General features: G+C 38.4%; 3 protein-coding genes and 1 pseudogene across 3 annotated transcripts; 2 read left to right on the top strand and 2 right to left on the bottom strand.

The window, feature by feature from the left end:
• The first annotated feature begins 17,160 nt into the window (after positions 1-17,160).
• On the top strand, positions 17,161-29,612 carry LOC140240614 (uncharacterized; annotated as a pseudogene).
• Positions 29,613-34,811: 5,199 nt separating this feature from the next.
• LOC140240613 (general transcription factor 3C polypeptide 5-like) lies at positions 34,812-55,926 on the bottom strand. Its single transcript, XM_072320370.1, has 7 exons — positions 55,873-55,926; positions 53,916-54,153; positions 52,693-53,078; positions 39,171-39,378; positions 36,761-36,906; positions 35,462-35,702; positions 34,812-35,032 (listed from the first exon to the last, which is right to left on the bottom strand). Exons 1-7 carry the CDS (start codon positions 55,909-55,911, stop codon positions 34,812-34,814), a joined length of 1,479 nt encoding a protein of 492 aa, XP_072176471.1. The 5' UTR covers positions 55,912-55,926.
• On the top strand, positions 44,072-45,890 carry LOC140240860 (aquaporin-12-like). The gene is made up of 2 exons (XM_072320634.1): positions 44,072-44,858; positions 45,700-45,890. The coding sequence occupies exons 1-2, from the start codon at positions 44,249-44,251 to the stop codon at positions 45,888-45,890; spliced, it is 801 nt and encodes a 266-aa protein (XP_072176735.1). The 5' UTR covers positions 44,072-44,248.
• Positions 55,927-63,095: 7,169 nt separating the features above from the next.
• On the bottom strand, positions 63,096-67,914 carry LOC140240612 (uncharacterized). Its single transcript, XM_072320369.1, has 6 exons — positions 67,833-67,914; positions 66,577-66,665; positions 65,301-65,614; positions 64,814-64,915; positions 64,151-64,291; positions 63,096-63,699 (listed from the first exon to the last, which is right to left on the bottom strand). The coding sequence occupies exons 1-6, from the start codon at positions 67,912-67,914 to the stop codon at positions 63,096-63,098; spliced, it is 1,332 nt and encodes a 443-aa protein (XP_072176470.1).
• Between the last annotated feature and the right edge of the window lie 4,175 nt (positions 67,915-72,089).

Here is a 72,089-nt window from a genome sequence, read left to right as displayed (position 1 = left end):
AAAAAATTTGTAATACCATCATGTCCAGCACTCTTTTTTGCTTTCAACTTCAGAACTACATCCCTCACCTCGTATTCTTGGATGGGAGTAAAAAACACAGATTGAGGATTTGGATCAGTTAGAAAATAATGAAATTCTTTATCTGTTACTGGGATATTACTAGCAAGACTGGGGCCTAAATCAACAAAAAAATCATTAAACGCATTAGCAACATGTACCGGATTTTGGATCGAGATACCATGCTGAGATATTTCCTTCACTTGTTCCGATTTATCTTTAACTCTGAGAACTTCATTAATCACCTTCCACGTACTCTTGGTATCATTTTTGTAAAGGTCAAACTGCCTCGTGAAATACCTCCTCTTAGCAAATCTCAAAGTTGTTGTAAGAATATTACGATAACATGCATATTTACCTTTCGTATTTTCATTCGGATTCCTCTTATATTTACAAAATAAATTATTCTTATGATTGATAGACTTAAGGAGGGATTTGGTGATCCAAGGCATTCTTGGTGTTTTTTTATAGGTAGAACGGGTGGATTGTCGTAAAGGAATAATTTCATCATAAAGCCTAGAAAATTTATCCAGAAAAGTATGAAATGCAGTTTCTGCATCATTATCAATACCAAAAACTTCTTCCCAGTTAGCAGTCAACAATCTCTCCCTGAGTCTATCAATGTTGCTCTCAGAAAAATCACGAAAAGTAAATCTTTGAGTCTTAAGACAACAGCTTTTCACAAGAGGAACCTTGGCGTATATCGGGAAATGATCAGATATATCAGATACTATAACACCAGATGATACAAACGAAATATCGTTAGAAAAAATATTGTCTATCAAGGTGGATGATGTATCAGTCACACGGGTAGGTTTTCTAATTAACGGTATAAGATATTTGGATAACATCAGGTCTAAAAATTCTTGGCAGTGGACATTTTCATTGTAATGAAGCAAATTCAAATTAAAGTCCCCCATGATAAAAATATTCTTTTGGTGTAGGGAAGGCGTTAGCAACAAATCAGAAAACGTTTCAAAAAAGTCCCGGAAATTGGAAGAAGGCGGCTTATAAACTTCACCAACTACAATATTCTTTTGTTTTGATATTTCAATTTCAATAAAAATACATTCCAAACTATCACACATTATATTTAAATCCTTCAATGTTTTAACTTCCAAATTGTTTGTAACAAAAAAACCTACACCACCCCCTCTCCTGTCAAGCCTATTATTCGAATGAAAAGTATACCCTGGAATAGAATAAAATGAAGACGGCAAGTTGCTTATCCAAGTCTCTGATACACCAATAACAGAACAATCAGATTTCACTTGATTTAAAAATGTTTCCAGCTGATCAATCTTTTTATTAAGACTTCTGATATTATAATGCAAAAGAAAAAGTTCACTCACAGGAGTCTTTTGCATTTGTTCAATCATTTCATTCACGGAATAATAATTAGTGGTAATGTTGTAAGCTAACCGATCATTGGGATCAAAATTAAATCGCAGCTCAGGTGTGGCCGTGTAAAGGGACGGTAAAAATACAGGGTTGTCAGTACAATCAGGGAGGTGAGTCACCTCCCTGGTACAATCTGAAGTCTTGGTCACAAATAGGGAGTTTGTATTCACCTCATTAGCCATTGTGAATTAGATTACAACTAGTGGGGGAGAAAAGGTTGACAATAAAGAAACTATCACTTTCAAGCCGGACGGGGACACAAACTAGACGTGGTTCCCAAACGTGTGACATACAAAAATAACACCTGTTGGGAGGTTTCAATATACATCGCGTAACATATTGACTTTGGAAATACGAGAAAAGCATGACATTACTGTTAAACAAAGAGACAACTTGACATACTTTGCCAGAAACGGAAACACCGTGTAAATAACAATTGGGAGATTTCGTTACCAAGTAGCATATAAACATTTCAAAAGGAAGCAGAAAATACCTAACATTGTCATTATGGAAAGAGACATTTAAGACAAGCTGGTGTGAAACGCAAACAGCGAGGAATACCAGTTGGTAAATTTTGATGCCAAGCAACATACTGACGCCAAGGATGCAAATTGCCGTTACGAAAACGGGTGAGTCATGTGTGAAGTCACACAAATGCATGTATAAGAGGAATCTTTTCGAGAAGAAATACAAGGAATGCTTCTGGAGCGTGGTACACAATAATGTTTTTCCAGTAAACCAGGTGAGAGACAAAAGGTTTCTTAATTCTATCAATAATACAAGTGGGCTATTAGAGTATTCACGTACAGCAATTATATTGTGTGAACGGAAACTGCTGAAGAGTTTTCCACAAGAAAGACATACGGTACAAACGAAATTCTGCGGGAAAAATCCCGGAAACAAAAAGACAAGACAAAAACAAATGAAAAAATATACATATATATCAAAAACGAAACAAGGACCGAAATTAAAATCACGAGGAGTGAAGTAAAAAAGGGAACTAGACAAAAATCTCGTCATAGAGAAGACACGGTTGTCTGCTCGCAGCCACCACTTCGGGCTAACTATAAATCAATGAACAAAATGTGGACTACAGTGAAAAGTTCAGCACTATTGGCCTACATAATCATACACAGAACTAACATTATGATTAGTAATGGCAATGCCCATAAAGCGACTTCAATGAAGTGTTTTTTTTTTTTTTCTTTTAAACAAGCAACTAAAGCATCATCTTTTGGCTTATACACTGATGGAAAGCAACGTCAATTAGGCACATCATTACGAAAATGGTATATAGTGGTTTCAGAGAAACTGTATAAATAAACATGCTGAGCAAGCATACAAACAAGAGCAATGCAAAAAACACTTAACGTTAATCACTGTTAACGTTTATCTCAGTAAAGCGTTAAATATGTAGAAAAAAAAAACCTGTCTTTGTTGGCAATGAAAACGACTATCACCGTTGAGCAGTAAAACACATTACCGCTTAGCATTGACAAACATTGATTGTATACATAAGAAGCTATCTGTATTGAAATCTATTATACATGACAAGACGAGATTTTATGACGAAAGTGCTTCATTGTAGAAACCAAAATGCATGAAACAAAGCTGACTCATTCTAGTCACTGTAGTCATTCCATTTGCTAGTATTTTTTTCTTTCCATTTCAAAATTACCTTCGTTCCCAGAACAGCAATCTTGGTCGACACTCCTTTCTCTTTCCTCAGTCTGTAGGCAGTTTTAGCTAGCTGTCCTCTGGTGATTTTCATGGCCGGTGGCAAATCAGTGCGGACCGTGATTCTTTTCCGTTGAAGGGGAGGTGGGGAGGGAGTCGCGTCAGGAGCTTGAGAAGCGAGGTCGGGCCGGCGTTGACGATCCTCAAAGGCCGCTAGGATCCTGTTTCTGTCCCGCATGTGAACAAACTTAGCGATAACACTACCAACACTATTCGCGATGCTTTGACAGTGAAAACGCCGTCCTTTACTTGTGGTTTCGTTGTGATTTAGTCGTGCAAAAGTCGTGCTTTTGCACTTACATATTGTCCCCGTGGTTTTGCCGTGATTGCGTTGTGATTAGGTGGTGAACGAGTTGTGAAAATGTGCTGGAATCGATGTGAAATTACCGTGGATTAGTAGTTGTTACGTCGTGAAAAAGTCGTGCTTTTCGGGCAGAACAGTCACCGACATCCTGCCTCGCCCCCTCGCCGGCTAGAGTGACTCTTTTGTTATGCAGCGTGAAAATCGAACAAAAGACACATGCTATTCATGGTGATAATCCGCCGATTGTTACATCGGCTTTTGTCCGCAGCTCTTGGGCTCCAAAACCACGACTTTTTCACTACTAGTTCACGGCCGAAGAACGATCAAATCATGCTGTTTCAGTGCTTCTGGAGCGTTGCAAAGTTTGATAATCCGCTGATGATCTTGGTTCCAGCACCTTGTTTATCCATTTCGATACAACAAACGAAGCTCTACTTGCATTGTTCATGTCGTTTGTAACAGTATAGTATGGTTTCGTCGATCGACGCGAGCACCTAGAATAGCATGAAAAGACATGCAACGAAGCATGTGTATTCGTCTTCGTAAATCCCTGTGTTCGTCTTCGTAAATCCCTGCGTTCGCTACCACATTAATTACGACAAATCGCATGCGTGTTTATGTACGTTACCATGCAGGTTCCTCAATGCGTTATATCACGGCAGGCGCGTACCACGTGTCGTGTTTACCAAGACCATAATATTAAAGAAGTGCAAGATGCCTGAGCGTGACGTGAGACATGTCGTTTAATATTCATTCAGCTTCTAATTTTATCGTATCGTCCTTATTTCTACATCGGTATTGAAAGCCTAAAACAAACAAAATTGTATTAAAAGCAATCATCCAATTTTACTATTATTTTAGCACCTTACGGAGCCGAATGTTGCCGTTAATCATTTTCAAATGTAAAAGCAAAGAACCGACATTCATTTTAGCATCTTACGGAGCTGAATATTATCCTTAGGCCCTATTCATTTCCGAACGTGAAAGTAAACATCCGCTATTTATGTTAGCACCTAACTGAACCGATAGATACCGTTAATCATTTCCAAATGTAAAAGCAACAATGTGTTATTTATTTTAGCATCGTACGGAGCAGAATATTACCGTTATTCATTTCCAGATTTAAGAGCAAACATCCAACATTTATTTCATTATCGCATGGAGCCGAATGCTATTGCTGTCCACTTCCGAAAGTGAAATGAATAATCTGACAATTGTTTAGCATCGTATATACGGAGCCGAATGTTACTGTTTTCATTTTTGAACGTCAAAGCAAACATCAGACATTATTTTCCCATGCAACGCAACTAAATGTTACTGTTATTCATTTCGAAATGCTATAGCAAAATATCTGACATTTATTTCAGCATCGTATATTGCAGAATGTTACTGCTATTCACTTCCAAACGAATGTAGGCCTAAAAGCAATCATCTGATATTTATTTTGGCATCTTCCGGAGCGAATGTTATTGCTCTTTACTTTCGAAAGTAAAATCAAACACCCGACATTTATTTAATCATTGTACGGAGTTGAATATTATTGGTATGCATTTCCGAACGTTAAAGGGATCTTTCGATATTTATTCTAGCATCTTCCGGAGCTGAATGTTATTGCTATTTACTTTCGAACGTAGAAGTAAGCATCCGGCATTTATTTTATCATCATACGGAGTTTAATATTATTGTTATTCATTTCCGAACGTCAAAGGGATCATTCGACATTTACTTTAGCATCTTCCGGAGCTGAATGTTATTGCTATTTACTTTCGAACGTATAAAAGCAAACATCCGGCATCTATTTCATCATCGTATCCGGAGTTGAATATCATTCTTATTTATTTCCGAACGGCAACGCAAACATTCGACATTTATTTCAGCATCTTCCGAAGCCGAATGTTAAGAATCCTTTTCATTTCCGAACGCAAAATCAAATATCTGACATTAATTTTAGCACCGTACGGGGCCGAATCTTACCGTTATTCATTTCAAAAAGTATAAGCAAACATCCAACACTTGTTTTAGTATCATACGGAGTCGAATATTCCCGTTATTCATTTCCAAAGTTAAAAGCAAACATCTGACATTTTTTTTTTTTTAGCATCTTACGGAGCTGATTGTTACCGCTGTTCATTTTCAAAAGTATAGGCAAACATCCGACTTTTTTTAGTGGCCCGATCGGGCCACCAAAATCTTAATTTCTGAAATTTTAGGGGCCCGACGTGTGTTTTTGGTGGCCCGGGCCACCGTTAGTCTCGAGCCCTATGACGTTGAACATTTTTTTAATGCTTTTGATGATGATAATGATAGATCGAGGGCGCTTGTGATAATGATGAAGACGAGGTGTTACGATAATGACAGTGATATATTCGGCCCCTATACAGCGTGCAAATGCGGACGAAACTTCCACGCAGAGCAGTGGCAAACTGAAAGTCTCTTGCGATTTCTCTTTCAGATATAGAACCTTGTTGATAAAACAGCCTACAGACAGAACAATTTCCGTAGTTTAAATCATGAAGCTTAAAACGCTGATATGGATATTCTCTTAAAGAAAATTATATATCTGCTCAAGAATCAGAAGTGCTAAGAAGTTGCCGCTCATTTCATCCAATCATTAAACTTTTATCGAGCGGGATATCGTGAACTATGTCATAATTATGTACAGTATAATACGCAGGGCGAGTGATTGTGTCTTGGCCCGTTCAAAATATGACGGAGTATTGTTACAAACAACATATTATACGACATAATATACTGCACGCGGAAATAACTAAGCGGCACTCGTTAGTGATTATAGCAACATTCCGTATCATTAACAGCAATATCACGATTCAGTGCAAGGTAAATTATCGTAATTACGGCATCATGAATTCCGTTATCAACAATAATGCAATTCTGTCCTTAACAAAATTTGATAGAATTAATACGGGATAATCTTCATGTATATTATTCTTTGTGGATAGATCAGATTTTAAGTGCCCATGCATGTCCAGTCAAGTAATTTTCATTCAAGTTGTATTCACGAATTCACAGTTTACGTCGATATAAAACAAATTTTCAATCAGTTGTAATGAAAACAATACGAGGCAAGAATTTCATTTATTGATATTTTCGAGTAATATAAACAACATGATCATGACAATGCAAAACCCATACGATCTCACGTTTTACCGAATTGCATGTAATAAACTGCTTACGAGATTAAAGGGAGTTAAATTTTGAACTGTGAAATTACTCTGAATACTACTTCGAGGATTTGGTGATCAACAGTAAATAACTGTTAGTCGTTTTCTGACGACGAAGTGTACTATAATGTCCATGTTACCTTACATCGAACCAGGGAGGTGGAAAAGATCCATCTCCAAACCGACCCATTATATCGGCACAGCTCGGTCATCGTTGGTCATGCATGCGCAGCTCAGCGACTCAATGCCGTTCCACCTATTGATATCATCATCAAGCACAAAAGCTTCCAGCCGCAAGGAGTTAATGAATATCCGGGTCATTGTTAAACAACCTACGATAGGGCAGGGAGCACCTTGGCTTTTATGTCAAGAAACAGTTTGTATACGTTTGTAATTAAATGCAAACAAAATAGAAAAAAAGAACATCAGGCTTTACAAATCGGGGTTGGCCCCTATAATTATCTATGAACAGTTCTTTTTATTAGTGACCCGACTGATGTGACCTCTATGGTAAGAGCTTAATTTAAGAGAGTACCTATGGTAATTGTTACTTATCTACGCGGTTTTTTATTCATATAGCGTAAGCAACATCTGGCGGAAACTCCATGTAACGATTGCATTATTTTTGGGGGGTGGGGGGTGGGGGTTAATCATACCCTCGTATGAAACAGTGTCCAAAGATACATGTAACAGGTATAGGCACTATATCCATATTTACGTGTGCGGGAGGGGAAGAGCACGTAATCGAGGGAGAGCTGGAGCATAATAGAGAGCACAGAGCTTGTGACAGACCATCACGGGTGCATTTGTATTTTAGATATGATATTCAACACCATTTTTATGGAATTCATCATGTACACATTTTTTTTTTTATAGAAAATGTAAGAAATTTAATACTCTGGGGCAGTGGGCATGGCTATAAAATCGTGATTTTTCTGTCACCTCGTGAGTCCCGTGCGCGTCTGTCACTGTGTAAGAACTTTGATGATCAAAGGTGCGAGGAAAGTTTGTATCGAGATCTGAATTTCAACGATCTAATTCACACTTTGTTACAATATTTTTATTCTTTTTCAAAAAAAAAAAAAAAAAACAAGAAAAAGAAAATGTGTACTGATCGATCGGGGAACAATGAGAATGGCTACAACCACCTTCTGATGAACGTGTGCGTCTTTCACTGTAACCAACTTTATGTGAGTGAAGAGAAGTCTATAATGTGTGGAGAAGGGGGTGTCCCCCTCTCACACGGGGGAGCTTTTGCATTTTTAGAAATGAAATACAACAATCTGGTATAGACACTTGGTGGAATATTTGAAATATTTTCTAACGATGTTTAATATTCTGAAGAGGTTGGCAGGAAGCCTACAATGTCTTCTTATACACGCATACAAATTAGCAGGTTACAAAACTCGGGAGATTGTAATCCGCTAGCAAACTTTTTCGCACGTAAGAAAGACACACGACACAAATATTGGCGCGAACAGCATGCTAAACCCAAGAAATCTTGCTGCCCCGCGGTGACTTGTGAACGGTCGACCAAACTGCGTTCTTGTTTTTTATTCCATCATTAAAAAGAACGTTTCAACGGCATACGCTCCACACCACTGTGAGGCACAAGAACGATAGTTTAAACTGTATCGATTTATCGATAAGCAATTAGCAGGTTACATTTGTTCTTATAAATGGTTTTTAAAAAGAAATATTACTCAGTTGCCTTGGAAATTCCCGAAATTATTGTCTGAGTATAGAGCAAGTTTGAAGGTTCACGACGAACGAACGCTCTCAGGCATGCATGCATCATGATTAACATGTGAAGCTCATGAAATAAACCTTCTCGACGGTTATTACATTTCAGACTTCGAAGAAAGAAATGGCAGAAGAATACACGCCCTGTCTAGTAGTATGCGCGCATTCCTTACGTGCCAAACATGATAAACAAGACACACCGCCAGTTCATGAACTTTAGTTTCTGAGGGCCGTGGGAAAGGTAATGAATTAATATTCGAGAAATTATAGCTTCAAGTTAAGAATGTATTAAACTACAATGTATTAAACGAACGCTAACAGTATTCTGATTGTTTGTTTCCCACCCCCTCTCTCTCCCTCTTTCTCTTTGTGCGTGACAAGAGAAACGAAATTTAAGTTTGTACTAGTATTCCATCGACTCATGAGAGTAGTATACTTCGGAAATATAGGCCTACAGACCCCATATTGGAAGTGAATAAAAAGGCTGTGGTGAAATTCTTATCCATGCAGGCATAATCAGTGTGAATACTAGTCATCTTTTAAATGATTTGTGATCGACACTAAGTTACCCGTCGCGTCGATCTCGTCCGGTCTTCTCATCCATGTGGAAGGAGTTTAAGGTTCACGCCAGTGCCGTATATATATAAAGAGAGTCTGGCCAACTGCTAATTTGGACGCCATGTCGATACCGCGCGTATTACACGTAACAGGGTTAGCGTGTAACGAAATAACCAAACCAAAGGGGTCGTAAACACAGAGTTCTGTGGTCGTAAACAAGTGGGCACTGCATTATGAGCGCACTTTAGTAACGACATGGCGCCTGTAGATCATGGGACCAGCTTTTGACCAATCACAGGCTTCAAAACACATAAGCCAAAAAGCGAGATGGCCACTCTCTTTATACGGCCCTGCATGGTTCACGCCAGAGTATCAGGTGCACGCATCACTTTGTACAAGTGCTCTGCGCACCTGCACTGACTGCTCACTGGTAGTGCGGACGCACGTGGATGCATGGCAACGCATTACTCTCATGGACTCGTGTTAGCTACAATGTATGTAGTGTGGCGTGGTAGGGTACATTGATAGAGGTTTACTCGAAAGTAGTTTGTGACAGTCATTCGGATTCCGCCACACGGCATGGGAGAAATGAGATGTTTATCTGAATTTTAAATACCCTCATGACAAAATACGAACGATCACGCTTCCTACATAATTTAAATGTTGATAACTCTCGCTGTACATCAACATTTATCAAGTGGCATAACTATACACAGCCCAGTCGTAGTAAAAATCACATTCGTGCGCTTCTATACTCTTTCGTAAAAACACGGCGTCCGATCGGGGCTAACATGCCAATGACCTTGATCAGGGCTCCACACTAACTTTCTGGTGGCCCGAAAGAAAAATCAAGAAAAACTTAAGAAAAACTACATCGGTCCTACTACAAAGAAAAACAAATATCAAATATTACTGAAGTGCGTCATGTCGAAAATCAATGAATAGAACATTCAATCATCTTACTGTTATTCTGAGTTCTAAGATTTAGCAAATAGGCTTATAGATTATTATGAATGTTATTGCAATTTACTTTCGAACATAAAAGCAAACATCAGACATTTAGTTTATGGGTGCTGCTTTTCCGAAGAATAGTTAATCAGAAAATGAAATTCGGAACAACGCCGGGAACCTTGGGAATAACGAATCTTCGGACCGAAGAGCCTTCAACGAACCTTCGGAATAACGAGCTGTAATCTATTTAACAAATCATCGTATGGAGTTGAATATTATTGTTATTCATTTCCAAACGTCAAAGGGATCATTCGACATTTCTTTTAGCATCTTCCGGAGCTGAATGTTATTGCTATTTAATTTCGAACGGAAAAGCAAACATCCGGCATATATTTTATCATCGTACGGAGTTGAATACTATATTGTTATTCATTCCGTACGTCAAAGCAATTAAACATGAAACGTTAATTTTACCATCGAATGCATCTAAATGTTACTGTTATTCATTTCGAAATTTAAAAGCAAACATCCGAAAGTTATCTTAGCTTCGTACGGAGCAGAATATTACCGCTATTCACTTTCCAACGTAAAAGCAATCATCATGACATTATTTTATTTAAACATCTTCCGGAGCCGCTATCTACTTTCGAAAGTAAAAGCAAGCATCCGACATTTTAATCATCGTACGGAGTTGAATATTGGTTTTTCATCTCCGAACGTGAAAGTAATCATTCGACATTTACTTTAGCATCATCCGGAGCTGAATGTTATTGTTATTTATTTTCGAACGTAAAGGCAAATATTATATCCGGCATTTATTTTATCATCGTACGGAGTTGAAAGTTATTATCCCTTACCGAAAGTCAAAGCAACCATTCGACATTATTTTATTTCAGCATCTTCCGGAGCCGAATGTTATCCTTATTCATTTCCGAACGCAAAATCAAATACTAGTATCTGACATTAATTTCAGCACCGTACGGAGCTGAATCTTACCGTTATTCATTTTCAAAAGTATGAGCAAAGATCCGACATTCATTTTTGTATCATACGGAGTCGAATATTACCGTTATTCATTGCCAAAATTGAAAGCAAACATCTGACATTTATTTCAGCATCTTCCGGAGCTGAATGTTATTGTTATTGACTTTCGAACGTAAAGGCAAATATCATATCCGGCATTTATTTTATCATCGTACGGAGTTGAAAGTTATCATTATCCCTTACCGAAAGTCAAAGCAACATTTCGACATTATTTTATTTCAGCATCTTCCGGAGCCAAATGTTATCCTTATTCATTTCCGAACGCAAAATCAAATAGTATAGTATCTGACATTAATTTCAGCACCGTACGGAGCTGAATCTTACCGTTATTCATTTTCAAAAGTATGAGCAAAGATCCGACATTCATTTTTGTATCATACGGAGTCGAATATTACCGTTATTCATTGCCAAAATTGAAAGCAAACATCTGACATTTATTTCAGCATCTTCCGGAGCTGAATGTTATTGTTATTGACTTTCGAACGTAAAAGCAAATATCTGGCATTTATTTTGTCATCGTACGGAGTTGAAAATTGTCGTTATTTATTTCCGAAAGTCAAAGCAAACATTCGACATTATTTTATTTCAGCATCTTCGGGAGCCGAATGTTATCCTTATTCATTTCCGAACGCAAAATCAAATACTAGTATCTGACGTTAATTTCAGCACCGTACGGAGCTGACAGTTATTCATTTCCAAAAGTACAATGTATGAGCAAAGATCCGACATTCATTATTGTATCATACGGAGTCGAATATTACCGTTATTCATTGCCAAAAATAAAGCAAACATCTGACATTTATTTTAGCATCTTACGGAGCCGATTGTTACCGCTCTTCATTTCCAAAAGTAAAGGCAAACATCCGACCTTTTTTGGTGGCCCGATCGGGCCATCAAAATCTTCATTTCTGAAATTTTGGACCACCGGGCCACCGTTAGTGTCAAGCCCTGCCTTGATACATCGGAATATTCGGTAAGTCATTTTCAGTACCATTGATGTTCTAGACATTTTCGTTACGGCGACAGGAACGGATTACAAACTCCATCGAAGTGAAATTTGGAGTGGAAATCGATGCAGAAAGGGAGAGTTTACAGATGTTTTGAGTGAGGCAGGGTGTTTACTGTTTCTCCGATTTTACTGAGTTCACGCTTTGCGTTGACATTGCGTTCACGGAGGTCTTATAAAACGTCTTTACGTAAAATACAAATGATTTTGTTGCACATTTTACCATGTAATTTGCGACGGAAAATAAGCGATCGATTAGATGCATGTTTTCAGAATATACCTAGAGTCTGATCATGCACTTTCGCTAAAGTTTATATCTGTTTTTTTCCGTCCTCACTAAATGTGCACTTCGCAGTCGAAGCGATTATCGTGTGCCCGGGCGGCAAAGCGCGATGAACTGAGGGAATTCAAACAATGTAGTAATCTAACGGTAAGCTATGGTAGTAATCTAATCCACGCGACTATAGAAATTTGCGGACGGCTTGCTGCGCTATAACAAAAGCTTTCGAGAGTCCGATCAAGACACCCTCGCCAGAACTGTGCTTTTGTTCCGATTGTTACATTTTCTAAAGAGGGCGAACAAAGATCTATTAACATGACAAAGGGGCTACCTCATTATCTACCTCATCGATTTCACAGCGATATCACAATAAAACCACGACTTTTTCACGACGAAAGCACAACCATAGGACGACTAAATCACGGTGTAAGGACGGCGTTTTCACTGTCAAAGCATCGCGAATAGTGTTGGTAGTGTAATGGGGTTTGGTTGGGGTGGGCGATTCTGCTCAGCCTGGTCATCGGCAACCTGGCGGCGCGGCAATCGGTGAGCGTTCACCAAGGCGATGTTACTGGCGTCGTCGATTTCGAGGCCGAGATAGGCGAAGGTATCCGATAGAACTTGGTAGATGTTTTCACCCCGTTTCTCCTCTACGCCGTAGAACAAAAGGTTAGAGCGCCGGTTGTACAATTCCATGGTCATGAGCTTTTCCTTCAGATCCGCAACTTCGGCCGCCATTTTGCTTTCAATCTCAGGCAGTTGTTTGCGCTCTATTTCAATAATTTTGTCGGAATTCATTGTCACAGAAGCTTCTATTTCCGACATTTTCCCTCTGAGTAAGGTAACCTCACTGGTGAGGGTGTCGAGCTTAGAGCTGAGATTAGCAGATGATTCTGTAATGCTGCGTTGAATATCGGCAAGCGTGGGCTGGTGGGCAACCGGAGAGGAAGGGGTGGCCTGGCTCTCCGCTGTTTCGTCAGCCAGGCTCTCCGCTGTTTCGTCTTAAATGAATCCCTCAAGAATTGGAACAATCATCCTCCAGCATTCCCACTGATTCCCACTGATCAGTTACTAGCCATCCCCTTTAAACAATATTTCAAGTTTTTATACATTGCCAGTTTCAATTATTTATTGTTCGTCTTTGGCTTGTTTTCTGTATATATGTCAGGTTGAGGATAAAAAATGTATTGCCAGATAGTTGGCATACAGCTATGATTTGAATTGAAAGAAGAAAGTTTAAGTCCCCGTGAATACTTTTGCCATGAAACAAAGATTACCTATTTTTGATCACTCCCACAGTGTTGTTGAGCCATTGTCCATTGCATTTATTGAGCGGTGATTTGTTCCTAGTTTTCACAATGACGTCGTGGCTATACACTTTATGAAACTCTCTCTAAAGAAAAAAAAAATGTTGGTTTTAAAGCCAAAGTATGTGCTTGAACCCATGAGGAAGGATAGATTCAGCAGAGATGGGCACCTTAAGCATTCATGTGAAATCAATATAAACTTTAAGACATTCTCAAATACAAAAATTCAGATGGTATCACTTCGACATAGTGCTTTGTTACGAAAATGTGACATCAAAGTAATTAGGAAGTCTAGTGGTCCATCTCACTTGAATAGTCTCTTGAGATGGTCCCCTGTCAACAGTTGAGATGGATCCTTAAAATTCAATAAATTAAGCAGGAATATATTCTTTTGTCAAACATTTTGTCCACAAAAATGCAGTATAAAAATGTACTTATGTAAATCCATCTGAGACAATCGATATTGAAGGAATTAGGTAAGTAAGTTTAGAATGTTAATTGTTATTTGAGCTTGTAAATGTTTTAAGGTGAATTTACTTCAGAGTTTACGTAGATCTTGATCCCTACTGTTGTATGTAATACAGGATTCAATTGTAAATTTTCTCTACAGAATAGTGGAAAAATTTAAAAGGAATGTCTGGTAAGAAATAAGGAAATTTAACACATTTTCAGAAAACATTTCTTGACTAGTCCGTATGAATATTCAAATAAGTAAAGCTGGTCATGTTATCCCCTCACAATTTTTCAGAAATATATTGTACATGTAATTTTAACTTCTTTTTTTTTTTTTTTTGCAAATAAATGCAGGTGAAACCATATCCCTGTATTACAACATGTCGATATTTGGTAAGTTTTACTGTCTTGTAGCTAGATTATGAGATTTTTGTCATTTCTCTCAATGAAAAGTGTAAAAATATTGTGAGGGAATGACATCATTTGGACGTTCATAAAGACTGACCAAGAACTGTTTTCTGAAAATGTGTGAAATTGAAAAATGCCATATCTTCCTTACATTTCTTTGCTGATTTTCATAATTTTTGCACCATTTAGTACAGGTAAATTTCTTCTCTTTTCTAATTCGATTACACTAAATTTTGGCCTTTACTTCCCTTTTAATTAAATTTATACTATGCATTATTTCACAAAAGCAAATAATTTCTAAATTGCATGCATGGGACAAAGCGTGTAAATTTACACATCAAGTTAATGGAATATTGTTTATTACACGGCATCATTTCTGAGATTGAAGTTATTAAAATTCACATATAATCTTATGTCTGTTCATAGTTTCCATCTTGACGATGCTTACCAGGGAAAGGAATATATAAAATTGCAAGTCTGAATCGAGTCGTATGGAGTCATCTTGCAAGATGAAAAGAAAAAAAGAAAAAAAGTCATCTGTTTGGCAATGAAGGTTCCAGTCATCTAATAACTTGTTTATAAAACACAGTGAAAGAAGCATCAGTAACATTAAGGTAAAGATGTGACCATCTGAGACTATGCAAGAAATGCACTGTTTTTATCATGTCGCATTTCCTTTTTTTTTTTTTCTGGAGCCTGCATGTGCATGACAATCATCTCTATATTTTGTAACTTATCGATGTTTGTGAATTATATGCAGCAGTTTAATTTTGATGAAATAAATAGACCTTTACGTGTGCAGAAAATGCATCATGATGGACTAATTTGAAATAAATCCAAGGAAGGCTTGAAATCAGTCTTTCGTCGTTTAAATCCATGCTGGACTTATTCTAAAAACAAGTCTAAGAAAGGCTTAAATGTAATCTAATAAGACTTAAAAAATAAATCCTATAGACTTGAAATTTAAATCATACATAGACTTAAATTTTTAAATCCTAGCTAAGACTAACTTTTAAGTCCTATGGTTCTGTCTGTAATTACAGTCCCCTAGGACTTAAAGAAATAAATCCTTAGGACTTAAAAATAAGTCCTAGAAATTAAGAGAGTATTGATACGCTGACCTCATTGAATACACGGGAATGCCCATCATTCGTTCATTTTTGGATGAAAGTGTCTACCACAAGGGATCGTGCGGATGGACGTGTGGATGAAAAAAAAGAGTGGTATCTGGCTAAAACAATTGAGCACATCTACCACTTGCAAAATAAGAACACAGTTTTGCCAATCTCTCTGTCTGAGAATTTAGTTGTACATGCTGCAAAGAGGAGCAAGACTGCATGCAATATTGTCGCATCATCTGCACCAGCAGGAAGCCACTCTTTATGTGCTAAATTGGCTAAAGGGACAGGCTTCAACACCCATCCAACCGCCTGGTGGAGATATATTAGTAGCCTTTGACAATGACCAAGTTATTGGCAAATCGTATCACGTGAGAACTGACAACAAGTTGAAGGACAGTGCTTTTACGTCAACATGTTTTGCTGAGGTTGAGCCAACGGGCAAACTTCAATCGACAGAAGAGCTCAAACCTGGAAAGTGGCTAACGCAGGAAAACGTCGGTAAACAGATTGAGACAGTATGAGACAAGGACAGTGAGTTTAGTAAGGCTGTGAACACTACCCACTACCGGGAGGTATATGTCTCATTACAGAAAGCACTGGACATTGTTACATCACAACAAATTGAGAAGGACAAACAGCTATGAGACCATGTAGATGATGAGATTGACAATCAAAAGCATGTCAAGGACTGGAAAGTCTGTTTCAATTGTGGGACCAATAATATACGAACAAAACGTGCATGTGTGTCATGCTCTACAAGTTTAAAAGCTCAGCACAGTGAATTGCAGCAGGAAGGATCTGGAGCATCTGCCAAATGTGGTACCGGAGACGAGAAACCACATGAGTCCCATACAAAACTGAACTACACTTACGAGACTGTAGGCAGTAAGCCTGCCAATACATGTGCATCAGACAAAGCTAAGGTGTATACTGGGGAATCAACATCTGTGAACCCAAATTCTCATGCAAGTGTGCTGAAGGTCCTACAAGCGATTGGCAAACAAGTAGGGATAAAAAAATATGTACCAGGAGGAGACAGAGAGTGGGTGGTCATAACTTGTGACGGACTTCCATTTTATGTTGCACAAAGGGTGTTAAAGGAAACATTAACTTGCCAACAGTGCAAAAGAGCTGTCTTTACAAGAACAGCATATGAAGCTCACTGTGCAGAGCATGATGCTTACAGAAATGTGCCACCAGCAGAACTCCCCACTGTCTATGAGTTCAACTGAGTTGTCTTGAAGATTGGCCATGGCCATGTTGAGATGAACATGGTCAGATCGTTTTTTTGCTCTCAACTGGGAGGTGTGCATCAAGGACTTGGCAAGGTGCATGGGTTTTTGTTTGGAAAATGCCCAGAAATATGCCAAAGCTGGTGCAGACCACCCTAAGGCATAGGAGATGTTTCAGATTCTCTTTCATGGATCACGAGAACTTGTCCTGTCGTATGTTAGAAATTGTCTTTCTGCCAGTACAGCGGCAACCGCATACGGTTTTCTACGATGGAACCGAGGAGTGGAGAATCCGAGGTATAAATATTTGCAAGAGCAAATTCTCACGTATGCCTCGGCCATCATGAATCTGCGGCACAGGATTTGACGCAATGACATGGCGCTTGTACTGGCAGGTACGTAATTTAATCACATTTCATGTGTGTATATGTATATTGGCATAATGAACATAAGTTAGGTATGTGGGATTCGCGGTGCCCTAGCGCTCGCGAAAAGGTCTTTAAAACGTGTTATCGTTTTCCACTAGGGTTTGTGTTATTGATTGAGGGGTGCCCTGGCAAAAGCTTTCGCTGTGCTCCTATTTTCATGTCAAACTGCACAAAAATGGTATCAGCGAAAAGCCAAGATCACAAACTATGGTGTGAGAAAAAATCTTGTTAGGAGGATTACCAGAAGTCATTTCATTTGTACATGAAACACACTGGAAGTTTTTGGCCATCGTTATCGTGATTATTTTTCATGAAGGTAAGTAAATAAATTGATTTTAACTATAAATATATTCATTTTGATTAATATTGAACACATTCTGAAATTTTGATGAAAATTAGTCATTGCAAAATACTTATTTTATGCTCCGCAATTTTCTTGCTCAGAAGAATGCCGACGCTGTGTCGTTGGCTAACCCAGCACGGAGCTCCCCCCCCCCCCCTTTTTTTGCTTGTCAAGCCAGTGTCGGGAAGAGTGAGAAAATTAATTAATTTATTTTTTTCATGTAGACCTCAACTATTTTTTATTTGTAACATTTTTTATTTTACTTGGCCCTTCCAATCCCAAGCACCCCTAGCCCCACCAAACTTAATTTTTACCAGATTTTCATTTTTTTTTCTTCCTCGTATTTTGTCCAGGCTGCATCCGTCATCCCCATCCCCTTGATGGGCGCCCCCCTTTTTTTTTTTTTTGCTTGTCAAGCCAGTGTCGGGAAGAGTGAGAAAATTAATTAATTTATTTCTTCATGTAGACCTCAACTTTTTTTTTTTTTTTTTTTTTACAATTTATATTTTACTTGGCCCTTCCAATTCCAAGCACCCCTAGCCCCATCAAACTTAATTTTTACCAGATTTTCTTTTTTTTTTCCTTCCTCGTATTTTTTCCAGGCTTCATCTATCATCCCCATCCCCTTGAACTGCTTTTCAGTCTTTTTGAAGCTGTTTCTCCCTATGTCACGTGTAGTTTCCACTCGTTTGTCTCACCATGCCAAAGTCAAAGAAGAAAAGATGTCCTTTTCCATCAGCGGCATTGGGAGTGAACCGTCAACACCTTGCTGACGTTTACAGTACCATCCCCAGTGATGAAGATTTTTAAAATGGACACATCTTGCGTATCTTTTTTGAATGTGGAAAGTCGTTTGCAGAGAAATTACGTGTCCTCTCCAATTTTCCCAGCATTGGCAGCAACATCTAATATTATGATCTTCAAAAAATTGTAAAAAAATATGACACATTTAAGAAGCCAACACGTGAGAGCAAACAGGAAACATTCAAGAACTTTTGTAGTGAACAATTCACCCATGATTTTGGTCTACGTTCAGTGCCACGTTCTTCCCAATCCGATGTAATGCCGTCCCCAGTGCAGTCTTCAGTTGAAGTCCAAGTTCAACAGTCATCTGAGCCTGGACCATCTAAACGTAAGTGGATTATTTCCTGTACTCAATCATCAGTGTGTAACTGTTTTTTTTTTTTAATTGTTATTGTTGCCACTTGATTTTAAACAGGAACAGATAATAGTTTTGAATTTTCAGAAGCAAGTGAAAGTTAAAGTATAATGGTGTACAACCATTTACAAATGCAAAACTTATTGACTACCAAGTGTTGCTACATTATTACCATTAGTAATTAGTGTAATATTTTCATTGATAAATATGATACTCTAGTCATTTTTTATTTTTATGTATTTCTCTTTTATTTCAATGTTCTATTGCAGAAGCAGACTCACTTCTGATGAGTGACTCTGGCCCCATGGCATGTGCAGTTGTCCCACATGAAGTCCATCACCTGAATCACCAGGTTCAACTCTGCCCATTCCCAAAACTCCACCCACATCAATTCGCAAATCATCCCGTAAAGGACCACTCACTCCAAGAAAAAAGAAGAGACTTAACTTCAATACACAGAGTAGAATTGCTGAGAAGATAGCATACAGGAGCAAGATAGCAAGATTACAGGAAAAACTAAGAGCGAAACGAAAAAAGAGACAGGATGTCAAAAAACTCAACCAAGACATTAAAAGAAAGAGGCAGTCACTAGAGAGAAAAGACCAGAAAATAAAGGAAATTTGAAACAAAAACTGAGAGATTCCAAGCCTGTCCATGATGCAGACAAGAACTTCATGCCACTGAAACGACAACATATGCGACTAAAAACTGCCAACAGAAGAAAAAGGAAAACCAGTGCAAGTGCAGAGATTATCTCAAAACCTGCTTTAATGAAACTGAAGAGAGATCTCAAAGAAAAAGATGAAATGAATAAATTGTATGAGCATGAACTCTGTCAAAGGAAAAAATGGAGCTAATGGAGAAGCAAGGTTGATGGAAAAACATATTCAGGAGATATGCGTATGCGGGTCTTTGACCATATTGTCAATTAAGTCCCATCTAAGAACATCCCTACTCTGATAGAGAGCTCCTCCAACAGATCTAACATCAGTCTTACTTTGGTTCCCCACAGGACAACTGTTGAACAGATGGTTCGAGAAATGGCTTGTATCGCAGATTTGAAGAGTGCTGAACTAGGAATAAAATAGAAAAATCTTACTCTTGGATTTGACGTGACCACTCAGGAGGGAGTACATATTAATAGTGTTCACCTTACCACAGAAAAAAAAATGCGAGGTCATTTCAGTTGAGCAATTGCCAGGGGGTACAGCAGAGGGCTACACATATTACATCTGCCATTGATGATCTTGCAGAGACATTTGCGGACTTTCACCAGGAAGATTTTCAGTTTTGTAGGTCCCGGATTATAGACAACGTCACAAATACACTCAGTGACCGTGTGGTGGTAAACCATGCGACAATAAAGAACTTATATGAGTGTTGGGGCAAGTCGCTCAATGAGCTCAATTGCCACCTGCATCCATTGGACACAATAGCCAGCACATGCAGGAATACTCTGAAAGGATTAGCGAGTTTGCAAGGGCCACTTATTTGGGAAGGACTGCATAGCTGCAAACCTCGTCCTACAAATAAATAAGTTGCGCTATAAAGATGGCAAGGTTGATCCTAAATCATTCAAAATCTTTCTATCAGGTAACGGACTTCCCCTTGGTCTCCTGCCCCGATACAGGGGAAATCGCCTGCATATTTTGTTTCACATTTCATTGGTGGTTTCACGAACCGACGCTATTTCGATTTTGTTCAAAATTTTCAAAATCGAGATATTGGTACCAAATGAAAGTGCTTTCAAAACTCTACTAAATCCCAATATTTCAGATCACAAAATTAATTATTCTCAATTTTATTAAAGAAAGAAAAAAACGACGGTACCCGAAATATCGAGAAATTGAGAAAAAGGGGTTTCAAGAACCGACGGAATAAAGATACGCCGGTTCGTAAAACCCGAATTGCTAGGGTGAAGAGCAATGCGGGTTTTACGAACCGTCGCAGTTGCATTATTTTGAGCTTTGTTCAACTTACTGGCCTAGAATTAGGTTTTTGCCCTAATCCAGATCTCAGAGTGAGAACCAAACCTTCTGAAAGATGAATGACGGCCTAAGCCAGCCCACTGTCCACGAGTGAAGTGAATGGTAAGCTATAATCCTATCAAAATCATGCTCAAAATAACAGTTTCAGTTGGACTACCATAACCATTAATTGCGGTAGAGTGTAGTCCCATGTATTCAATCGCGTGATGCTTATGAAGCCTAGTCTGTAAACGCCATCCAATTTCAAATTAGATCCCAAATATTATTTATATTATATTATTATTTATAGTTTCTTTTCAACTTATGTCGTTACTTCTGAGACTACTGAGTACTGTAGTCATAATGTCTGTGTGCAAGACATGCAAGATGTCAAAGTCTCGAAGACACTCATGGCTAAGCCTTGACTTGTTGAGGTGAAAATGAAATCATGAGATTGACAAAGTAAGTAGGCCTACTAAACTTAAAAAAAGTAAAAAGTCTAAAAGTAAAACTCAAAGGAAGAGTAAAGAATAAAGTTAGACATTGCAACTGATTGACAAATTGCCCTACATCGACGTAAATAAGCACTAAATTGATCAGTGTTTTAGTAGTAGCCATGACAAAAAATCATGGGCGTACATACTCGAGCAGGATTCGAACCTACGACCTCCTGATCACCGGACAGGCGTCATCTCCACTAGACCACCGAGCCTTCGCCCGAAAGCAAGCGTTGGTCCTAATCCCCACAGCATGCAGCGGGTACTGCTTTGTTATTCAAATTCATGATTTTCTTCCGTCGAGATGTTTTCATTGCAACTGATTGACAAATTGCCCTACATCGACGTAAATAAGCACTAAATTGATCAGTGTTTTAGTAGTAGCCATGACAAAAAATCATGGGCGTACATACTCGAGCAGGATTCGAACCTACGACCTCCTGATCACCGGACAGGCGTCATCTCCACTAGACCACCGAGCCTTCGCCCGAAAGCAAGCGTTGGTCCTAATCCCCACAGCATGCAGCGGGTACTGCTTTGTTATTCAAATTCATGATTTTCTTCCGTCGAGATGTTTTCATTGCAACTGATTGACAAATTGCCCTACATCGACGTAAATAAGCACTAAATTGATCAGTGTTTTAGTAGTAGCCATGACAAAAAATCATGGGCGTACATACTCGAGCAGGATTCGAACCTACGACCTCCTGATCACCGGACAGGCGTCATCTCCACTAGACCACCGAGCCTTCGCCCGAAAGCAAGCGTTGGTCCTAATCCCCACAGCATGCAGCGGGTACTGCTTTGTTATTCAAATTCATGATTTTCTTCCGTCGAGATGTTTTCATTGCAACTGATTGACAAATTGCCCTACATCGACGTAAATAAGCACTAAATTGATCAGTGTTTTAGTAGTAGCCATGACAAAAAATCATGGGCGTACATACTCGAGCAGGATTCGAACCTACGACCTCCTGATCACCGGACAGGCGTCATCTCCACTAGACCACCGAGCCTTCGCCCGAAAGCAAGCGTTGGTCCTAATCCCCACAGCATGCAGCGGGTACTGCTTTGTTATTCAAATTCATGATTTTCTTCCGTCGAGATGTTTTCATTGCAACTGATTGACAAATTGCCCTACATCGACGTAAATAAGCACTAAATTGATCAGTGTTTTAGTAGTAGCCATGACAAAAAATCATGGGCGTACATACTCGAGCAGGATTCGAACCTACGACCTCCTGATCACCGGACAGGCGTCATCTCCACTAGACCACCGAGCCTTCGCCCGAAAGCAAGCGTTGGTCCTAATCCCCACAGCATGCAGCGGGTACTGCTTTGTTATTCAAATTCATGATTTTCTTCCGTCGAGATGTTTTCATTGCAACTGATTGACAAATTGCCCTACATCGACGTAAATAAGCACTAAATTGATCAGTGTTTTAGTAGTAGCCATGACAAAAAATCATGGGCGTACATACTCGAGCAGGATTCGAACCTACGACCTCCTGATCACCGGACAGGCGTCATCTCCACAAGACCACCGAGCCTTCGCCCGAAAGCAAGCGTTGGTCCTAATCCCCACAGCATGCAGCGGGTACTGCTTTGTTATTCAAATTCATGATTTTCTTCCGTCGAGATGTTTTCATTGCAACTGATTGACAAATTGCCCTACATCGACGTAAATAAGCACTAAATTGATCAGTGTTTTAGTAGTAGCCATGACAAAAAATCATGGGCGTACATACTCGAGCAGGATTCGAACCTACGACCTCCTGATCACCGGACAGGCGTCATCTCCACTAGACCACCGAGCCTTCGCCCGAAAGCAAGCGTTGGTCCTAATCCCCACAGCATGCAGCGGGTACTGCTTTGTTATTCAAATTCATGATTTTCTTCCGTCGAGATGTTTTCATTGCAACTGATTGACAAATTGCCCTACATCGACGTAAATAAGCACTAAATTGATCAGTGTTTTAGTAGTAGCCATGACAAAAAATCATGGGCGTACATACTCGAGCAGGATTCGAACCTACGACCTCCTGATCACCTCCTGATCAATGTACGCCCATGATTTTTTTGTCATGGCTACTACTAAAACACTGATCAATTTAGTGCTTATTTACGTCGATGTAGGGCAATTTGTCAATCAGTTGCAATGAAAACATCTCGACGGAAGAAAATCATGAATTTGAATAACAAAGCAGTACCCGCTGCATGCTGTGGGGATTAGGACCAACGCTTGCTTTCGGGCGAAGGCTCGGTGGTCTAGTGGAGATGACGCCTGTCCGGTGATCAGGAGGTCGTAGGTTCGAATCCTGCTCGAGTATGTACGCCCATGATTTTTTGTCATGGCTACTACTAAAACACTGATCAATTTAGTGCTTATTTACGTCGATGTAGGGCAATTTGTCAATCAGTTGCAATGAAAACATCTCGACGGAAGAAAATCATGAATTTGAATAACAAAGCAGTACCCGCTGCATGCTGTGGGGATTAGGACCAACGCTTGCTTTCGGGCGAAGGCTCGGTGGTCTAGTGGAGATGACGCCTGTCCGGTGATCAGGAGGTCGTAGGTTCGAATCCTGCTCGAGTATGTACGCCCATGATTTTTTGTCATGGCTACTACTAAAACACTGATCAATTTAGTGCTTATTTACGTCGATGTAGGGCAATTTGTCAATCAGTTGCAATGAAAACATCTCGACGGAAGAAAATCATGAATTTGAATAAAGTTAGACATGTTAGACTTTAACTTTCAAGTCCAACTATTAAGTCTAAGTTAAGACTTTACTTGTAATACCAGTTACTCATGCCGTCAATCCCTCGTTTGAGGCGAGACCCCAACTTCCACGAAGAAAGTGGGGTTCTATACCTCGTTAAAGATTTTTCGTTTGGGAGTTGGGAGTCGAAGTATTTGTCCAGTTTTCAATTTTATATTCTATTGAGAAATTCTATGGTCATCCATTTTACATTTCGAACGAAAAAAATTGACCCGTAAATAACGAAAATACAGGAATAAGAAGGAGAGCATTGCCAGTTTGCCGGACGGGTGCTGCTCACTGTTGGGGATAAAGTACAAGCTGTGGATGAGTTGGGGAGGTGGGCTGCAGTACACATGCTCTGTCTGCATACGCTGAATGTCTACACTCACACACACACACACGTACACACACACGCACCATGGAGCTACATAGCCCACTAAGGCATGCCAAAACCAAAACAATCTCCTCCTCTCGCGGTGCCCCCCCCCCCACCCCCCCCCCACCCCCCCGTGGCGCAGTGGCGATGACTGATGCTTAGATTAGGCCAGGGTCAAGAAACAGGTGTTTTATATCTTTGGTCTTTAAGTCATTGATTGCCAAGATATACACTGGCATTATTTACGGGGGTGTAGCCTCTTCAAACGAGAGATTTGCGTCATGTAGTGCGTTAAAACTAAGATCAGCTGAAGTCTAAGACCAAGTCAAATTAACACAGTTAGAGTCTATAGTCTAGCTCTAGATCTATACATCTAGACTAGTGGTAAGAGTAAGTAGAGTCCACCCATTTTTTCCCCCAAGTTTTACTGGTCCATTCCTGAAAAAGTTACTGGTCAGTGTCCAACAGTGATTTTTCCTGGTCAGGGACCGTCAGACCAGTGCCAGTGTGCAGCGTTGGTGTAGATGTCATCTATGACAGTATGTGGTCTAGTGATACTACCTAAACACTACGAGTACTCTACAGGTTAGGTGGCTTTCCTGTACAGTGCAGTGTTATAGTATACTTGTGAATTCAGCCCTAGTACCGTACTGTGTGTAGATATGTCGAATGTTAGTTCGAGTGGAGTACCTAAGCACAGCGGTGGGGCTTTTTTTCCCTAAAACTTGTGAATGCGGCCCAACCAAATGGCTTTTACATATTTACGCGTGATTGATAGTGATACAGTGGCGCTGTCGATTTCCACAGCAGCCATACATAATCTTTTTTCCTTTCTTCTTTCCTTTTTTCCCTTTGTTCTTTCACCCTATGTATTCTTGGAATCGAAGGACTTCCTAAGAAATATCCCTCGACTGATTTAACCAGGACTCTTGAGTCCTGGTAAACCTAACCTAACCGAGTAACTGTTAACGTTTGTTAGGCCTAACATAACAGTAACACTGACTTAGCCCTGTATTGACTTTGTCTTTGGTCTACTTACTGAGATGGCGAGTCTAACTGAGATGGCGAGTCTAACTAACTGAGATGGCGAGTCTAACTAACTGAGATGGCGAGTCTAACGTTAGTCTAAACGTAGTCGTTAGATCTGTCAGTGTCAGTGTCACCGGTTATGGTGCCATCTCTAACATAATAACAAGTTGATATTAGTTATCTATGTCAACTCACTGATTTAGTAACAGTGGTCCTGTCATCCTGTTGGACATCGCCGAAATATCATCCGTGACGTGTTAATTTCGTGTCACGAAGACAAAAGTTGCCAAGATCTAATAGTATTAGATGTCTAGATCTAGATGTAGTCTAGATCTAAATAATATAAAATTTGTGTAATTTAAAAGTGAAAGGTCTAGACTTCACTTAGTCTATAATTAGACCAGACATTCATGAGGCAAAGGCCTATTTAGTAGATCTATTCTTATTCTATTTTAACGTCAATTCCTGCTAACTCGCCACATGTTATTCCTAAGGCCAAGGACTTCCGGATTAGTGATTTTTTTTCTCATAAATACCAAACAGCAGACGTGTTTTATTTGCATTCTTGCACAGACTTCATGAAAATATGTGCAGTATCAAAGAAATATGATGCACATGACAATGCCACTGTTTTATAGGTGAATGGTTAATACATTTAAAAGCTCAATGATAATGTAGAGTCTAGGTCTAATTAAGATGTTACAGTCTCTGATAAGAAACAGGTTTGATTGTCGTAGACTGTTTCCCAAATGGTGTAGTAATATTCAGCTATTTCAATGCAATGCCTTGTTTACAAGTACATGTAGATTTATATTCATGTGAATGATACATTGTAATTCAATTTCTACATGAGACTTACTAAGTGCTAAACATAATATCTTGCATCATTAAAATGTGTAAATGACGAGACAATTTGAATATGCATCAAAGACGAACAGCAGTATTTTTTGACATTCTTTGATCCTGCATAGGCCTACCATTTTGTTTTATATTTAATATAAATAGAGCAATATAATTTCAACTTCAGTTTTCTTGGCTGATTTTTTTTTTCTTCTCAAAATTAAAGTTGTATCTTGTACCATAATGTTTGATTTTAATCAAAAGTTCTTGATTTCTTTCTTTTCTTTCAGATGACTGGTGCCATGTAGTGGCGAAGAACTGGACTGTCTCGGAAAAAAAAAAAGGAAAAGTACAGGGTCGTGTACATCATCAACGGATGTGAATACAATGGTAATGTAGAGTCTAGGTCTAATTAAGATGTTAAAGTCTCTGATAATAAACAAGTTTGATTGTCATAGACTGTTTCCCAAATGCAGTTAGTAATATTCAGCTTTTTCAAAGCAATGCCTTGTTTACAAGGACATGTAGATTTATTCATGTGAATAATGATTTAATTTCTACATGAGACTTACTAAGTGCTAGACATAAGATCTTGCATCATTAAAATATGTAAAAGGCGAGACAATTTGAATATGCATCAAAGACAAACAGCAGTATTTTTTGACATTCTTTGATCCTGTATACCATTCTGTTTTATGTTTAATATAAATAGAGCAAAATAATTTCAACTACAGTTTAGTTGGCTGATTTCTTTTTCTCAAAATGAAAGTTGTATCTTGTATCATGATGTTTGATTTTAATCGAAAGTTCTTAATTTCTGTCTTTTCTTTCAGATGACTGATGCCATGCAGTAGCGAAGAGCTGGACTGTTTCAGAGAAGAACAAAAAGTACAGCATCGTGCTTATCATCAAGGAATGTGACTGAATACAATGGCTTAGGAAAGAAGACAATCTACAGATAGGATAGAAGGGAGAAATTGGGATGAAGGGCGACAACATAAGGATGGTATATCTACAGTAAAATGTGATTGTAAAGTGGAAACATGAAGGGAGATTCTAAGATTGAAGGTGAAAACAATGCATTCCATTCTGTGATGTCATAATCACAATTTTGCTACACTTTAATAACACTACAGAGAGACATTTATATCAAGGCAAGCTTCATGTGGATATGGAATGTTAGATTTTTTTTAAAGTGTTCATTGGTATGTATTTCATGATATTTAAATAAATCTTGAAGGTTTTGTGTGGTAATTATAACCTTGTGATACATCTTGATAGATTTCTAAGTGCACATCTGGATTACTAGACCAGCATCATAACCACTAGACCACCGGAGTGCCCTAGCACTACCTTTACACATGAATAATTAAATATAGAAGGGCTTGGGGGCGCTTCGAAGTTTACTGCTCTTATCAAATATGTACATGTCATTTGCAACTCAACTAAAGATGATTAAACACACTGAAATTCTTACTTTAAATAATATTCATAATCTGTTTTTTTTTTTCTTTAATAGCTGTGGGATGTACACTTTATACACTGTATCGGTTTACATTTCGCCTACTACAGTATATGGAAGTCTTTACTTCGAGACGTTTGTTTTTAACAAAAAAATTAAGAGTCCTTTAAAGGTGCTGTATAACAGTGGCATTTTTTCTTTTTTTTTTTAGTGGGGGGGGGGGGGGGGGGAGGGGAGTCAAATTAGCCTTGTCCCCTCTCCACCATCCTTTTTTTTTTTTTCCTTTCCCTGTGCATTTTTTTAGTCATCACATGAAAATGCCTACGGGGCGAAAGGCTGATATTATGGGCTTTCTACACACATTTTTAGATGCTAATTATTGGTTAACATGCGCACGATCATTTATGTTGTGATTAATTTGTTTCCTTTTCATATAGGTATGACTTCTATTAGAGACTTAATTGGCTTGGCACTCCTTACATCGACCTATTTTAGACACCCATTTCCTTCTCTCTCTCTTGCTTTTTCTCTACTGTCCTGTGAATAGTGTAACTACATGTACATGCAGTACCTCTTCTCTTTTGTATGATATACATCAAGTTTCCATCTGAGCATAATGTGTGTTGCAGCACTCACAAGCTTCATGCATATGCAGTAACATCTTTGTGTGTTCATATACATAGTTATGCTTGATATATTAATTTGAGAATGTTATTCTTTCTCTTGTATATGTTCCATCCGCACTCTATAGATGTAAATGTACATTGTACGATTTGGTGTGCATGTTCGAACTGTGTTCCTCTTTTTGTGATCACACAAGAACTGATATAATAATGAACTTGAATTACACATATTCTTGAATCTTGATTCCATCTCCATTTGCCATTAGATATTTATTGATTTATGGAGCTCTTCCACAATTGTTATCCTTCCCATTGTCATTTACTCATCTCTGAATAATTCAAATTTGATATCTTATTGAGGACCTATGTTTCTTCGATTTCATAATGTACCTCTTCAATATATAGCTGCAAAAGGCATAATAAAACATGACCATTATTACATATTTAAAATGAAGCTTGAAATTCTGATAGTGTTGATATTTATGTATTTTTAGGAGTTTATCAGTTTTGAAGAGTGCATGCAGGATGAGTTTTATGTTTTTATATGATCAAGTGCAGCTATCATAGAATCTGTTGAGCAGAAAAGAGAAAGATGGAAAATGAGGAATTATGAGTGAATTCGCTTGCAAGCCAAATGACAATAATGACACCGATAAAAATTGTGACAAAGTAAAAGTCACAAATATGTGAAATAATAAGAAATAAAGAAATTAATAGATTATTTCAGAGAAAGAAATAACAGAGTGCATGAGTATGAAAGATGAGTAAATGCAAGTAATTATTACTGACTGGCACGTCTTTTTCCCAATATTTAGCGGTATTCTTCATCTTAGAACAAACATTCATAATTATTATGAAAGAAGTGAACTGAATTTGAATTTAAAAAAATGTGAAAAAAAAAATAAAAAAGTAAGTTGAAAAAGTATTAAAAAAAACAGTAAAAAGTAAAAAATATGAAACACAGTATACCGAGTACATGTATTACCAAATGATAGATGTCCACATGCAAAAGTGTTAAATAATATATCCACAAAAAGGGGGGGGGGGGCAAAGAAATCTTTGGAACGATCAACGACAGCTCTCAATAACAAGATCTTTAAACGCGATTTTCTCAGAATTGCATTTTCGCTCAAAAACGAAATAGCGTCGGTTCGTGAAACCACCAACGATTTGTGGGAAATTAATACAACATCATGGAACACTGAGTGAATTCTTTTGCAGTGGTGTAGCAACCTGTGGTTGCTTGACCCAGTCCATAGTTAAGGACTTCTCAGATCGTCAAGCCATGGTAGAAATGCAAGTCCTGGGATTGCTCGGCAAACTTCTTATCCTGTACTAGCTAAAATAGATCATGACTCATAGAAACATGTGTACTGTCTATGGGCCATGCATGGCACTGTACATTGTCAATGGACAAGCTCTCATTGTGTGCTGTAGCATTTACCAGAGTTGACTGAAATCAAACTACTAACTGTCATAGTGTTTTGGTAAGTGGCTTGATTATTCATTTCTATTGATTTAGAAAAATAAAATAAACATGGGTGACAAGAAAAGATCAATGAGAAGGAAAAGGAGAAAAACACCAGCAGTTGCAAGACATTATCAGGCATGTCAGGGGACTCCTCAGTCCCACACATTACAAAAATCAGAATGTGAGTCAGAAAGGTGAAAATGACAAAGGAACGCCAAAATCAAAAGAAAGTAGGCCTAAAAGCCCTGATAATCCGTGTTCAGCTAGCAAAAGAAAAATAGAAGAAACACAAACTCATGCAAATGGAGACTTTAGTGCAGGATGCAGGCTGATTGATATGAAGATCGTGACCAAGAACATTGAACGTTCACATGTTTGCAAGAAATGTCATGGAAGTATGACCCTCAAAGATGACTTTAGTAGACAATGTGGATTTGCAAATACATTGATACTATCATGTTCAAAGCGTGATTTTGTGCATGAATTCCAGTTATCTTCAAAGATTATTAGTGGCAGAAGTGGTCGGCCAGCATATGAAGGTAATCGAAGAGCAGTTATGGCGTTACGGGAAATTGGTTCCAGGATGAGTGATCTTACCAAATTTTCTATGATTATGAACATGCCAGATCCTATTTGAAATACTGCTTTCAAAGGCCATGTGACTGCTTTGTTTTCTGCCTATGAAGAGGTTGCAACAGCTAGTATGAATGCTGTTGGGAGAAACATCAGGGAAGAGGCAAAAGCTAAAAAGGGGAGAATGGCTAAATGCACTGTCTCTGTGGATGGAGCATGGCAGAAGACACTTGGACATAATTCCGTGAATGGTGTGGTTTCAGCCATTGATGTGAAGTCTGGGAGGGTGATAGACTATGAAATCATGACAAGCAAGTGTAGAGAATGCCAGCATTGGGCTTAGAAGGACAAGAGTTCCCAAGAATATGCTATCTGGCATGCAGCACATATTCAAAGGGGGGACTGCCAGTCTAACCACGCCAGTACTGCCCATAGTATGGAGCCTTATGGGGCACTCAGGATCTTCAAGCGATCAGAAGAAAACAGGCATGTGCAATACACAACATATGTTGGGGATGGCGATACCAAATCCTTTTCTTTGGTAAGAGAAAGCAAGCCATATCACAGGAAGATCATTCAAAAGAAAGAATGTGTGGGCCATGTCCAGAAGAGGTGTGGGAGTCGGTTATGCAAGAAGGTATCATCGTGGACTGGTAAGAAGCTCCCAGATGGGAAGACGATTGGTGGCAAAGGCAGACTTTCTACAGTAAACATAGACACACTACAGAACTACTTTGGGGTTGATGTACGTTCTAATAAAGGTAATGCAGACCAAATGAAACGTGACATCAAGGTATCCCTGCACCATGTTGCCTCCACCGATGAGCACCCGCAGCATCAACACTGCCCAGATGGAATTGAGAGCTGGTGTGGCTATAAATGTGATGCTGCTGGTAATACAGGAAAGAAATCCTACAAGCACAAACATGGAATTGCTCCTGCAGTAGTTGATGTCATAAAGGATATATACATGTATGAGGATCTCACTACTGGAGAAGAACTTGAACAAAGCATTGACGAGTTTTTGCCCCCCCCCCCCCCCCCCAAGTGTCCCCTGTAACAAATAATTAATCACTGATTTAAAGACCAAAATGAAAATTAAAGGCATATTTCTTGTCTAAATGTTGTAATTTCATAACTGAAAATGCAAAAATTTAATTCAAAAAAGTTATAATACACTAACAACATACATTATTGTATCTATACACTAATAGTAACTTATGAGTAAATTTAGTGTATAGATGGTAGCCTCGTGTCCTCGAGTGTGCCCGCTGAAACATACCTTTAGTAAACCTTATACATTTCATTTTCTTCTTTGCTTTCTAGCAGTATAAGAATATTTTTTATTGTTCGAACGATGCGATCACGTTTAAGCTTTTAATGAGTACATTTCAGACAAATTGCAAAGTAAAAGTGGCTCGCTCATTCTGCCCGTACTTATAGTAAAATAAAAAGTTTTCATAAGTTAATCATTATCATAGTCCTTCGCGGTGATTTCTTTTACTATGTTTAATTCCTCAGAAATTTAATTTAAAATGCTCTATAAAAGCGACTTTTATACTCTGTTTTTACAAAAAGTCCCTACCATGGGAGGGGGTATCCCCCTCCCACACCCTCCCCCGCTCGGTCGCTTTGCTCCCTCGACGACGATCTCACACCATTACATAATATGCCCCTGTATGTTATGATCATAGTCCTTCCAACTGATTTTTTTTCAATATGTTAATTCCCTAGAAATTTGCTTTTAAATGTTCTATAAACGCGACTTTTAAACTCTGTTTTTACAAAAAGTCCCTACCGTGGGAGGGGGTATCCCCCCTTCCACATCCTCTCCCCGCTCGGTCGCTTCACTCCCTTGCCGAGGATCTCACACAATCACATTATTATGTACTCCTGTATGTAATAATCATAGTCCTTCGCACTGATTATTTTTCACTATGTTTAATTCCTTAGAAATTAGCTTTTGAATGGTCTATAAACGCGACCTTTGTACCCTGTTTTACAAAAGCTCCCTACAGTGGGGGGGGGGGGGGGGGGGGGAGGGGGGTATCCCCCTTTCCACCTCCACCCCCCCCCCCCCCCCACTCACTCGCTTCGCTCGCACGCCGAGGATCTCACCTCGTCACATAAATGTGCCCCCGTTGAGATTTCCCCCCCCCCCCCCTCAAACCAGAAGTGTTCCGGCGCGCTTGATATTGTGTAAAGAGGAGTGAGTAGCTGAGAGGGGAAAAAAAAGAAATCAAAGGAATGCATCACGGTCATGCATGTGAACATTAGCAGAAATGAGAAAAGGCCTCTCCTTACCACGAAGGTAAAGAAGGCCCAGTCGTTCCCGAACGATTTGAACCCATTCCCTGTAAAGTATGCGTCTTCCAAAAATGCCTGGATGACGGGGAAAGTCTATTGATGGCTTGAAGATTGGAATGTGGAACTTTGGGTTCAAGATTGCGACATTTGACTTGACATGGATGTAGGCACTTATTCATGTCATCAAGGTGTGACGGGGCAAGTTGCAAACATCAAGAGGCAGTCGTTATTCATTTCAGTGTGGCTTCATCCAACTTTCTTCCAACCTCAGCTAGCGAAGGAAGTGCACTTATAAATGAAAGTAGCAACTGGATGTGAGGCTTTTCTTTAAATTTGGTTAGGAATTAATGTAAGTCTTTCTAGAATGAATAGGGAATTTTGTTTACCAAAGAAAAGTTGATATATATGTTCTCATTACGTGTTGCTATTGCTAAGTCAAACCTACTGATGTGGGGGTTGGGGTAGGGGAAGTTTCACTTGATGATGCAATGCGCCACTCTCAAGTAAAAAGTAGTTGCTTGTATTGTGGTTCATCATGGATTTTAGGGTCCTTGAAATTAATCAATAAAATGAGGAGGGGAGGGGGTCCTTGGGAACTATCAGCTAGTGCTAGTCGATATTTGATTTGAACATTAGACGATTATTGTCACCTAAATATCGTCAATAACACGATATATTGCCCTATCAAATCTGGTTTTCTGGTGAATAAAATTTATCTATTTTTTGGACACCTGTATTGTTGTTTTAATGATATGTTGACAATTTTCTAAGATGGCACTATTCACAGAATGGGGGGGGGGGGGGGAGGATTTATTCTTACAGCATCCCAGATTGACGTTTTAGATGATTAAAAGAAAGGAGGAGAGAAACCAGCACTACCTCAAAAAAAAAAAAAAAAAAAAAAAAAAAAACCTGTACTTGTCAATGGCCAGTGGGCCGTAAAGTTCTTGAAATTTGGCCGCAATATCAGTCAAAAATAAATACCCCCCTCCAAAAAAACAACAAACAAACAAACAAAAACAAATTAAGGATTTGATTTTAAAAACTTATAGAAACCACAGTGGGACTCCCGTTGAAAAAGTTTGAAAAGTGCAGGCATAAGCTACAAAAGAATCAAAACTTTGACCTAAATAGCAATATGCATATCGAGTGAATGACTCATGTTTGTCAAATAGTTCTGCCAAGCTGCATTATAATTTGTGGCATTTACCAATATGAATGATAGATGCATCTGAGAGCAGTTTGATAATGAAAGTAGGTATGTCAAAAGCTCCTGAAACTGTATAGAGCAAAAAAAGGAAGACTCAACATATGTAAAAACTTGACTTGATCAAGTATCAGTCATATGCACCATCAATGGTAATGGACCTAAAGGGCTCACTTAAGAACAGTAATTTTATTCAGTTTACATTCTAATGAAGTAAATCATGACTCAATTTACATTTGGGGGATATTATCTCATTAAATCCTAGTGCCAAATCGAAATGCAATACCTAGTCAGCCAACTGACATGATATCTGGTGAGTGTTGGATGCTACCAATATAGAGCACCATATCTAAATTGACTGTATTATAAATCTAGAATGAATAAATCATTTATCTTGTCTGCAGTCACCTTCAGGGCATCCATTATTGAATACATGGGGCTATCAGAGCATCCACAAGCTTTTAGTGCTATCTAATGACATTCCTCAATATCTTGCAAAAGCTTTTCTCAAAATTTAATTAAAGACACTGATGCAAAATACGAAGAGGGTTATCAAAAACAAAACAAGCAATGCTTGCACCAAAGGTAGCATTTACGGAACTGTTGCTTTTGCTAAACTCTGACATTGCAAAGATACGCTTACTGCAAAGCTTTTGTCCGTCTTGGTTTATGTCGGTTGTAAACAGTTGCACAAGACCAAATCAGAGCTGGATACTGCACACGGTGTCACAAGACACAAACAATGGGCCTACTGAAACAGACCAAGCCCGCTATGGCTGGACAGCATACATTCCTCTCTTATTCAGTGCCTACAATTTTGCAGGTAAAAAGATCCCAGCACAGATGTGCTGCTGGTGTCTGCTAATTTCAGCCCATCATGATGGGTTAGCACACGAATAATCACATCACAGAGGAAATGAATGTCTTCGATGAGATTATGACCTGTGACCTTTGACACTGGACACCTCTGACCTCAGCTGTCATATGGGAAGCGAATCCTGCTCCATGAATTCCAGGAGTTCCATGGCCATCTCATTCTCGCTCTCACTCTCTGCATCTTTAAGCTGCTCTGGCTCCTCTTCCTCCTCCTCCTCATCATCATCCTCATCATCATCATCATCATCGCCAAATACATCCCGTCTCATCACTGTCTCTGCCGCAGCTGATGGCCCGGCCCTAACCGCCATGCTGCCATCCAATTCTGAGGACAAAAACAGATATGAACAGCATGAATAGAAAACATACATCCCCTTTCATCAAAAGTTACAAACAGAAATCAAAATATTCTTCTCCCTTAGCCTCACCTCTTGATCGTGTTGGTGTGTTTGTTTTTCTGCCCGTTTGCAAAATAATGTTATCCCACATTTCTTCTATGGAGAATGTCTGGGTAGAGTCTCACGATGAGGTACTACTCTATATGCTATTATTTTCGCATACAGGTATTTTTGCAAATGAGGAGGGCATGGACATTTCCGCGAGATGTTGTTTTTGTGAATTGAAACAGAGGCCATCATAGGCGCATGATGACTTTTTTGCATGTTGTTAAATTTCCGATTTAACTATGATTCACAAAATTTGCAAAAAACTAAACCCTCACAAAAATAACAGCTTTACAGACACAAGTTAGCACCTGCTTGTTGCTTGTTGGCTTCCAGCTCAAGTACCGTCTCCCGGATCATGTTGGTGAGGACGTTGCGCAGCTTGGTGAACATCTCGGGCTCAAAGTAGCCCGTCCTGAGGTTGGCCGTCTCCCGGTGCCAGCTTGGGTTGTTGATCACCGCTTGGAGCTCAGGGTCGTGCAGGTCACACAGCTGGTAGAACATCTGGTGGTAGGCCGGGAGCAGACCCCTCCTCATGATAAAATAGGAATCCTTGATGGAAAAGGAAGGGGTGGGAGTGGGGTAGTTAAAGAGATCTTGACACCAACAAGAAATCTAATTTGGAAGGCACAAGACACAGGCTAGACTTTTCGGAACAGTTTCTGCCTTTTACTGAGCATGGGTAACACAGCTCACCACGACTAAATTCAAAATTGGCTACTTCACAGTGGCTTCACTGTGTTGATGATTATGATGAAAACAGTTTTGCATTCACGCTATCTCTGAATCTGTTTTACTCATGAATATTTCATGTCATATTCATCAAATCCTTTCTACCGCCGAGCATGGTCGATACTCACCTTAGGGTGACCAACATTCTCACACAAAAATCAATCAGGTGCAAAAGAGTAAACGTGTGGACTCCTCATACTTCACGACCCACATGAATCCAACCGCTTTGAAGAACTAAACCTATCCTAAAATTTGTGTATTGTGATTAAAATTCCATATTTTCATACATGTAACAAAGATATTACTTTTATAATATTGCTTGATATGTACTAAAGCTAAAATTTTGACATGCTCTGTCACCATGAACTCGGCTAAAAGCAGACACCTCACACATGGTCTGTACAAAATGGCTCCCAGCACATTACAATACCACTGTCCCAATGCTTTGTAGATGCATTATACTATTAAAATCATTCATTTATTCAAGTGTATTGCAGAGAGTGTGCCTGGTTAATACCATTTGCTGACTATTGCTAGTCACCTAGGATGAACCACGATCTCTTGTGAGGGTGGGTATGGGGACCACTTCACATGGTTGGCACCTTGCTCTTTGCGATGAATGAATGAAGTGGGTTCTTTTATGTGCGTGCGTCATGGCTAAAACACACCTCCATTTAATGTCCTATCTGAGGGATATCATCTTGGTAGAGGGGACACACAACAATGCTCAGTGAGACTCGGGACTCGATCCCGGTACTCTTGGATGTGAAGGTAGACGCACTACCGACTGAGCCATATCCCCTGCCCTTGCCTCTGAAGTAGTTGGATTACAGGCGCACACCACAACGCATGGCCACATTCAAATCATGACAACATACCTTGGTGGTCTTCTCGTCCACTCCAAGACTGTCGGAGGTGGTGATCATTGGGGTGGGGATTTCTTTCTTTGGCCGGCTGAGTTCGTGAGGGAGTAAGATTCGCCGCTTCTTCTTGAACAAGTTCTTCAGACGCTTGTCTGTTAGCTCTGGCATGAGCAGGGAAGAAAAGGAGACTTTGTTTCATTTTCTTCAATCAAGGCTTGTGTTATGTTAAAGGGTGTGTACAGTTCTGGTTGAGGTGAGGATCTAGCTTTTAACTTATTGCGAGATATTCAGAAACCACTCTATGAGATGTCAAAGAGTATGCAATTCAAAGGGGTATCAAAAGTTTATTTGATGAAAATCGGTTTTGAAATGGCTGAGATATCCAAAAACAAGGTGAAACAAAGAGATCCTAATAAAAGGCGTGGCGTGTCACCTTATATCATCACTTTTTTGGATATCTCAGCCATTTGAAAACCAATTTTCATCAAATAAATGTTGAATCCTTCTTAAAATTACATGCTATTTCATATTTCATAAGAGGTTTGTCATTATCTCACTTAGGAATGTTCAAAACATGAATCCCCACCTCAACCAGTACTGTACAGTTCCTTTAAGAGCACTGAAAAATCATGGTATTTAAACAATTTCTTTCTGTCTTTTATAAAATAAAATCACATAAAGTGGATAGCAGGAGCTCAAAGGCACACATACTGATGTAAAAGACAAATACTAATGTTCTGCTATTTCAGCTCTAAATTGTCAATCACAACAAAAGCTATTCAAGGGAACTCCATCATATCAAAGTTTTTTTATTGATATTGAACACTGATTTATTTTCATCTATTCCTCTACATTAGGACAGCATGCAGTAATTTCAGGTTTAATTAAACATGTTTATAATGATCAGACACTCTACATGATTTTTCTGTCAAATTCTTAAAAACTTCAGGCATTTTTGCAGATTTTCTGTATGCTATTTGTTGAAGTTAATTGAAAGGACTGATATATGATACAATGTAAGAAATGTTCTAATGTATGTCATCTGCAATCAAATTATTTTAATACCTTCATCAAATACTCATAAGGTGAGGATTCTACCTTTACAATTAGACTGGCATGTAGTAGTCATTGCCATGCCCTTTTGCATTTTAGTCATTTTATGACTAGTCTTGTTCAATGGACTTTGAATTTGACCTTTTAAAACAGTCACAAGCCTAGTCTCAGTACCAGACTGGTGTACATTGTACAATAATTTCTCACAGCAAGATACAGTATTCAAGCATGTCTTGTGTGGATGACTACTTCATTTGGTGTTCTCTGAACCATCAAATATATGCAGAGCTCTGCTTTGTCAAAAAGTAGACAAAACATATCATAGACATACTTTGAAAGGACAAAAATATTCACATGTCTAACAAAATTCAATGAAAGAAATACTCTATTATGAATTACAATGTAAATTTGTTACTACATGTAGTTAGAGAAGGTGGTGATGACATATTTAGCAGTTTCACCATTAAAAAAACAAAATGGAATATCGGTTTATGTGAAAAATTACTTAAGAAAAAAAAAAATCAGCAAAACATATCCTTACTCATCACAATTAGTTCTATGAAAATGGAAATCACCAATAAATCTGTCTCAATACTTTGTCTATCAGACTGATAATATGCACGCTACCTACACTGCACATATTTCCCACCAGTGAAAAGGCCTTTAAATATAAAGTGCTATTGATGCTGTTTTATCCACTCCATCTCAAATCAAAAATAAAGAGAATGTAGAAAGGGAAGGAATGGATAGCACCAGCCTAGCTGTGAAAGACAAGAACATCAAAGAGGACACCCTTACATGCTCAAAGTAGAGAAGCACTCTGAGAGCAGACCTCCACCAAGCAGCTCATTTCCTTCACTGATCTTGCTCTTCCACAGAGATCAGTGAGTTCCACCCACACGTCCGCATGCTGAAAGTCCCCCGATTTTCCCACTAGAGCAGCGTTTTGTTGCATCATCAACCTCCAGCTGCACGACGCACCTCGCCCTAGCAGAAACTAGAGCACACACTTTACTGCGCACAGATGCAAACCTCAAAAATGCGCAGCTTGAACTCCCAAGTTCATTGACCCTACATGCCAAAATCTTGAAATTCCTTCATAAAATCCACATAAATTACCAGATCACTACCAAAATTTGATCATCTGTTCCTTGTGTCATTCTCAACCTTTCCTGTAAGTTTCATCCAAATCCTTTCACTAATTTTTGAGTTATTTTGTACAAACAAACGAACAAACAAACAAACACACTAACAGTATTAAAAGGAAAACATAACCTCCTCCCTTGGGGGAGGTACTGAACGTACTGTGTACACAAACAAACACACACACATGCACACACCCTCACACATACACATCTGTACCAACACCAACCTTTGCGTATCCGGAAGTCCAGCAGCTGGTACATCTTGGCCTCTGGGTGGAGTCGTGGGTCATAGCCGAAGCGACACCAGAGACCCCTCCACGGCCCCGACTGGAAGTAATACGCTATCGCACACAGGATGCTCTTGACTAATGCGGGCGCCACGGAGATGGTGCCCTGGATGGCATTCTTTGACCACAGGGGGCGCTCCTCAAAGAGCTATAATCGACAAACATAAAAATAAAACATGGACACCAAAACTGGGTAAGAGCAACAAGTATAATTGATGCTTGAGAAGCAAATTTGTCCAGTCTCTATACAAAATATCATATCATGACAGAATGTATTCATGTGCAAACAATATCATGGCGGCTGCTATTTTTTCATGGGCAGTTATTTCTCTTTTTATTTCTCTACTTCACCATGGTTTGACCTACTTATGACTGTGATGTGGGGTTTTCCCTTGTCAAAGTGCATCGTAAGTGCAGAACGGTGGTAGAATGTGAAAAGTGGTGGTTGATTTTTACAAGGTACACCATATGTATTCTCTCTTGTATGAGTGTGGTACTGAAAAGCACCTAATCAATCTTGACATTTTAGCATAAAGCATGTTTTTACTGTCCGCCCTGAGAATGATTCCCCTTTTAACTGATTCTCCTTTCTCCATTAAGAATGTGCTTATCCAAATCTAGTAGGTCTTTTTTGAGGACCACACTCATATCCAAGAAAGAAAACATGGTGAACCATGAAATGACCCACCACTAAATTGGATTTTGCTTTTTTCCTTCTCTAGGTCTATGGTATCAAACAATGAACATGTTCTTAATTTCATTAATTGAATATAATGGCTTATTCAATATAGTGACTAATAAATGTACGTGAAATTTACTGTATGGACTTCAATTTACAGGGACAACTTTTTTTTTTTCAAAAAAAAAGAAAAAAAGAAGACATACAAAAAGCTTCAATTGTTTGACTTTTAACTTTATCATTGCATACCATTCTATCTTGTTTTTTTTTTTTTTTTGCATATGATCCATCATATTGAAGTATATTGTTGGGCTCAAAATATTCATTTGCATATATGACAAGAAGAAGATCAGAATTTAAGCGATATCTGCACAACCAAGTTTGCAAATAACAATGGAAACTGACACCATACATTTTATATCCTGTAAATACCTGATCTGTATATATCACAAGGCTTATATTGCCATCACTTTTCCCCCCTTCTTTTTGTCTCTGTTGCTCTGGTCTCATACATACAACATTTAATCCAAGAAAATTGTTCACATTGATCCCTTTGAAAAAAAAACAACTACTGTGACTTCGTAAAATGGACAAGAAAAAAAGCAACAACCCAGTGATGAAACGAATTATGGATGCATGATCATTTGTTTTTGGGTTTGTTTGTTTGTTTTTTTTCCAGGGGAGCAGTGGGAGTATATAGGGCCAATATTTTCTGATATTACATTTAGCCTGCAAGGGTCTAATCCACTACATTAGCCCCTCCACAACAAACTGGAGTCGCACGCTTGAATAATGTGCACAGGTGTAGAGCCCTGCTGCAAAATGATATTGAAGCTAATCTGGCTACCTGGGAAAAACTCTCGATGGCCATTTACTCAGAAATTAAATACGAGCTTAACAATCATCTTTCCCAGGTAAACCCTCAAAGACAAATATAATGCTAGCCACCAAAAGCAGCCGCAGCAATGGCATTGTAAAGGTCAAATGGCCATACAGTGATTTCATTTTAAATTTCAATTTATGAGTTCATTGACGTCACAGACAGAGACACACATAAATGGATTTTCTGGCTTTCATTACACATGAAATATATTGTGTTCATCAAGAGAACCTTTTTTTTTTTTTTAATCTTCATTCTTTTGAGCATCTGGAATCTCTACTGTGCTTTCCCTGCTACGAAGAATCATATCCAAGGTATACGAAGAATCATATCCAAGGTAAATTCTATTTGCCATCTACTGTTATTGTCATGTAGTTACACTTCAAAAGAAGCATTAAAAATGTAGTATTTCCAGTGTATTTTGCAATGATATTATCCTCATATTTATAATACAATGTATGTATTCCCGGCTCCGCCTTTCATTCATTGAAGCCACAACGCTGTCATACAAATTCTGTGAAGCCGGAGCAAACTTGTTTTGCCAGTATGGATGCACTATGACGTGGGATATTTTTCAGTGTGTCTCAGAATGATTCCGTGCAGAAAAATGTCTCTTTCGCTTTGCTTTTAGCTTGCAATTCAATCCAGCTGTGCATTGACGCAGAAGTGCTATTGACAGATATCCTGACTAAAAAAATATCTCCCCTCCTACTCACAACTTGCCTAAGAATCATTAAATGCCCGGGTAAAGCCCCTTAAAGGCCAACACACAGCCACTGATCCGTGGTGGGGGTGAACGCAACGGGGCAACCAGGTCAGCGCACATTTGCTGCATAATTTGTTTGATTTCAAAAAGTTAATGAGTGACTACACGTGATAAGAGGAAGAGATCAGACTTTGGATGGGCATACGGTCTTTCGTGGGGGCCTCTTTAACCTACAGTGTCACCTCATCCTGTAGTCAAGGATTTAGCCTTACTTTTCATTTCATTCTTGTTTCTTTCATTAAGGAGACTATTAATTGCCTCAACAGAATAGATTGGATTGTTGGACATACATAAATCAATAATGTTCAGTGAGGCATGACCACAAGATTTCTTGAGCAGAGGAGCAACTAACTGTCTAGACCGCTCTGTGACAAAAGAGCTGGTACATAGTTTGGATGCCACAGATGTCTGCCTAGAACAGGGCCAAGTCTCACGCACGCACACAAGTCTCCACAGAAGTAACCTGCTCAACGGACTCTAGGCTTGTTTTACTGCGGGATCCAGCACTGATGTGCAAGTTGCAGAGACGGCGATAGGGACAGAAGTTCATACACTGCGAACTACTCGATAAAAACAATCTCCATGGACCATGGACTATCTGGCACTCTAAATAGCCTTGAGTGTCACTTCATACAGGAGCATAAATATTTGTAAATATATCCAGCTCTACAAACTGCACACTGTGAAAATACAGTGGTCTACACAGAGAATACGACAACAGCAAAGCTGAGAAAACTCTTCGTACAGGGGAGGTACACTGTATGTCACAGCCTGAATGACTTGGTGAGTATCTATAACTACCACTTTCAGGTACACCAGGGTCCCGTTTCATAAAACTTATTATCAGTGACAACTGCCACATTTCTGTGACAAAATTGCTCTCAGCCAATCAGATACAAGGATTTCAGTAGCTTATAGCAACTACGACAACTTGTCACTGATAACAAGTTTTATGAAATTGGACCCAGATCATATTTTCTTGGTTTGTGTCTTTCACCACAACTATGAAACTATAATTTATCATATCAGTCACTAATGAAGCAATCAATTTTCGCAATTTAGCAACTTGATATGCTACAGGGCTAGTTGCCTGTGCGACAGAGGTATGTATTGGTGTTGACTAGTTTACCTTCCAGCTATACAGATTTGAAGAATGAAACCCAAATACCCATGAATTGACGGAATGCAACAATATTTGAACACATCAGCAAATTTTGAGGAAAATCAGACAATCTGTTTAATAAAAAACTGTAGGAATTTTTAAAGTTTTGGCACGGCCATTACTGGATGAGAAGTCTGTAAAACTTTGTGATATATGGAAAATGATACTTTTAAAGAAAACATAGAGAAAATTCATCTAGTAACAGTATTTTCACTTTTCTAGCACAATGAAAGAGCACTTGACTTACAAAGCGTACCTCTTTCAGAAAGCAGGGGAACCATATTACCCTTAAAATTGTTCTAATAATATTGCATTCACTCAATCCACAGTATGTTTGTGTTTCATTTCCATTTTGTTGGTCCATAACCACAAAAGGCAAGATTATCATATAAATGCATCATGGCCATAAATTTTCACACAGTGATACACATACACGTAAGGTTTATGCACTAATTTACAGAAGAAAAAAGGGGGACCAAAAAAAAAAAACAACAAAAAACTGATAACCACCCCTGCTTGGTTCATGTTGTCCCTTTCAAAGAAACTGTAGACACAAAGGTTTTCTTCCTCCTTTTTTCCTTTAACATATTAAACAGAAGAAGTGGCCAATAATCACAGTTTGTTTTTATCCGTCCATTCATCATAAGAGAGAGTTTTGTGTCAATAATATTTCTTTTCAATGAATGGACCATAGCAATTCTGACAGGTAAAGTGTACATGACAACAAAGAAGCTGATTTAATGTTGCCATGCAAGTTTTTGTGCACCATTTCATTCTTTTCTAATTTTCTCCTTCATTTCCTTTTTTTTTTTTTTGGGGGGGGGGGGGGTAATTCACATAAAAATCTGATGGCTTGAATGAAGTATAAAAGTGTAAAGGACAGCGCCTTTTTTCTTACTGCCATTATGTTTGAATAGAGTAGGAATGTGAAGGGCATCAAAAGATATGATCTTGGAGGCCCAGAATTTATCTTTGTGGTGAAATCTAGTATCTCAACTATCCCTTCATGCAGGAAGTCAATGTGTTTATAGGAGGAGAAACTATCAGGGAAAGGAGATAGGGCTTAGACTTTGGTCAACTTCCATCATTTTTTTTCACCTACTATAAGTTTCTACATGAAAGATATGACAGTTTTGTTTTCATGACATCGATTAATGTGTCTGCTCAGTATAATGTACATAAATATATGGTCATCATAGTCTCTATCTTTCTCTTTGCAGGAAGCCACAATGATAAGGCAGGCAAAAGCCAATGAAAGGAGATAACAGCAATGACATTATTTTTTCCATAGCTGGTAATAAACTTGGAGTGAAACAGGAAAAATAAGGCAACTTCAGTAGTGCAGAAACGAGCAACTTTTGCAAATCTTTGACTCTGTAAGATACTAAAACATACTGTACAGTGCAGCTGATTTACAAGTGTTTGTGAAACTGCATCTTTGTATGACTCAAGACTTGGCCTTAGCCACTACCAAATGAGAGCAGTGAACAACTGCTGATTCTACAAAGCAAGGAAACTTCAGATCTAGAAGATGACACAAGAGTATCCCGCTGCCCTGGCCACATTCATCCTGGTCTTTATCACAACAACCGGCTGCGGCTTTGTGAGGTCGTTGACCAGACGCCTGCTACGGGATGACCCCATCTGGTACGGGTACGCCGCCGAGTTCATCTCGACGTTCCAGCTGGTGGCCGGCGTCATGGAGAGCGACATCATCCTGGAGGAGTATGGACTCTACTGGTATGGCCTCTACCTCTGGATGCTCTTCGTCTCCCAGAGCCTGACCTTTGACGGCGACTCCACCGCCAACACCTGCATGATATGGCAGTCCATGCTGTGCCGCGACTGCGGGCCGCTGGTGGCCCTCTCCAAGATCTGCCTGCAGGTGGTGGGCGGCCAGCTTGCCTTCCCCTACGTGCGCCTCATGTGGAGGGTGGTGCCCACTAACCGACACCGCCTCAAGGTGTCGCACCTGTTGAAGGTCTACTGCACCTCGGCACTCAACGTCTCGCTGCTGCAGGGCTGCATGGCGGAGGCCCTGGCAACCTTTACCTACTTCCTCTCGCTCAACTTCCAGCCCAAGGGCCACTACAGCAGGATGATCACTGATGCTGGAGTCCAGGTCTTCATTATCATTACAGGTGAGTCTGTTTACGGCTAAGATACATTCCAGCGGATAAATTGAAAGCCCCAGAATGCCAATAGCTTTGTCAGCAAAACGTAATCTACGTTTTTAATGAACTACTGGTTGATTTATCTACACTACAAATCCCTATACACAATTGATCAATAAGATTAATTGAAGAAACCTAAACTCTAGCATGTAAAATGGCTATCATGTGTATGTATTGACTTTTGGAGGCATGACAGTGTGTATCTTTTTTTTTTTTTTGTGGAGGGATGTTTTAAAATTTTCACTGACTAAAATTTGGTCTGAGCAAATCTTGCTGACAAAAATTCTCATTGCCAAGAGAAAAAAAAAAAGAGTGGAAAGGGAGAGTTTAAAAAAATTCTTCGTTGAAATTATTAAAGTACATGGGAAAATTGCAACAAGGAATAAACTATAAATGAGACAGTAAAGATTATATGCGTTAGAGAACTCTTCACCACTTATGGGGATGGTTCTGGCAGCTCTTGTGTTGCTATCAAGACAAAAGCACCTTCTTCCTGAAATCCACAGCTCCATGATTCCCATAAACTGTATACTGATAATGGTGAGTGTTTTCATTTTTAAATATCTTTAATGTCAATAACAAGTGATGATAATGATGATGAGACAGCATTTATATAGCCATTTATCTGTAGAAACATTCAAGGTGCCAAAATTCTCTGTAAGACAAATACAAAGTAACAAAAAATGGAAAAATCCAGTGAAAATAATACCTCTCTATTACCCTGCATTAATTTTCTCTACTACCAGGAAACTTTAATAGATCGTGTATTGAGCAACTGCACCTTGTATTTTTCCTCTTCCTCTACCAGGTCTGGAGTGGACAGGTATGATGTTCAATCCGGCGCTAGCTTCTGCCCTCACCCTCAACTGCCAGAACCACACCCTTCTAGAGCATTTCCTGGTCTACTGGGCCGCCCCACTGGCCACCGTCCCCCTCGCGAGGGCCATAGCGGGATCCCTCTCTGGCTCAACGAGTCATGATCATCCCAAACAAGAATGAGCAGAGCTTGCAAAATGACTATTCAATGCAGCTTCATGCATGATGTAGTTTGGAGTATCTCCCTTTAAAAACATTGGCTGTCAAGCCGGTCTACGTCATTAATTTCCATAGGTGGCCTCTTTGAAGAGGTACCGCAAAAGTGGACATTTTCACAGTGTGGAAATTTTTGCGCATTTTGAGTGACATGAAATTTGCACGAAAGTAAAAGCACACAATTCTTTTTGCTTGTTCATATGAAATACATGTACTAGGGTTCATAATATTTGACTCCCAGTATTTATCTTACTTGGCCGCGCGCAAAACATTACAGATGCAAAAAGTTCACTTTTACAGTTAGTCATTATATGCAGGATTTTTACAACATCATCCATTGAAAGGGAGAAATTACGTGGATGGATAGAGCAGGTAGACTGTTGCAAATGGATAAGTTAAGAAGCTATGTGATTTCTAGCTCTGTCTTTGGGGAAAGTATGGATATTTGTTGAGTTTTAGTTTCCTTTGGGTTGTTTCCTTTGGGTTGTTTGTTAGAGTGAAATAGGATTGCAATAGATATGAAATGCTAGCAGCATTGTAGACATAGTATTCCTTTGAATAATTTTGATACTATTTAGAGGGTTGACTACCCTATCATAAATTAACAATGACAAACAACAAAGGAACAGAAATTGCAAACAAACAGTTGCTTCTGATTGCTGAAATAAAATTATAATTTCTGTGCAGCAAACACTGACATTTCTTGCCCAAAACTTTATCAATTTGTGCCAACTCACTGATCAAACAATGAGTGTGAACAGACAATGTTTCACTGACTGATTGATGTGAATCAAAATGTCTGTGCTGTAAGGATGAAGAGTTGAATATATGCATGAGTTTCAAACAAAAACTAAAGGAAGGGGAAACAGTTCAAGGAAATACAGCTACAGTAATTGTGGTATGAGAGCGAGGGCTCTGACCTGTTTAACACAAACTCGGGCTTCTATCAAAAGATGACTTCTACATATCCCTGATTCTATGATTCTTGCCACTCTACAGTTTAATCTGCTACTGCATGTATCCAAATTGCCGAACACACACACAATAGGCTTTGTATGTTCTCTTTATCATTGGCAATACCGTATAATTGGTTAACCCTCTATTAAAGGAGTTTAATTTCCTGGTCACAGGAACACAAACTTGTGTATTCTCCAGTCTTTCATTCATTTCCCTTTCAGTGCTAAATAGTACAGTTTGCATTGTCCTGTTCTTGCCTCTATTAAATAGTTCAGTATGGTTGGTAGACAATTTCTTTTACATTTCAGATACAGTTGAACCTCTCGCATCCGGACAAGTCGGGACCGGGGCTCATCCGGATAAGGGATTTGGCCGGATACGGGAGATTCAATGCTTTTACATGTACATTATACATACACATGTACTGATGTAGCCCATTGTAGTACCACATGTAGTAATGTGTATACTGCAACCTTTTCATTGTTACACTCAGTAACAGACCCCAACATGGAGGTGTATGTTAATGTTGGAAGTAATATGTAATTCATGTGCGTTTGTGTAGGAGTTCTCAAGGAGTTGGGAATCCCCCTTTCCTCCCGTAACTATTAAAATAAAATAAAAAAATCACGGCGAGATTGCGTCCGTATAATAGAGAGATCCGGATAAAGGGAGGCCGGATAAGAGAGGTTCAACTGCAGCATGATCAGAGTAGCATCTTCAATAAAAAAAAAAAAAAAAGCAAATGAAACAAAAATAGAAGAAAAATGGAGGAGGCAATATTTAGGGTTACAACACCGACTTGTGTAGGCACTGTGTGGGCATTGACTGATTCATTTAAAGCTGCTAATACCATAAAAGTCTTGGTCAATCTTGTAGGCATTTGATACAAAGTTAAGCTTGACTACCCATGTGCCAAGCCGAGACTCACTGAGTGACATGCTAGCTCATCAAGTGATTATCTAGACTGAATCTCAAATCCCATCTGTGTCTGTACATCATGTGGACATCATGATTGAACATGCCATATAATGACTGCTCCATTACACGTCTTCACTATTAAAAGTCCAATACAATGTACACTACATGTACATGTATGCCCTATGCACTATGCCAAGTATTTGTTAATACTGCCAGTATGTCAATATTTAGTAGCAAAAGATGAACAGCAGGCAAAAACCAGGTATTATGACATGCAGGTAATGACTACAGTGTACACGGTCATAAGGGGAATTATGAATCATTTGGGCAATTTTCAAGAATGCATCACTGGGCAGGTCACACATAGAGTTGGGGATCACCACTGTGTGAACTTTGGGCTATTGGTTGTAGTAGACATTTCACGGATCCCTTGGCATTACAAAAGAGAAGTCCCTCAGACCCATTTACACAACTTGCCGAACAATGAGTTTAACTTGTCCTAGGCAAGCGCGTACTGTAGGAGGGCAGAATGGGTACTAGCATCCTGGTTCCTTGTTATCTCAATTAGTCTTTACAATCAAATTCCTTTTACTAATCATAACTGCCTTTGTTGTACATCATATTACAAGGCCTATTAAAAAAAGCAAATCTGGTTGTATTTATAAGAAACAAAGCAACAAAAAAGAAAATACAATGCATCAAAGTCCAGAATATATGCTGTCAGTAAAATGTTTCTTTGTGATCATGTTAATCTCATTCATATTATCATTTCATTGCATCTGAATCCTGATGAATGCATTTTTATGTTTGCTTAAAATACTGAGCTCTGGTGGGAGAGAATGAAATGTATTCATCCTTGATTTTTGAGGAAAGTGTGCATAAATGCATCAAATTTGCTGAAGTGCAAGCATAAAATGTGATACCGTAATATACGCCACATATTGAGCAAGTCTGATTTTTGTGCATCAGGACTTCCCAACAATTTCATGAGAAGTTAAATTCCCGATCAATTCCCAATTCTGGAGTATGTACAGTATTGGACAAAGAAGTGTGTGATGCATGTTACCTTCCTGTTGAGATCAGAGTTAATATTTTTGTGTGTTTTAAAATTCCTAAACAGCACCTAACTCCCAAAATTTATGAAAATAAAAATCCTGCGAAATGGTACAATTTAATACGGCTTACAATCGCACAGTGTGATCATGACCTTCTGGCAACACTTTTGGACACAGACCTTTATACAAGTGTATGTATATCAATTTTAAAGGACAAGTTCACCTTCGTAAACATAAGGATTGAGAGAATGTAGCAATATTAGTAGAACACATCCTTGAAAGTTTGAGGAAAATTGGACAATCGGTTCAAAAGTTATGAATTTTTGAAGTTTTTGTGCAGTAACCGCTGGATGAGAAGACTAGTGCAAACTTAGATGTCAGATGCGTACAACAATGTAAGGAAAATATAAAGAGAATTTCACAAAATATAATCTTTTGAAAAAAGTGCACATTCCCCTGACTCGTTACCAACTATTAAATGTTATGGGTAATATTATTCCCCCTGCCCTAAAAAAGAGGCAGGTCAAGTGCTCTTTTATTATGCGAAAGAAGTGAAAATATGTTGAATTTTCTTTACATTTTCTTTATACTGTTGTATGCATATGACTCACAAGCTGTAGTAGTCTCCTCATCCAGCGGTTCCAACACAAAAATTTTAAAAATTCATAACTTTTGCATCGATTGTCCAATTTTCCTCAAACTTTCACTGATGTGTTCTACTAATTTTGTTGCATTCTTTCAATCCTTATGTTTATGAAGGTGAACTTGTCCTTTAAGTACACTGCTGACATCCATATCATAAACTAGAGATGTGGTATGTTGCTGAATATGTGGGGCACAGTATTCCGCATTGTAATAAAACAAATGCATACAGTGTATTGAAAACAGTGTATTGCCCACCACATATTGGCAGACAAGTTGAATGCTACATTTTGAAAACTTGTCACTTTCTCTGGTTACTAAAAAAGAATCATTCTGTCTTTTTAGTTAGATAGCTTAGATACACATTTTCATTCATAACAATGAACTGTAGTGCTGATAGTGTGCGTTTTTCTGTAAGTATCCCTTAAATTTTCCTTTATTGACAGAAAAGTTATTCCAAAAATCAATGAATGCATGAATTCTGACACACAATGCCTTCTGCGCAATACCTGGTAGGTTTTAGAATATGCTACATATTTACACTTGGGTTTTACACATGTAGTGTATGTGAACTATGTGGTAGTTTGGTTTGCATTTTGCGTGAAGTGTGGCAATAAAGTTTTAAAAACCTTATCTTGCAGCTATTTAAATAGAGGTGTATGTTGGCATATAAATAACATTCATATGAAAAAAAAAAAACACATCTTTTTTTAATTTCAATGTACATTTCTCCAACTGTGCAGACTGAAATAAAGCTAATTGGTCAATTAATTACTGTCATGATTCATTTTAAATGTGGAGTTGTATCATTCACAACAACAACAACAGCCTGTGATAATGCAATGTCTTTCAGATAACTGCCAAGGTTGATACACTAGGGTTTGTTTGTTTGTTTTCCTTTTTTCTTTTCCTCCGCCAAGGAAGGGGAGGTTAAAGTTTTCCTTGCTGGTGGGTTGTCTTTCTGTTTGCAAAATGATTCATGAAGTTGTGAATGAATTGGAATGAAACTTGCAGGAAAAGTTAATATTGACACAAGGAACAGATGATTAAATGTTGGTAGTGATGCAGGAATCTCTATGGATTTTTGAAGAACTTTTTATCTTTTGGCAGATAGGGTCAATGAACTTGGAAATTCAAGCTGGGAGTATTTGAGGTTTGTATACGTACAATGTACTCTAATGTGCTCTGCTCTGTTCCTGAGCATGTACATATTGTAGCTGGAAGCTGATGACCTAAACAAAAAAAAAACTTCTACACTTATTGGGAAATTGGGTAATTTCCAGCATGCGTGTATAATGGATGATGAGCTGTTTGACAAAGGTTTAAACCATATGAGTGCTTTTCCGGTTTTTGTCTCTTCTTTTCAATTAAAGTTAGCAATCATGACTCCATACAGTCATATTTTTCTCTTTTTTTTTTTCTTTGTCAGAGCTAAGTATCACTGCTACATACATGTAAACCCTTTAACTGTGTTATAAATGTTTGTTGATTGACATGTACACCAGAGTGCTTTCTTTGTCAGCCGACACAGATGTTTTGAAACAGACTGATAACCTACAAATGTAATTATTACCCTGAATCCATACTGTGTCATCAAAGCCTGCCTGTCAGACTAAGGCACACTGCAACACCCAAGTTGAGTTCAGTTTATTATTCTCTGTACAACAGATTACTTCTGATTTTTCCTATGTAAATGTACAGTATTTCCACACATTAACTCGTACAGATACTGTATTTCAAGTACCTGTAACTCCACTTTGCAAAAGTGTCACGATTGCCATAGATTTTCCAAATTGACTGTAAAGGTCCTTTGCTACTACTGTCCTTTGAGCCTATAAATGCTGGTATGTTACTTGCAGTAAGTCTTCTATTCAGTTGTATATCGACCTTGCAATAACCATGCAGATGTTATTTTCACACATTAGCTACAAGTTGTGTTTTTTCTATCAGAAAAACAAAAACAAGATAGCCATGGGAATAGTAATGATATGACCTTACAAAAACCTTGCAGCTGTGCTATCCCTACATATGTTGAAAATTGACTGAGACACAACATGCCCACTCAGTAGCAGTACACACATAAACATGTACACATTGTATGAGTCTTTTATCCTATCACAGCACACAAACAGTCCAAATAAATTTGTAATATGATGCATCATGCGTTACCCCGGGGTACCGTAGTACCCCGGGTAACCGCGTTGTGTAGCGCCACCTCACGTCCACTCGAGGACAGCCCGAGAAAAATGCATGCACTGTGTGTGCGTGTACATAGTCATTCCCATGCCACTGCATGTTATACTATGCGTGCATGGAAGCTGCGATACCACTAGCATGTGCTTTAGTGCAGTGCAGTGCAGTAGTATAGCGCGCGCTAGCTCCAGCACCAAAATAATTTCCTCTTTTTGGCACCCAGGGTACAACCTTTTTTTAAAAAAAAATAATAATTCAACAAAATGGCTGATTTTTGTTTGGTACCCCGGGATACCATTTATGTCGTATGTACAAATAAAAAACCTACCATTCACAAGCAAACACACACAACAACAAATAGTATGACCAAGAGTAATTATCCTTGTTTGTGACAGGGTGCCTATTTGCAGCAGGGGCAGTTTCATTCCTTGTTGAAACAGCTCAAGAGCGTTCCAGACGTGCATTTTTCTAATGTCTGCATAATTGCGCAGTTTTATTTGTGTGTGTGTGTGTGTGTGCGCGTGTGTGCGCATGTTCAGGCTGGTATGACAAACTTCATTACTTTTTGGCTGATTGTTGACACATTACCAGTGGAAGTACAGATGCATTAAATCAATACTCTCAATGTGGCAAAACTTGAACTGGCTTTGCAAACTTCAGCACAGATTCTTTCAATCATGCAAAGATTTTGACATAATTTTCTTTTTCTCCTGTTCCTCACATGTCTGTGAAAACAAAACACAACTGTCTATTCAGTGACACTTGATTTTCGAATGAGTTTTAAGCAAAATAACATTGGAACTTTCTTTGGGGTCTGTTCTGACATCAGAGACTACTGGACCATGCACAGTCTCCTGCAATGTAAACAAAAATTCACATGGTAAAATTTCTTGCTTCTACTTCACAGAATTTCTTCAAGATATTGCCAGAGAGCAGTCATGATTCATCAGTGTAGTCTTTGAGATGAAAAGGCACGAAAAAGGAAAATATAAAAAGCAAATTACCTTTTTTAATTGCTCCAGGGCATCTCCTGGCTTCTGAGCCTGGAGGTGTTCTACGGCCCCTGGGTGGGGCCCTGGGGGCACCTTGAAGTCCTTCGTCCAGGAGGTGACAGCGGCATAGTTCATGCGCTTTAGGCGGCCATGGTGCACCAGCTTGGACTTGAACTCTGGCTCCACTTGCTGGGGTTCCCTCGGCTGCACGTTGGCCTTGTAGCCATAGGCCACGGGGGAGTCAAAGCGGGAGAAGGCCTCTGGGAGCATGAACCTGGGCACCTCTCGGTCGATGTAGCTGAGGTCCTCGCCAGCAGAGGGCAGTATTTTCTCTATTAGGCCCTGTGGCTCTTGTCCCTCTGGTTTGTGGTAAGGCAGGTACTGGAAATCACAAAGATCTGTGGGTGGAAAAGATAAACATAATGGGATTTTCACATCATATGAAGCAGTTCTTGTTGTGCACAAGCAATTAGAACATCAACATGGTAAAGTAACATACTGGAAACTAAAATACTAGTACACCTTATCAAATTTACAGTAAGCTTCCATACCAAAGCCGGGCAATGATGAATTGTTGCATCAGCTCCTGTCTTAAGCAAAGAACCATGATGAAATGTCATCATACTTTGGGTAGCCCTGCTCTTTCATACAAGCAACTGTTAACTTGTTAATATGCATTTTCATAAAGCATTTATTTGTAAGAAGTCCAAGAAATCTTGTGAAACACCTACACAGGATATTCATTTGTACATCACTCCATGAGCACTCCATAAGTGCTTTTAATTCTGTATGAACAGAAAATGTGGATCTGAAGCAGCAAAGCAATTGTATAACTTTGCATATTCAAACTCTCTATTTTACTCAGCATTGTGTCCAGAACCACAAATGATGCGTCATCACAAAAGCCATATAAATATAATGTCAGGAAAATAATTTAATTGGTTTTCGCAGATGATTTTGGCAGATGCTAAGCTACATGTACATGTATAAAATTGATATCTACATTGTGTACTTCCAATTTTGCCCTACTACATTATAACAAAAAAATTATCCAAAAAAAAAAAAAAAAAAAGAATTCAAAGGAAAAAACCTTGCAAAGTATTGCCAAAATAGGCTTTACATACACTAGTCTTCCTTCTATGATCTTCGACTGTATACAGGTGACGCACCACATACATTTGTACAAGTGTATTCATTCAACTGCCCTTTTATAATGAATGGTGATAGGAACTTACGTGGGAAATTATAAGTTTGTCCTACAACACCCACAGTCTCAGCACTGTACTCTGAATGAGACACAGCATCATTTTCGTCCATCTCGCCATCAGCCACAGAGTCTGACTGCCGCCTCTTGTAGCGCCTCTTGACTCGCATGAGCAGAGTCGTTGATCGATTTGGAACTCCTCGCACTGCCTTGCAATAGGGATTGTCTGCTTGATAGCGAAGGGATATTGACATCTCGTGGCTGAAGGCCTAAAATAAAAAGGAAGAAAAAATTACACCACAAGGTAAGGAAATTATGCTGTGATACAAGTACAACACAGAACACATCATAATCTCTATACACCCCATCTGTCATACATCACAGAATCTCCATCAGTATGTACAACAGAAAACTTCCAATCAATGTACCAGCTTGTATTCCTGTTTGCTATGCATTTATAGCTTTTTTTTTTCTTTCCCTGTTCAATGCTATAACAAGGAACTTCAAGAATATTTGTGATGTGCTACATCAGACTTTATTGGGGCAGAACTTTTTGCTTGTTATCGCAAAAGTTACGTACATTGTAGCCTATCACAAACCTGATGACGACTTTCATCTTTACTTGATGGAAGAAATACATGTTGTACACTACACCAGGGTCGGGTTTAACCCCGGCGAGGGGCGCTGTAACTAGTACGTGTTGGGGTCATTGGTGCGGTTTATTTAGGTCGGGGTATGATTTTTACCTGCATCATGTATTCAGTTTGCTGATGACACAAGTGTGTTCCTGTCCAGCTAATTCTGATGTTTTTCAATATATGATGGGGGGTTGTGTACCCAGACACTTAAGAAGTTGAGATTTAGATGAATTTTTCACATTGCCATTCTCAATAAAAATATTCCAATACACAATGATGAGGTTCTGAAAATGATACTTAACAGTTCTTCCAAAGCAAAAGCGAACAAAATCAATTTTTGTCGTAATTAGAGAACTTAACTGAAACCCTTGCAAATATATTTTGAACGTTGTAGCCAGCCTGCGTGTATTGTCTATGGGAATGGATTAACACTGAAGTTTGTTGTTCCCGACTCAAACACGCGCACAAGTTTCACATCACGCATGTGATAGAATATTGCGCGCTTCTTCTGGTTAAAACTGACAAATCATGAAACAAATCGCCGAATTCTGCTTTAGAGAATTAGCAGTTACCTCAAAAATTGGTATAAATTATTTATTCAAAAGCCATTGCATTTTATGCTTATTTTATGGGATTTTATTATGTTTGTGGAAGCAAATTTTTAGTCCGGTCCCACAACTTGTCCGGTCCGACCACATATGGTCATACATTTAATTGAGATAAGTAAACTTTACAATAATACAAATTGTAATGAATAGAAGGCTAACTGAAGTGCGTCAGAAAAACTGAGAGTGAGACACTGAGACAGTGAGAGAACACGCCAAGAAGTTTTATATAGAACTGAAGTTCTGGGGGCATTTCATGAAGCATTTTGTGTGATATTTTTTCTGACAAATTTGCTCTCAGCCAATCAGATGCAAGGATTTCAATAGCTTTAATGTTACTTTATTGTTAGGCTAACATCTCAACAGTTCGTCAGAAAAAAAATATATATATATTTGAAAAAATGCTTCATGAAATGCCTCCCTGTTTCCTGACCACTCCATTAACGATACAACAGGGCCCTGCCGGATCAGGATGGATGTTGTAGCGATAGCGTGGACGTGTCTGCCAAAGACGTTTTGCTGACGAATGCGACCAGGGTTCTCCCTCAGAAAGCGAGGGCCGGGGCTAGCCCGACGCCTTCAGCGACTGGGCTGTGCATAGCTATATCATTATCATGGTAGTTAGCCGGAGCGAGAGTGTGCAGTGGGGCACTTTGCCTATCGCACAGGAGTATCAACATGATCAAAGGCTATGTTATGGAAAACGAGCTCAAATACCAAGACAGAGTTAGATCACTAAACGCACCTTTGAAATAGTTTCCTCTCCACCAAGAGTGTCGAGCATTCGTGTTGTATTTTCCACAATACCTGGATAATCCACAGCGATAAGATTCTTACGATTTAGTTGAGCTTTTACGACAGATCCTCCTCCGTTGTCACCCGGAGCAGTCTTCGCTGAGGTACCAGCCATACCAGCCATGTTGAAAACTCTCTATTTTTGGTCATCGCGCGTTTGTGTAGCCTTTGATCCAGGTGATTGTTGGTGTTAAGAGACGGTTTGCGCTACGGTTGCGTTGAATCCCGTACACAATGCTCGTATTCCATTCTCAGACTGGATTAAAAGCTACACAGCGTGTCCAAACTTTCAACAAATCACAAGTTTCAAACATCTGCGACGCCACATCGGCGGGAGAACATACCTGAGCATATTAAATTCTTGTTGAGGTTATATTCATTGCCTATATTGTTCCTTTTAATTTATATAAAATCTGTGGGGTATTTGATGAACTGGAAATCATTATTTGGTACGGGATTGTATTTTGGCAAATTGAGAGCGACTGTCCAAATTGACACATGAAATGAATACATGTTAAAGGGAAGGTAAACCCAAAGAGCAATGTGGATTGAGTGAAAGCAGCAACATTAGTAGAACACATCAGTGAAAGTTTGAGGAAAATCGGACAATCGATTCAAAAGTTATGAATTTTTAAAGTTTTGGTGTTGGAACCGCTGGATGAGGAGACTACTAGAGGATATGACGTATGAGTGGACAACAATACAAAGAAAATATAAAGGAAATTCAACAAAAATTCACTTTTCTAGAATTATGAAAGAGCATGCAGTGGACCAACCGCTTTCAGAAAGCAGGGGGAATAATTGCTACCCTTAACATATGTCAATATCAAGTTGATGGAATTTGTAATTTTCATGAAAAATGGATTTTTGTAGTATTTTCTTTATATTTTTTTGGTATTGTTGTCCACTCATACGTCATAACCTCTAGTAGTCTCCTCATCCAGCGGTTCCAACACCAAAACTTTAAAAATTCATAACTTTTGCATCGATTGTCCGATTTTCTTCAAACTTTCACTGATGTGTTCTACTAATGTTGCTGCTTTCACTCAATCCACATTGTTCTTGGGGTTTATCTTCCCTTTAAATTCTATCGGGTGGTTTACCTTTGCTTCTTATTAAACAAACATCAATCTCATTTTCATGCTGATCTCTATCTTTTCTGCTAAGGCTAAAGGACAATTATTCACGTTCATATACATGTGAATTCAGAGAATGCCACAATATCAATAGAACACATCAGTGAAAATTTGAGGGAAATTGGAAAATATATTCAAAAATAATGAATTTTATGAAGGTGTCCTTTAAAGGACAAGTTCACCTTCATAAACATAAGGATTGAGAGAACACAGCAATATTAGTAGAACACATCAGTGAAAGTTTGAGGAAAATTGGACAATCGATGCAAAAGTTATGAATTTTTAAAATTTTTGTGTTGGAACCGCTGGATGAGGAGACTACTAAGGCTCTTGATGTCGAATGAGTACAACAGTATAAAGAAAATGTAAAGAAAATTCAACATATTTTCACTTTTTTCGCATAATAAAAGAGCACTTGACTTGCCTCTTTCTAAAGGCAGTGGGAATAATATTACCCATATCATATGTCAGTAATGAGTCGAGGGAATGTGTACTTTTTTTTTTAAAGATGACATTTTGTGAAATTCTTTTTATATTTTCCTTATATTGTTGTACGCATGTGACATCATACACTGCAGTAGTCTTCTCATCCAGCGGTGACTGCACAAAAACTTCAAAAATTCATAACTTTTGAACGGATTGTCTGATTTTACTCAATACTTTCAATGATGTGTTCTACTAATATTGCTACATTCTCTCAATCCTTATGTTAATGAAGGTGAACTTGTCCTTTAAGGCATTAAGAGAAGATCACAGCAACAGCTTTCTTCATTCACAATGAAAGGAAGAAGGCAGGCCAGATGGGGAAGAAGTGAGGTGACCAGAAAAGAGGTGTGTACGATTGAGACTGAGGGGGTGAAGTTTGATGGTGTGCCTGAGAAATGTGAGAATGGCATAGACCTCCTGATTGAATGGTCAAAGCTTGGTTCACATGGAATAGCATGGAGTGGAGTGAGGAGGTGTACAATCCAGCAATGCTAAAACAAGAATATTTTTGCTTGCAGAAGAATAAAACCCAACTATACATACAACAATGAATATATATAATGTGTGTGTGTGTGTGTGTGTGTGTGTGTGTGTGTGTGTGTGTGTGCGTGTGTGTGTGTGTGTTTGGGTGTGTTGAGCAAAGAGATTAGGTGTTGAGTAATTACAAGTAGTAGTCCACATGTTACATAAAAAAATAGAACTCAAGAAATGTATATATTTGGATTGAGTGCATGTAGCTGTATTAGAACTCCAGTGAAGTTTGAGGAAAATCAAACAATCCTTTCAAGTTGTTGTTTGCTTGTTTGTTTTTTTAGTTTTGGTGCTGTCATTGCTGGATGAGAAGTCAATAACACTTTTTATGTGACATCATGTGTGTACAATAAAATAAGGTAAACACAAAGAAAATTCAACATAGTTTCCTTTCTTAACATACTAGTAATGAAAGATCACTTGATTTGCCTCTTTCAGAAAGCAGGGGGAATAATATTTCTCTTAAAATAATATGTCAGTTACAATTAAGTCGAGGATAAGTGTGTTTTTCACAAGTAATGAAACTTTGTGGAATTCTCTTTATATTTTCTTTATATCATTGTACATAGGTCACCTACCCCATGTCCTGAACTGTTATAGTCTTCTCATCCAGAGATAGTTGCAATGAAATTCTAAAAAAATTCATAACTTTTCAATGGATTGTCTGATTTTTTTTCAAACTTTGTTGGTGTGTTCTACTAAAAAATTACTGCATGCACTAAATCCAATGCATTTATTTGGGTGTCATTCCCTTTTAACATTCCAGAGAAATGGATTGCAGTTAAAAGAAAACAAATAAACATGTAAATATACTTTCTGATGGGCCATACTGGATATCTGTTCATGTGCAAATCTTCATACCATAGCATATCTTCATCCCTGTGCATTGATAATCTCTTTCTTTCATTCCCCTATCATTGGGTTGCCAATCTCACCAGAACAGAAAACTTACTTATGCACTGTAGAAATAGGCAAGTGAACAAACATATTCTGAAGGCAAAAGTCATACATGCGTATTTCGATAAAAAGATGGGAAAATTGTTTATATACAGTACATGTATACTAAATCAACTTAGCAAAAATATGTATTTTCAATTTGAGATCATATCTATTTTTCCAAAAAGAAAAATCATACAAAATGCTGTAAAAGCACACTAATTATCAGCTCTGCTATCAGCACAGAAGCAATTAGTATTCACTCAGAGAGTGCCTCCAACCAAGATAATCAAAATAATCACTCATACACATACACACGCCATCAATGAATATGATCATAATTTCCATTTTAATCACATAATTTCATTTATGCATCCGTCTGTATAGGAGCATCAAGTTTATTACATATCAAGATGAATTAAGCATAAGAGTTAACATTCTGTTCAAAGTCTAAAACTCTTCAGCCTATGTTACTATGGGTATGCAATTGTATTTCAACTAATAAATAAATACCAACTGAAACCTTATGATATTAATAATTTCATCGAGTTGTTTGCATCAAATCTATGTGAAATTTTGGCAGCATTGTTTTGAAATTTGCTCAGTTTCAAATACGTGTATCAACTCAACACACCCACAAAGAATGAAGTCAATACTGTACGAGCTGAAATTTTCGCGGTGGTTTTATTTTCGCATATTTCGTGAATTGCCTTTGAACCGCAAAAATAACAACACGCGAATAGCTAAGTTCAGTTAGACCCTCGCAACCGCGAAATTAACAACACACGAAAATGTCCTCCAAGTAGCAATTCGCGAAAATATCTGTACACGAAAATTTCAGCTCGTACAGTATCATTAACGTATTATATCACAGAGCTGGTACAGAAATGTCCAGCTTTGAGTTGGAAGTTGGTGGAATGTGTTCTCCCTTCTCTTTCTTTCATTTATTTTGCCATTACAGATAGAACTCTAGTCAACTTCCTTTTTTATTCTCTTTATTCTATTTCATTTTCACTTTCTTTATGGCCTACAATCTATCACACAAGCTATAAACCTGTATGGAATATAAAGTGTATCAAGACTGATAAAACAACCAAGAAATGTCGGCTTTTTTTTTTTTTAAAGAAAACCTTTTCATTCAGGAGAGAAAGAGCAAAAAAGGAAACACAGGTAAGGCATCTTTGACTGAACTCATCATGCAAAAATTTCCATCTATAAAGAAAAAAACCCCCACTTGAATTATTTCATTAAAGAATACTATCAGCTTGGCAAATATTCAATCAAATCATATTAGTATTGGGAACTTTGGCATGTCAGAACTTAAACAATTATCATTGCTCAACAGGGCAGCACTCTGTAATTCCTTAAGTAGAATAGCCTTTCTTGAAAACTTCCAAAATTTCTCCAAATTCCTTAGTGGTAGTGGCAACACTAATAAGCCTGTATAAGTTTCAGATACAACTAGTAGCAAGCCAAGGGAAAATGCACAACAATCTCACAATTCCATCTATCTGTCATTTATACTGTAAACAACTATGAAGACAGCTAGAAATATTTACTATTCCATTTGTGAAATGAGAGGAAAAAAAAAGTAAAATTACATTCTGAAAGAGGTTCACCTGTTGGAGTGTATCTATTACACATGCTGACACTTATTGCTATGAAATGACTATATGTATTTCCATGTGAGATTCTGTGCCATGAATAGCAAGTTACAGTATGTTTATGATCATGCTGTTAGGTACAATTTTCAGCCTTTAAATAGTTTCTATATTCCAAGATCTTTATTTACATTAGCAATGTCAATGATAATAAACATTAGTCATTGCAATAGTTTGCATAGATGCTTTTCTCACACAAATTGGTGTGGTATCGATGGTTTGAATACACATGCCTATCAATGTGTCCCTTGAAAAAGAAAAAAAAAACCAAAAAAAAAAAAATCTTACAGTGGGAATGGAACAGTGACACACTGACATAGAAACACACTGGAATGTGATGCCATAAGCACACAATGTAGGTAATTTAAAATAACTAACAGATTAGTGACCTTGCATGAAACACATTAAGGAACAAGTTTACAGTACCACATGGATATCTTGTGAGTTGTTCACTATCAACAGAATGTGGAAAGGGTACTGTAAATGAAGAAATTTTTATGGTACCTAAATTTTCACATAATAATCTGTACTACTTTTGGCTAGCCTGAATTCTACGACCTGCAAAATTATTTAAATAATTTTTTTCTGCACATTATGAATGGGTTAACAATTATGCAGCAGAATTAAAAATTCTGCAATACCGGTATATGTTTTTTAGCCGCTCAGCGTGAAAAATTAATCATGCGAAAATATTGATGTGTACAGTATTCTTACAATTCATTATTTCACTACACATGCGATTGCTACTGTGTATCTGCTTGATTCATCATACCTTCCATGCAAAGATCTCATCAATCAATAAACATTTTGTCTGCACATTGTACATTAAAAAAATTAACAAACTGCTACAAATATGATATATCAGTATATCTCAAAAACTTTTAGACACAATTTTGACTGAAAGACATGCTACAAGGGCCATTGGTTTTAAAAAAATAATAAACTTTCAGTGATATTTGTGTGCATACTTAAATGTCAAGGTTTTCCTCATGTGCAAAATTTTACACATTTTACAAAGACATGAAAGCCTAATATGGTAAGCAGTACAAATGGAAGAACTATCAGTCAAGGCAATGGTATGTTATGCAGATGATACATAATACCTTTTGGTGGACAAGCAAACATTTGGAGGCTTATACTCGAGTCTGTGTGCGTACTTCATATATCTCGAACATGAAATGGGCTGGTTTCAACAATTCTAAATGAGTTTTCCCTGTACTTCCGCATAAAATGTGCACATACCATATCAAATAACTGCAACAAAGGAGGTTAATTTCTCTGCAAAAAAACAACAACAACCAAACAATAATAAAGGGGAAAGATTGTTATATTTTTCTCTTAGAAGCATTACTTGAGGAGCAAATTGCAAAATAGTGTCAATGCCAGACAGCTATTAAAGACAAACATTTTTTATAAAATGGTAATTAAAGATCACCATGTCAGGTGATACATACAATAATGATTGAAATTTTGATAGCTTTCTTACCATTTGTTTGATTTTGTCAAGATACTCACTAAGTTCACACACCTATTCATATCACATCAAAGAATTTACTGAAAATAACTTCTTTGTCTGAAGGTAATGCTCCTTCAAAAACTATTCTTGCAGAATGAATCATATTTACTTTTATGATTAATTGAAAACAAATCCACTCAGAGAGATAATCAGGTATACATATATAAGCCTAAATCCAGGTATACATCTTTTCACTACATTCTTGTGTAAAAATGATGATAGTACACCTGCATGCCTTAAAAACAATGACTATGTGACTCCCTTATAGAGAGTATCTAAACATATTCAAATGCGATGTAGAAAATGTTACAAATTTCCTGAGAGCTATCACAGAAATATGACGAAGTAAGCAGTCTATAACCCTGGTGAATGACTTTAAAGGGACTGTACAGTACTGGTTGAGGTGGGGATTCATGTTTTGAACATTCCTAAGTGAGACAATGAAAAGCCTCTTATGAAATATGAAAGAGCATGTAATTTTAAGAAGGATTCAACGTTTATTTGATGAAAATTGGTTTTGAAATGGCTGAGATATCAAAAAAAGTGCTAATAATAAAAGGCGACATGCCACAACTTTATTAGGATCTCTTTGTTTCATCTTGTTTTTGGATATCTCCGCCATTTCAAAACGGATTTTCATTGAATAAACTTTTGATACCCCTTAGAACTGCATGTTCTTTGACATTTCATAGAGTGGTTTCTGAATATCTCGCAAAACGTTAAAAGCTAAATCCTCACCTCGACCAGAACTGTACACACCCTTTAATGCCAGTAGGAGAATCTACAATCCAATTGCACAATGATCATGATTCATGATTTGATAGATTTTCATCTTTTAAGATGTGTTATCAATCACAACCCTTCCTCCAGAATGGCGCTAGATTTCCCTCTCTTGTGGCATCAATGGTCATGTCTCATTGGTGCTTAGTTGTGCGTGTTGCTCAGCCTCTGGTTGCTCATTGGATATGACATCACCCGCATCCTTGTTTAAGTCTTTATCCGCAGTCTCTGGTGCTTTCTGGTCGACAGTCACTGCTGTGTCAGATTTAGTCATCTCTACCTGTTCTCCACTTTCCATAATCCCACTGTTAAACACTGGTTTCTGCTCCTTCGTACCAGCATTATCCACTGGCTTCTGCCCCTGCATAACAGGCCCATTGGTGGAGTCGACTCCAGTTCCACTTTGGTCAGCCTCACTGCGCACTTGCCCAGTTTCCCCTCCAGCTACGCCATTCCCAGGAAGAGGAGCTTTCTCATCTGGGTTTGAGGAAACCTGAACAGGCGATGTTGGTGGCGTCGGCCTGGTGACATCCTCCGGCTCATTTTCAAACTCCTCCAGGCTATCGACGTCCAGTTTACTCACGAGCTCCTCGAGCTTCTTGGCCTTGCGCAGCTCATTCTGGTGGATAATTGTACACAGGTGTTCTGTGAGGGCCTCCTTCATCTCCGACTTCTTGTGGAGGTTGATTTTGGCAGCGACGAACTCGGCCTCCGCCTTCTCATATCGTCTCCTGAAGAATGAGCATTCGTAATAGAAAAGGAAAACACACTAATGACAATATTGCACATGTACATAATCGTTTAAAGTCAATGAATTCAGTAACAGATGAGATCTAACAATCATTTATTAGTCCACAGCTGATTTCACAGGAGGAAAAGTACTAAGATGACACCTTACAACAGAAGAGCATTTAACCCATTGAGGATGTTTGATTTTGTTACAACTATTTCCCATAGACGCTTGACCGAGTATACTCGGGACTCGGAGGTTGTCCTCAATGGGTTAAAGGGAGGTTGCTGTTTTTGTTTTTTTTATTAATTGACAAATGCTGCTTTACCACAGATAAGGAGAGAAAATGTCTATATGCTTACATAATGAAACTCGCCTTTACTCTATTGCACGTCCTGATTTTTGAGTGCATGATCTATAAGAACAAAACTGTCACCAAAGTTTCAACTCACTGCGCTTCACTGAATTCTCTGCTGGACGTCTCAATCTTGTCACGGAGAATGCTCACGTCGTTGCTCAGGAGATTCTCAATTTTTGCTAGCTCCTTCTGAATATACACCAGTCTCTTTGCCTCAGCTTGGGTCTTCTTCTTCCTATAGGGACAACATGAAGAGCCAGAATTGCATATATGCTATATCATCACTGGGGTGACAGGACCTCATATCTCAAAATCACTCATTTTCATGAGAGAAAATACAATTTTTCATAGTCCCATCATTTTTGCAAAATTTACATGAATGTTCATGTCAAGTAAATTGCAGCAAAATTGTTGAAACAAACTGATCAAGGGATACTCACTTTCTTATCCATTGTAACCTACACATGCATCAACACGAGCACCCCTCCCCCCCCCCCCCCTGCAAATAATTTTCCATGGTTAATACATTTCCATCAACTCGGGTTGTGTTTTCTTTTCTTTGCTTGTTTGGGTTTTCAATCAAACCATTGCATGAACAATCAGGCACATAAAATAACACAAGAAGTTCTTCCTGTTTGCTCAGCACACTCTCTGATGAGAAACAAATCACTTTAGATGAAGATGTCAAGAATAAAGTTTCTAATGACTAGACTAGAAAAGAATTAAAGGGTTCTACTGCCTTGACCTCCTTCAATACCTGTCTGCGATAGCGTTAGCCAAGAGCCTCTTCTTCTTTGCATTCTCTTCTTCCATCTCCTTCTGTTTCCTCTGGAATTCCTCCAACTTGGACAGCTCACGCCTGTAATGACATACATACACACATACACCATCACGTATAATTTACAGTAGGTTGATCAAGAGTTTGATTCCAAAACAGGTTAAGAGCCATTTTTTAAAACACATTTTACACTGATTCAGTCCTCAGATAGAGAAAAATAAATCCGTTCAAGTGATAGCTCACATATTGCATAACAAGGTATATTCTTGAAGTAATGATTGAAAGTGCTTTATTTTCTTTGCTTTTGAGCAGATTTAATCACAAATATTTCCATTCAACAAGAGTGGAGTGAACTCGTTCTGCGATCAAACTCTCAAGATTATGACAAAATTTTTGCAAACAAACCACAAAAGGTGACTGCAATTATTTGTTTGTAATGATGTCTAAAATGCCATACAAAACTTACACTTTGCCTTCACTCTCCTCAAGTAACTTGGCCTCTGATTTCTTCTCCATCTCTTCCTCTTCCTTCTGTCTCTCCTCACCATCCTGCTCTGTCGACACCTTCCTTCCATCCACTTCCTTATCTTCCACCGACCTACTGCCTGCAGACTTCTCCTCTTGGGCAGTAGGGGGCGCCCTTTTGGTGGGCGGAGGAGGCCTGCGTTGGGTGGGCTCCTTCAGCTCCTGCCACACACTGGTTTCCTGCGATGATGCCCTTCCTCCCCTCTGGCTAGGGGGCCTTGGTCTGGACAGCATCTGGGCCTGAGTGAGGGGCTCCTCCCGTCGCTGCAGTGAATAAATAGTAATGGCTACTTATATTAGGGAATCCACTGCACAAAATGATTTTGCAATCCTTACAACAGTTGTTTGGTTTTCCAAATCTGGATGGATACTACAGTGATGAAGTACTGTACATTCTAAAATGTAGCTAATTGAAAATAAAAGAATTATTGTGATTAACTGCACAGCATCCTCATTTTTTTTTCATTGTTTTGCCCTTATGCTTTTAGAAGCATGCATTTAAACATATTGGGGGGTTGGGGGTTTTTGTTTGGTTTTGTTTTATTCCTCTGCAGCAGAGGATAGTGCGTATTTGCCACTCACTATTTCTCCCACATTTGATTTTTGGGAGTCACAATTAGAACAGAAAGAATACACTGTTTTCAGTACAGTCAAACATCATTTCAATTGGCACTCTGTTGAATGATGCAGAGTTTGACAGAATGGTTTCAGTGCGCAATATGGCTTCTTAGTAATTGAGTAGTTGACAATAAAGCTGGAGTTCATTACAATATTCACACTAAATGGAAGGAAAGCCCATGACAAGCAAATGGTTGTTATTCAGGCCACGCAATCTATATTACAACTAATTCAAATGCTGTTAAAAGGTCAAGTTTTAATGTAACACATAAATATTTTTGGAGATGTGAATATCTTCCGCAAACACACTCTATGCAAAGTTATCACTAACTGCAAAGATTACTGAAATTGACCCATCATGAAAAACAAATCATTTAGTGGACATTCTAAAGCTTCTTCTCTCACAATACACAGAAGCCATGGAAGAAAATATGCAGTGTAAAGGACATTTGATGTACACATCAGAATATCTCAAAAATTATGACCACTAGAAGCATGATGCCACCCTCCATTCAGATGCCTTTTTATACTTTTACCATGTTTCAAAGTTTGACTAAGTTTTAGCACACAACACATCATGAACTATCAAGGATACAGACCTCTGATGGAGCAGGATTGGCGCGTCCTTTTCCTCTGTTTGGTCCAGGTCTACCCCTCCCTCGTCTCGGATTCTGGCCATGGTGACTACCTGCAGAGAATGGACTTTAACCTATGAGGGATACATTCAACCTTCTCCTACAGCAATGTCCGTGGGAATATGCTTAACGATAGATGAAATATTGTATTGAAATAATGCAGTGAGTTGTGAGCAACAACTTAGCATATGAACAAAGAATAAAGAAAAGTTGATGTACAAAGAGTTTTAGAATGTGATTGTACTTCTGGCATGTTCGGATATTATATCAGAAATTCAGGATTAAAAAAGCAATAACACAAAAACTGTGCTGTTATTGTTACTAGTCAAAAGTTAGATCGAGGTACTGTCTATGTCATCAAAATCATGCTTGAATTTATAATTATGTAGTTTTTATTGTTTTTCTTAATTTTGTGATCACACATTTTGTTGTCTATTCACAGACTATATCTGTCATGTTTCATCATGGGTTGTGGCTAGATTGGCAAACTGTGAACTTAGGTTTGTTATAAATACCTGCAACAAATTTTCTTCTTTACTCACCTTTCCAAGAATTCCTTGGGAAATTTTGATTTGCATACCTGCTATACTGTGCAACCATCATTTGGACAGTCATACTGTGGTGTGCATTACTTGTTAAGAGTACTAATGAGGATATTGTGTATCACTTTGATAACTTTTGGAGATTTTATTAATCAGCTCATCTTTGCTTGTCTCTTAATGATATACAACCAGTTGTTGTTGTTGTTATTATTTTGATTTAAAGGCATGTGTCATTCAGTTTAATGAATAATAGTAATACTGTAAAAGTGGATATTTTTGCGCGACTAATTTTTCGCGCTTGGCCGGGTAAGAAGAGTTTCGCTTGTTTTTAAATCCGCGGAATCAAGACATCAACTACTGGAACATATGGCACGCAAAAATATTCGCGTGCTTTTATTTTCGCACTAGCTTCTGGTTGCGCCAAATGCGCGAAAATTTCCACTTTTACAGTACCTACCAAAAATTATACTACTATCTTCTTCTTCTTTTTTTAAGAAACACAAATTCAAATTAATTTCGCTGCATTATTGCCACAATTTTGGAGATTCTAAAACAGACTGTCATCACCCATCATGGTCTCTCTGGTGAGTTAGTCTTTGTTGTTGAGTTAGTCTTAGTTAAAGTCTGATAACCATCATAAAACTATACACTTATCATTAATTATATCAACACACTGACCTCTAGTTGCTTGATCTTCATCCTCTGAACTCTGTCTCTTCAGAGAACGGAGCTGCTCATCTGTGAATCCCGTCCATGCCATGCTATGCTTCAATCAGGACACACCATGAGATTGGCAGTACGTATCTAGAGATGCAGTGGAAATGGAAACAATGATATTCATATGAATTTGTCTTTCTAAGTAAAAGAAAAAAAAATAGAACAAGACAAGTTCCTACAGTTTAAAATCAGTCGTAAAATGCCATGTCTCAGTGAATTTTCCATGAATTCCAGGCATGAAGATCAAGACTTTTTGTAGTATGTATGACAGGTGTTCATGTACAAAATGGCAATACATGGAAAAATCACACATTACACTTATAGACTGTCTCTCATCCAATGGGGAGCTACAATACAAGCAATTAATATGCAGTCTTCAGCTTCAATTGGCTCACGATCTACACTATGTTACTCTTGCTTCAGAAATAATTTGTAAACAAAAGGCAGCATAGAAATAAAGAAATAGAACTGAAAATGCATACTATACAAACTGACAAAGAGACAAACAGACACACAACCCACAAAAAAGGAAATGCTGTACAAATGAATATGACATAGATCAATGTGTACCAACACACTGTTGTCCATCCCTAAAACCGAAACCATGAAAACACAAGTAAACTTTATTATGTAATTAAATCATAGCCAGACCAGTTTGAGTTACTATGCGGAGTCGCGTTTTTACAGCGACTGGGCTGTGATTACAGCTGTGGACGCATCAGTATTCTCTGACCCTGGTGCAAGGGGGGGGGGGTGGTGAAGGCATAATTTTTGCCAGAAAAACCCATCTGTTCCTGTTCTTCAGAGTTTTACAACAATAACATTTTTTGAAGCCAGACGTAGTCTCGGCAGAACCTATCCCCGACAACGCGGATTGTCAACTGACCTTTGTGGTGGTGCACCAGTGCCATGCTACGTAAATTTACTGCTACTACCATGGGCATATGGGCCCCATTGCATGCCATGCATGCATAGGCATGGAATGGGACGCATCCCCGGCCGGCCGGCGCGGGGACGGACGGGGCGACCAGCGACAGCGACAGCGACGTGGCTGGATAGAAACCTCACTTTTTATAATACGTGGGACTATTACCACAACACCGATAACTGCAACTGAAAATCTGAGGGTGTGGTACGGGCATTTACTACATTGATTTAGTAACTTTCGAACACTCTCAGACAGAGAAAATCATGGCTCACTTACCGACGTTTTTCTCTTCAAGAATTTCGATACAGATTAAGAAATCAACCAAACACTTAGATTCCGTCACTCACAGACAGCAAGAAATACAGAAATACCACGTAAACACCTTTAGTCTGGTTTCCAGACCCTTTTCCACCTGGGGCAAAATCAAAGAGTACATTGTATATAGAGCGCACGCACTGCGTGCGCTTCTATACTCTGGGCAAAATTATGGTCATTATGCCGCTAGTTAATTCCCTGTCCAATTTTATTAGCCTTTCACCATCCACATCAAATTGTCATTAATATTTACAAGATAATTCCTTTGTTATTTATTTCATCTTGTGAAATTAATGGCTACATGAAAAAGTCTCCAAAATCTTCATTTTCATTAGAAAGTTGACCAACATATTGAAAACACACACTGCATGTACGGTACAGCATCATAATTTTTAGTCAATCTTGTGAAACGGGCCCATGCATGCCTGAAACACCCTGGCACATTTGAAAATCAAATTGCATAACCTAAAAATCCTTGTCTGGTTTATTGATGCAGGGTCACAAGTAGGCCCCCTTTATTGGGCCTACACAATTCGTTTCAGATGCATTAGGAAAAATGGGAAAACTGATGGGAACAGATTTGAGACAATATGTTTCGGTTTGTTTTTATTCTTGTACCCACTGTAAAGCATGATGATATTCACTGCATGTCACCGGCATTCAATGCATAAACTTTTGCATACATCACAATTATTGTCTCTCGCAAAATACACGAAATTAAAAAGAATGCGAACAACCCTCATTTTACCAGTCGTGTTAAACATCCACCCAGAAATGGGGTGGGAGGGATAGGCCAATGCCATACATTTTTTTTTTTTTTTTATTTGTTGACATAAACTTCCATCAATGGATAGGCCTTAGAATGAATGCTATTTGTAAGGGTTTTTGCTATTGATACAGTTAATATAGGTCTACATATGTAATTTGTAGAGTGATGTATGAATTTATTATTGTTAGAAAAAAAAAATATATATATATTAGGGGCCTTAAAGGGTGTGTACAGTTCTGGTTGAGGTGAGCCTTATTTAGCTTTTAACGTTTTGCGAGATATTCAGAAACCACTCTATGAGATGTCAAAGAGCGTGCAGTTCTAATTAGGGGTATCAAAAGTTTATTCGATGAAAATCGGTTTTGAAATGGCTGAGATATCCAAAAACAAGGTGAAACAAAGAGATCCTAATAAAGTTGTGGCATGTCGCCTTTTATTATTAGCACTTTTTTTGATATCTCAGCCATTTGAAAACCAATTTTCATCAAATAAACGTTGAATCCTTCTTAAAATTACATGCTCTTTCATATTTCATTAGAGGCTTTTCGTTATCTCACTTAGGAATGTTCAAAACATGAATCCCCTCCTCAACCAGTGGTGTACAGTCCCTTTAAAACATAAGAGGTAGAGTATATAATTTGCGTTAATACTGCAAGATGACATTATGCTATAGTAGGCCTACACACTATGTTTGTGAAATAATTCATCAGAGTAGGCCTACGGTACAGGTCCTATTATGATTATGCAATTGATGTGAAGATACTGTAAATGCAGAATTTGTTTTCATAAATGAGAAATAAAATAGGCCTATTCAAAAAAAAAAATGTGGTCTACTTTCCAAGGTGTACATTCATAGAATATCTATGCGTACAAGCTTGTGTACATTTTATCGATGTGCACATGTATCTTTGCCAAACTCATGACAAATATAGATACAATAGTACTATATGATAGTACTGTATACTATAAAAATGGTATAATACTGGTAGTAGGCTCCTACTGTATCACATGGACCGGGGGGGGGGGGGGGGGGGGCATTTCATGAAGCAGTTTGGTCGGATATTTTTCTGACAAACTGTTACAAGCTATGGAAATCCTTGCATCTGATTGGCTGAGAGCAAATTTGTTCGACAACTTTGTCGGACAAAAATTGAAGGGGTCGGTGCATTATAGTGTTAACCCACACTTTGGTGAAAAATCAGTTACATGCATTTACACCATCCTGAATCACTGCTCTATAATCCCTAAAAATGTCATCTTGAAATTTAAGCAATAAATGGGTTTTTAATGCAGGCATCCTTTTGCCCCGAAAATTAATCACATCTTATAGGCAGGAATATAATGCTAAGCCACACTTTTCAAGATGGCGACCTCCATGGTAGCAGACAGAAGGGTGTCATAAAAATATCTAAATCTGAACAGTGAGGAAACTTTTTCATCTACAAAAATGAGTGATTCTGATTCATAACATAACTTGTACTCTACTGCCAGTTATGAAAATGGAGATGAGATAAACATTAATGAAATTTTAAGCATTTAATGAGTATATTTTGTTAATTTTTGTACTGTTGGGGTTAGCACTATTTTCATGCTAATTCTACTGATCATGACATTTTTCTCCAGTTTTTCATATTTTTTGAACTTATCAGTAAAATACCACAATCACTGGTTTTAGGAGTATTTTAGCATTGTGCATTATGACCTATAAGAAAATTAATCAACATTCATGGTCTGTCCCAGCACCTTAATGTTTCATTAGTGGGTTAGCACTTTATTCATGCTGACATTTCGCTTCAAAAGGAAAGCTTCCTCAAAATTAATCAGTAGTTAAATAACTGATGAAATATATTCAAAACATAAATCTTCATTTGTTATTGTGTGATTTTTCATCGAAATGGCTTTAGTGTATTGTCTCTAGATTTATGATTTTTTCCCGATGCAAGTGTGATCTGAAAACGTTCATATGGGTGAAAAAAAAAATGTACGGATAGCTGGATGTTTGGACATGTGCCTTATCTGTTAGTAATTCTTACAGAGTTAGATCACTAGTGAAACAACATTTGAAATTGTCATTGATTAATTTGTAACTTCTTTTGAATAAAGTGCAATTTTGCTATGCTTTCACAGCCATATTTAGGGGGATTAGCTATAGACAGTAGAAAATGGATGAAAACAAAATGCATTTTTAATATCGATTAAATCACCT

Source organism: Diadema setosum, chromosome 17, assembly GCF_964275005.1.
Source record: "Diadema setosum chromosome 17, eeDiaSeto1, whole genome shotgun sequence".
In the NCBI taxonomy this organism is placed as follows: Eukaryota; Metazoa; Echinodermata; class Echinoidea; order Diadematoida; family Diadematidae; genus Diadema; species Diadema setosum.
This window is presented reverse-complemented; position numbering and strand designations above follow the sequence as displayed.

Excerpts from the sequence above, each read along its gene's own strand:
- LOC140240860 (XM_072320634.1), top strand. The coding sequence starts at position 44,249 with ATGACACAAGAGTATCCCGCTGCCCTGGCCACATTCATCCTGGTCTTT. Across the intron at positions 44,859-45,699 it reads GGTCTTCATTATCATTACAG|GTCTGGAGTGGACAGGTATG; the intron begins GTGAGTCTGTTT and ends TTCCTCTACCAG.
- LOC140240613 (XM_072320370.1), bottom strand. The coding sequence starts at position 55,911 with ATGCTCGACACTCTTGGTGGAGAGGAAACTATTTCAAAG. Across the intron at positions 39,379-52,692 it reads CCCTGGAGCAATTAAAAAAG|CTCTTTGAGGAGCGCCCCCT; the intron begins GTAATTTGCTTT and ends TGTCGATTATAG. Across the intron at positions 35,033-35,461 it reads AGCCAACAAGCAACAAGCAG|AATTGGATGGCAGCATGGCG; the intron begins GTGCTAACTTGT and ends TTTTGTCCTCAG.
- LOC140240612 (XM_072320369.1), bottom strand. The coding sequence starts at position 67,914 with ATGGCATGGACGGGATTCACAGATGAGCAGCTCCGTTCTCTGAAGAGA. Across the intron at positions 64,292-64,813 it reads GCTAACGCTATCGCAGACAG|GAAGAAGAAGACCCAAGCTG; the intron begins GTATTGAAGGAG and ends TTGTCCCTATAG. Across the intron at positions 63,700-64,150 it reads AGAGAATTCAGTGAAGCGCA|GAGACGATATGAGAAGGCGG; the intron begins GTGAGTTGAAAC and ends CTCATTCTTCAG.